This window comes from Petromyzon marinus, chromosome 62, assembly GCF_048934315.1.
Source record: "Petromyzon marinus isolate PM22_M1 ecotype Great Lakes invasive population chromosome 62, UKy_Petmar_22M1.pri1.0, whole genome shotgun sequence".
In the NCBI taxonomy this organism is placed as follows: Eukaryota; Metazoa; Chordata; class Hyperoartia; order Petromyzontiformes; family Petromyzontidae; genus Petromyzon; species Petromyzon marinus.
In genome coordinates this window covers 2,795,027-2,866,167 of record NC_133728.1, presented here as the reverse complement: position 1 = coordinate 2,866,167, position 71,141 = coordinate 2,795,027, and the positions used below count along the sequence as shown (strand labels likewise).

Below are 71,141 nucleotides of genomic sequence, written 5' to 3'. Positions count from 1 at the left end.
AAGTATCTCGTGATATTGCTGCTCGACCCATTCTGTAAGTGCCCTCTGATAGTTGCGGCATTGTCTTTGTGCTGTTCCCCTTTTGGCATTGTTCTCTGGTTTGACACTGGTGGCTGAGACGAGGCCATGAAAAGCCTGTTTGGTGTAGGCCAATCAGTTTCAAAGACAATGCGTATATCATCAGAGCGTGTTTGTTTGCATGTCTTACCACAAGTTTGTGCGGATAATGCAGACTTTATTCATTTAAAAAGGTATCTGTTTGCAATTTTAACATCTTAACACCTGTTTTATTGCCACAAAGGGTACAAAACCTATTCTTATTTTTCATACTTTGATACTGGCTAAATAGGTCCCATAGATAACAGTGTAGCGATTTTATTTTTCAATGATAGCCCAACGACGTGGCTTATCACGTGGAAGTTTATAGCAGCAGCCAAAGACTCTAAACGTGGTGATGTTGATTCAAAATGTGGAGGGAAAAACCGGAGGACCCGGAGAAAAATCCACGCGACCACGGGGGGAGAGAGACACGCAAACTCCAAATATACAGCAGCAGGCATCAGGTTCGGGATCGAAGCACGACCTCCTGTAGACCAGGCGAGGTAGTTAACATCTCCGAGCCACCGCGGCGCCCATTACATCGATACGCATAGCAAAATCAGAGATACACAGGTGGGAATTAGAGATACACAGGTGGGAATCAATAGCAACAGGTGGGAATCAGAGATATTCAGGTGCCAGTCGGGAAAAAAAACTGGAATTGGAGATACACACACAGCATGTGGCATTAGAGATAACCGTCTGTACATTAAGAGCTGCACAGAGACACGCGTTGAAACGTGGACGAGGCATTGGTTAAAGAGTAACACGCACAGACACACACAGAGAGTTAAATAGAGGGCGAGACGGTGAGTGCCGGGGAAGAGAGGAGACACACACACACACCGGGCGAGTCAAGTTCCGCGTTGATTCTTGTGTAACCAGGTGAGGAAGACTCGGGAGACAGGCGCCGTGATGGCGCCTGGTATATAGGAAGTCGTGAGTCCGATCCCCGTCCTGACGATACCTATTGTATATTTGGAATTTACATGTCTCTCTCTCTCTCTCCCCGTGATCGCGTGGATTTTTCTCGGTGTCCTCCAGTTGTTCCCTCCACATTTGGAATCAATATGCGTTTAGAGTATTCGGCTCGTATACATATCCACGTTGATAAGCCACTTTCATATTCTTTGAGTCTTTCGGTAAAGTCACGTAGATAGGTTCAAAGATAATAACAAAATTAACAAAACACTACTATGATCTTCTTTGAACCTACCTACGTGACTTTACCGAAAGACCCAAAGAATATGAATTTCTGCAGTCACGAAAGCTTTAAGTGAACATATTAGCCACTTTGTTGAGCTATGATTTGTGATGGCCAGGTTCTTTCTGAAAAAAGAGTTACTTAGCTCAGTGGGGCCTTACCTGGTAAAATAAAAAGTTTTCGATTTTAGTAGTATTTGGATGCTTTAAATTTCCACGTGATAAGTCACTTCATTGAGCTATAGCTGTCAGAGCTCTTTTTCAGAAGCGACGTGCCACAAAAGGTTAATCATCCCTGTGGTTGCATGGATTTTTCTCCGGGGTCCTCAGGTTTTTTCCCTCCACATTTAGAATCAACATCACATCTTGGGAGTATTTGGCTGCAATACATTTCCACGTGACAAGCCACTGCATTGATATATAATTTGTGATAGCCAGATTGATTCTGAAAAATAACTAGTGTCAAAAAAAAGTCTGTGAACTGCTTAGAATCAAACCTAAAATGTTATTATATCTTAATCTAAGGCGTAATAATAGATAAAGGTAACCTGATTAAACAAATTACGCAAAAACATGATTAACTCATCCTCAAATCATGCTACATTCAATAACCACGTGTGAAAAAGTATGTGAACCTTTAGATTCAGTAACTGGTGACACCCCCCCCTTGAGCAACAATGATTGCAGCTAAGCATTCCTGTAACCATTGGTCAGTCTCTCGCATCGGGTTTAAATAAATGTGGCCCATTCCTCCTTACAGAACTCCTTCAACTCGGTGACATTTGAGTGTTGCCTTGAATGGACAGCGTGCTTCAGGTCCTGCCAAATCATTTCGATGAGGTTTAGGTCCGGAGGCTTTGGCTCTTTCGGTAAAGTCACGTAGGTAAAAATAACATAAAGTTAATAAAATCACGATGTTTCGGAGGCAACACAAGCTTCCGTCATCAGGTGTTGCCTCCGAAACGTAGTTAATTGATTTACTTTATTTAATTTTTATTTTTACCTATGTGACTTTACCGAAAGAACCAAAGAGTATGGATCATTGCAGTCACGAAAACTTCAAATCTAGATTTTAGGTCCGGACTTTGACTGGGCCATTATAAAATGTGGAATTTCTTATTTTGCAGCCATTCTTTTGTAGATCTGCTCGTATGTTTTAGGATCATTGCCTTTCTGCAAGATCCACTTTCAGTTCAGCTTTAGCTCACGGACAGATGGCCTGGCATTCCCCTCGAGAATCTTCTGATACAATGGAGAATTCATGGTTGTGTCAATGATGGAAAGCCGTCCAGGTCCTGAGGCAGCATTACGTTCCCACCACCATGCTTGACAGTAAGGATGAGGTTCTTCTGTTCGAAAGCAGTGTTTGCTTTTCGGCAGACATAACATTTCTAATTGAGGCCAAAAATGTCTACTTTTGACTCGTCTGTCCAGAGAACAACATTGTCTCGTGGATCATTTATGTGCTTTTTGGCAAACTTCAGGTGGGCAGCAATGCTCTTTTTGGAGAGTAGTGGGTTACTCCTTGCTGTCCTTCCATGAACACCATTGTTGTTAAGTCATTTTCTGATAGTTGAGTCATGAACACTCACGTTAGCCAAGGCAAGAGTGGCTTGCAGATCCTTAGATGCTTCTCTGGGGTTTATTTGCGACTTCCTTTATGATTTTCCGGTTTGTTCTTGGAAAGATTTTTGGTAGGTCGACCACTCCTGGGTAGAGGGACTATGGTATTGAACTTCTACATTTGTAGACTATCTGTGTAGCAGTGGATTGGTGGAGCCCCAAATCATTAGAAATGGTTTTGTAACCCTTTCCGGGCTGATGAGCATCAACAACACCTTTTCTGAGGTCCTCAGAGCTTTCTTTTGATCGTGGCGTGACTTGTTTCCGCACACCTGTATGGTGAAAACCAAACTCACAAAGTTTCTGATCTTTATATAGGGTGGGGCCTCCCAAACTCACCCCTTCAGATCGACATAATTATTTAAACACCTGATTCTAATGATTCCCATAAATTAACGAATTAAACCAGGGTTTCACTTATTTTTTCACATATCCTGAACCTTAATTTCTCACCGTTTGTTTAATTGTTGCATTTTTAGTTTCAAAAGACATGGAATTGGTTGATATTAACCCCACTGAATATTTAAGAAGCGACTAGGTTTTGATTCAAGAGGGCTCGTTCGTTAATTTCTCAGTCCGCTTGTCCCGGTGAGGGTCACGGCGGCAGCGTGTTGAGTGGGGCGGTACAGACCACTCTTTGCCTGGTGACAGACTCCAGCACTACTACACTATACACTACTATACACTATATACTACACTATACACAGATTCGAGCCCTTCCTGGGGAATTCCCAGGCATTCCCAGGCATTTCCAGGCCAGCCGAGCGACAGTCCTGCCAGCGTGTCTTGGGCCAGTCCCGGGGTCTTCGCCGAGTGGGATGTCCGCTGTAGAGTTCCAGGGGGAGTCTAACGGGGGGCATTCTTACCAGGTGCCTGAACCACCTCAACTGGCTACTCTCGATCCGGAGGAGCAGCGGATCGACTCTGAGGCTCTCCCGGATTACCGAGCTCCTTAACCGATCACCAAAAGTGAGCCCGGCAACCGTGCGGAGAAACCTAATTTTGGTGCCTCGTACCCGCAATCTCATTCTTTTGTTCATTGCTCAAAGCTCATGACCATAGGTGAGGGTGGGAATGTAGATTGATCTGTAAACCGCGAGCTTTGTTCGAGAACTCAGCTCCCGCTTCACGACCACGGAGTGGTACAGCGCCCGCAACACCGCGGACGCCGCACCGATCAGCCGGCCGCTCTCCCGCTCCCACTTACTATCACTCGCGAAAGAGAGCCCGAGGGACTTAAACTTCTCCACTAAGTGCATCTGTTCCCCCTCACCCGGAGAGAACAATCCACCGTGCACTATAACCTCAGATTTGTAGGTGCTGATCCTCATCCCAGCTGCTTCACACTCGGCATCAAACCATTCAAGTGCACGCTGGAGATCGCAGACTGACGAGGTCAAGAGGACGTCATCTACAAAAAGCAGCGATGCCACCTCCATGCCCCCGTACTGGATACTCTCCATACCTCGGCTGCACCTTTGATATCCTGTCCATGAAAATCATAAACATGAGTGGAGACAAGATGCACCTTTGGCAGAGTCCAACACCAACAGTGAACGACTTTGATTTAACACCAAGAATACGGACACAGCTCTCACTCCGGGAATAGAGGGACCAGATAGCGTAAAAAAGCGGCACCGGTACATCGTACTCCCGCAACACCTCCCACAAGACATTGCGGGGAACTCGGTCATGTGCTTTCTCCAAGTCCACAAAGCAGAGGTAGATTGGAGAAGCATACTCCCATGAACCCTCAAATATCTGTGATAGGGAAAAGATCTGGTCCACTGTTCCACGACCATGACAGCATCCACATTTTCTTTGGTTCTTTCGGTAAAGTCACGTAGAATGAGAATAAAATAATAAAATAAAATAAGACAATAACATTTTCACGATGTTTCGGCCACAACACAAGTAACCTTCATCAGGTGAAAGAACAGAACTGTTGGGACGACAGTGCTGCAGTTGCTTTGTGATACAATATTGTATACCCAGTTGCTTTGTGATTAATAGCCCAGCTTATTGAAGAATATATTAAGTACATTTATTATAATATGTAATATAGACTTAGTTCTTTTCACATCGGTTTACTGTATGAAAGTTGGGTAGTTGGAGGCCTTTAGCGTCCATATACTAAATGCCTCTGTTGATAGGTAAACTCTGACTTTAACATAGTTATTTCTGTTACAAGCCAATCCCTCAGCTATTTCAATGCTAAATTCTCATGCTTTGATACTTAAACTCCTTTGTCAAGAGGTTTCACGCCTCTCACCGAGCTTAAAAGACACTCATTATATAGTGTATTGTATACCCAGTTGCTTTGTGATTAATAGCCCAGCTTATTGAAGAATATATTAAGTACATTTATTATATTATGTAATATAGACTTAGTTCTTTTCACATCGGTTTACTGTATGAAAGTTGGGTAGTTGGAGGCCTTTAGCGTCCATATACTAAATTCCTCTGTTGATAGGTAAACTCTGACTTTAACATAGCTATTTCTGTCACAAGCTAATCCCTCAGCTATTTCAATGCTACATTTTCCTGCTTTGATACTTAAACTCCTTTGTCAAGAGGTTTCACGCCTCTCACCGAGCTTAAAAAGACGCTACGAATCTTAACAACGCTCATTGGAGCAGTGTCGTCCTGACAATTCTGTTCTTTCACCTGATGAAGGCTACTTGTGTTGCGGCCGAAACGTCGTGAGAATGTTATTGTCATATTTGATTTGATTATTTTATTCTCATTCTACGGGACTTTACCGAAAGAACCAAAGAAGATGAATCCTTGCAGTCACGAAAGCTTTTAATCGAAGCATCCACATTGTTCCTCCTGAACCTGAGGCTTGACCACTGGGCGGAGCCTCCTCTACAGCACTCTTGCATCGGCTTTACCTGGGACGCTGAGGAGTGTAATTCCTCTGTAGTTGGAGCACACCCTCTTGTCCCTTTTAAAAAAAATGTGAACCACGACACCAGTTTGCCAATCCAGAGGTACTGTACTTGCCTTCCATGCAACATTAAATAGGTGTGTTAACCATGATACTCCTACACTGTCAAGCGCTTTCAACAACTCTAGGCGACTCTCTTCCACCACAGCGGCTTTGCCGCTACAAAGGCCCTTGACCGCCGCAGCGACTTTAGTAGCCGTGATGGATTTGCCTCCTTTAATTTGACAGCTTCCCTCACCACTGGTGTCCACCAGCGGGTCCTATGGGGCCGCCATGACAGGCACCAACTGCCTTCAGGGCCACAGCTTTTCGCAGCTGCATCCACAATCGAGGTCCTGAACATCTTTCACTCGGACTCAATGTCCACGGCCTCCCCGGGAGTGCAAGATAAGTTTTCCCGGAGGTGGAAGTTGAAATCTTTCTGCACCGGGTCTTCCGCCAGACGTTCCCAGAAAACCCTTACTATTCGTTTGGGCCTTCCACGTCTATCCGTCTTTTCTTGGATTTTCTGTTTGCACATAGTCACATTAAGATGTTTTCTTGTTCATGTTTTTGGTTTTTGTTTGTTGCGGTTGCACCCTATTCAAGAGCCGAATGGCTCACAGGGCTAGACCAAATTAATTAAACTGAAACATCTGGGCCGTGCCCCAAACATCGGATCAAACTTACCACCAAGTGGTGATCAGCTGACAGCTCTGCCCCTCTCTTCACCCCAGTGTCCAGAACATACGGCCTTAGGTCCGATGATACAACTATAAAGTCAATCATTGACCTTCGGCCCAAGGTGCTCTGATACCAAGTACACTAATGAGCATCCTTGTGTTCGAACATGGTGTTCTTGATTTGAAGCTTTCGTGACTGCAGGAATCCATACTTTTTGGTTATTTCGGTAACGTCACGTAGGTAGAAATAAAACAAAATAAATTTATATAAGAAACTTACCGTATTTTCCCGCATATAACCCGCAGACGCATATACCCTGCAAAAATAGCGTTTTGTGTAAAACAAATTTCAGATAAATTTCGATTTAAAGCTTTCGTGACTGCAAGGATTCATCTTCTTTGGTTCTTTCGGTAAAGTCACGTAGAATGAGAATAAAATAATAATTGATCAAATAAAATAACACAATAATATTATATTATTGTATATTCTATTATATTCTATTATTGTGTTATTTTATTTTATCAATTTATTATTTTATTCTCATTCTACGTGACTTTACCGAAAGAACCAAAGAAGAAATTTCAGATAGCCCGCACCTCCATATACCCCGCATGCATTCATATCTTTAACGTCGTTACCGCAGATTAATTCCATCATATTAATACAAAGTTTACATTTGTAATACATTCCACTATCAATTGTTAGCATTAAAATCATAACGTGCACAAAGAAAACAAACTTACCAGAAACGAGTGAACTTAAAACAGTAAATAAGTAACAAAAGTAAATATCCAATAAATAAGTAACACGTAACTGGTAGATAAGTAAGTACAGTTTTAGCACTGGTAGATTGCGCACTGCGCAGACAATAGCGGCACTACGGTTACGCCGTTGCCTCGCCCCCAACTCCCCCCGCAGATTTTCCGTCGCTGGTAAACAGTGCGCGCATTTCAAACATTGTCATTTAATTGTACAAACAATTCATTTAAAACGTGATAACATGTGCAATTTTAGTGTGAGTGGTTTATGCAGCAGTGCTTTAGTCAAAGGTAAGTGTTGCATAGTGGATAGTCCTACCATGAAAGAATTTAACGAGTTATGACAAGTCACACGTGTAAAATATTTTTGGGATAGCCCGCACCTCCATATACCCCGCACTGTCTTGTTTTGTTTGTAAAAAAGTGGTATAGCCCGTGGGTTATATGCGGGAAAATACGGTAAATAAACACTCGCTGGTAACAGCTTCTCTTCACAAGGCAGCAGACATCGTGCTGCCCGCAGCAGACCTCTGCTTACGAGCATCGCGGCCATCGCGTTTTGAAGACGGGCGCTTGTGTTGCGTTCGAAACGTCGTGATTTATTTGGTTTTATTTCTACCTACGTGACTTTACCGAAAGAACCAGAGAGTACGGTGTTTGTCAATGACATTCCGTGACCCGCGCAGAATTCCAATAACATCTCATCGTTTTAGTTCAGATCAGGGGGGCCATTCCTCCCAATCACGCCTCTCCATCGCTTCCCACGCAAGAGTTGAAGTTGCCCAGTAAGACGGTGGAGTCGGTCGGCGGCTATCATGGTAAAACTGTGGATTATCCGTGATTATCATTGGGGTTCACAAACACACAGCTCAGTGGGGCCTTACCTGGTAAAATTCTAAAAAATTGTAGTAATACATTTTGATTTAACGTTTTCGTGACTGCAGGCATTCATATTATTGGTTCTTTCGGTAAAGTCACGTAGAAGGGAAACAATAAAATAATAAATATATAAAAAATACAATTCTCACGACGTTTTGACTGCAACACAAGCAATCATCATCAGGTGTGAAAACCACAGCAAGAATTTTTTTAAAAAATATTTCTATTATTTTATTGTTTCCCTTCTACGTGACTATACCGAAAGAACCAAGAATAAAATAGTAGTAATAGTTTAATACATAGTAGGGCTTTCACGACCAATATTATCCATGCGAGGTTTTTTTGGGTTAGATCGCATAAAAGTTATTGTGTCGTTAAACCCGCCATCCGATAATGGATATCCATTGTAATTTATGTGACTACATTAACCCCCGCCTTCGCACCTTATCGGCTCGCAAGTGACGACATCACTTCTAGATCTGAAGCTTTCGTGACTGCAAGGATCCATACTCTTTGGTTCTATTCGGTAAAGTCACGTAGGTAAAAAAAAAATCACGACGTTTCGGCCACAACACAAGCGGCCTTCATCAGGTGAAGGGACCAGACTGTCTCGAAGACAGCGCTGGAGTGGACACAGCTAAGCTCAGACCGCGACCTTTAAGCTGTGTGACACAGCTTAAGCTGTGTGTAAAATTCTCACAGCTTAAGCTGTGTGACACAGCTTAAAGGTCGCGCTCTGAGCTTAGCTGTGTTCACTCCAGCGCTGTCCTCGAGACAGTCTGGTCCCTTCACCTGATGAAGGCCGCTTGTGTTGTGGCCGAAACGTCGTGATTTTTTTTTACTTTACGTGACTTTACCGAATAGAACCAAAGAGTATGACGACATCACATTTATCCCTCTATTTAAGACAGAAACAGGAGGAGGATTTCTCCATAACTATCTGGCTTTTGCCTGATGATGCTGGTTGTTGTAATTACTGGCAAAACGTCACGGCTACTCCAATTGTAAATGTTGTAGTGGGTTCGCTCTCCAACACACAACCGGTTAGTGCCGAACTAGTAACGAATTGGCCACGTTTTGTTTACGTGACAAACCCCTCGCTGATTGGGCTGTCGGGCGGTGGCCGGATTCACGACACATTTATATTTATGCGATCTAACCCAGAAAAAAACATCTCTGTTGTGGATCGGAGTAATCAGTTCGTAGTTTAGTGATTGGAGTCTCATTTGTAACGAGTGACCTGGGGAAGGAGTCGATCAGTAAAGAGGGGGCGGGCGATGTGGTTTGTAATGTTGTTTGTAATGTTGTTTGTGATCCCTGAGTAGTAATTTGGGGGGGGGGATAACTTTTTTCTTTATTTCTATTAGTTTGACAAATTTTCACCGCGACACCGGCACACGATGGCTAAACTTGAGTCGAGCTGAGCCCGCGTGGCTATTGAGGGACATCTTCCGAGAAGGAAAAGAGCTTCATAGCTCAAAGGATTTCCCGCTCCTCCTAGTCTTTACTAAAGATGCTGAACTACTCTTAGGAATGAGAGGCGAGCGACAGAGAGCATTAAAGGGATTCCACACAGGGAGAGGAATCGGCTAAGGAGAGAGAGAGAGAGGACACACAAACAGCTACAACGGGACACGCACAGCAGATACCGGGGGGGTGGTGGGACCGAAAAAAAATTAACTTAATGTTTTTATTTGCCCAGGTAAGCCCCCACTGAGCTTCTATGACGTAGCTCCTTTTTTCAGAAGCGAGTTGGACCATCGCAAAGGATGGCTCAACGAAGTGTGGGCTTATCATCACGTTGGAAGTGAAAAGCAGGCAGCCAAATACAAACTCTAAACGTGTCGTGATGTTGATTCTAAATGTGGAGGAGAAAAATCCACGCGACCACGTGGAGAGAGAGAGAGACACCGCAAACTCCAAATATACAGCAGCAGCAGCAGGCGTCAGGGTCGGGGTCGAGCCCACGACCTCCTGCGTACCAGGCGAGGTAGTTAACATCTCCTAGCCACCGTGATGATGATGATGAGAGAGAGACACCATCATCATCATCACGGTGGCTAGGCGAGGTAGTTAACATCTCCTAGCCACCATGATGATGATGATGAGAGAGAGACACCGCAAACTCCAAATACACAGCAGCAGCAGCAGGCGTCGGGGTCTGGATCGAGCCCACGACCTCCTGCGTACCAGGCGAGGTAGTTAACATCTCCTAGCCACCGTGGGATCGAGCCCACGACCTCCTGTATACCAGGCGAGGTAGTTAACATCTCCTAGCCACCGGCGCAGAGAGAGCGGTGCCCAGAGGGGAGAGGGGAGCGTGAGAGAGGGGAGTGAGAGGTGAGAGTGAGAGCGGTGAGAGGAGTGGGGAGTGAGAGGGGGGAGTGAGAGGGGGGAGTGAGAGAGAGGAGTGGGGAGAGAGAGGGGAGAGTGAGAGGGGAGTGAGAGGGGGGAGTGAGAGGGGGGAGTGAGAGGGGGGAGTGAGAGGGGGGAGTGAGAGGGGGGAGTGAGAGAAGAGAGAGTGGGGAGTGAGAGGAGAGGGGAGAGAGAAGAGAGAGAGAGGGGAGTGAGAGGTGAGAGGAGAGGGGAGTGAGAGAGGAGTGGGGAGTGAGGGGAGTGAGAGAAGAGAGAGAGAGGAGTGAGAGAGGAGTGAGAGAGAGAGGGGAGTGAGAGAGGAGAGTGAGAGGGGAGTGAGAGGTGAGAGGGGAGTGAGAGAGGAGTGGGGAGTGAGAGAGGAGAGTGAGAGGGAAGTGAGAGGGGAGTGAGAGGTGAGAGAGGAGTGAGAGAAGAGAGAGAGAAGAGAGAGGAGTGGGGAGTGAGAGAAGAGAAAGGAGTGAGAGGTGAGGGGAGAGGGGAGTGAGAGAGGAGTGGGGAGTGAGGGGAGTGAGAGGCTTTGGTTTGTATTGAGACGCGCACGGGGAGAGGGATGGAGGGAGACGTTCGAGAGAGTTAATTAGAAGAGATGGGAAAGCGAGAACACGAGGAGAGTGCAGCAGGGGGAGAGTGCAGCAGGGGGGGGGGGGGAGAGTGCAGCAGGGGGGGTGCAGCAGGGGGGGGGAGAGTGCAGCAGGGGGGGTGCAGCAGGGGAGAGTGCAGCAGGGGGGGGAGAGTGCAGCAGGAGAGAGTGCAGCAGGGGGGGAGATTGCAGCAGGGGGAGAGTGCAGTAGGAGAGAGTGCAGCAGGGGGAGAGTGCAGCAGGGGGGGAGAGTGCAGCAGGGGGGGGTGCAGCAGGGGGGAGAGAGTGCAGTAGGAGAGAGTGCAGCAGGGGAAAGAGCACGAGGAGAGTGCAGCAGGAGAGAGAGAGAGAGAGTGCAGCTGAGTGAGTTAACGGGGGGGGAGAGAGCGGATCGCGTGAGTTGTTGTGTTGTGTGTGGAGAGAGAGAGAGAGGTGGGGAGAGAGATAACGAGAGAGAGGGAGGGAGTGCGAGAGAGACGTGAAGACTCCGTACAGAGACACAGACACAGACAGACAGAGACAGACAGACACAGACAGAGACAGACAGAGACACAGAGAGTGTGGCTCCCACACAGAGACACGGAGACACAGAGACACAGACAGAGTGGCTCCCACACACACAGACGGAGTGAGTTCACAGACACGCAGAGCGAGAGACATCGCACACACGGACAGACAGAGACACACACGGACAGACAGAGACGCACACACACGGACAGACAGAGAGACAGAGAGAGACACAGAGAGACAGAGAGAGGCATTGTCGCACACACGAACAGACAGAACAGAGTTAGATGAGAGAGACGAGAGAGAGTGGCTCTCCCACACACACACAGAGAGAGAGTTGGAGAGAGACAGAGAGAGAGCGTTAGATGATAGAGAGACACACACAGAGTTGGAGAGAGAGAGACACACACAGAGAGACTTAGATGATAAGAGAGACACACACAGACGGAGAGAGTTGGAGAGAGACACACAAACAGACAGAGATACAGACAGAGACACAGAGAGAGTGTGGCTCCCACACACACAGAGACACAGAGACGGAGACACACACACAGAGACACGCGGAGCGAGAGACATCGCACACACGGACAGACAGAGACACAGAGAGACACAGACACAGAGACACAGACACAGAGACACACAGACAGAGTACTCTGGCTCCCACACACACAGACGGAGTGAGTTCACAGACACGCAGAGCGAGAGACATCGCACACACGGACAGACAGAGTCACAGAGAGACACAGACACACAGACAGAGACACAGACACAGAGAGACAGAGTGGCTCCCACACACACAGACGGAGTGAGTTCACAGACACGCAGAGCGAGAGACATCGCACACACGGACAGACAGAGACACAGAGCACGGGCACACAGACAACACACACACACGTAGTAGTACACACATGTAGTTGTGCACACATGTAGTAGTACACACATGTAGTTGTACACACATGTACTAGTACACACATGTAGTTGTACACACATGTAGTTGTACACACATGTAGTTGTACACACATGTAGTGTGCTACGTACATGTAGTTGTACATACAAAGAAAGCTTTACTCCTGCCTAGGCCTGAGCACTGGCTTGTGCCTTGTGAGTATACATACACACACACACTTATACGTTACACACGTGCACATACACGTGTACACACACAGATACATGTACACACACAGATACATGTACACACACATACATGATGTACACATACACACACGTACTTTATACAGTACACAAATGCACATACACGTGTACACACACACGTGTACATACACGCACACACATACACGTGTACATACATGCACACACATACACGTGTAAATACATGCATGCACACACATACACGTGTAAACACATGCACACACATTCACAGGTGCACACATACACACACATACACACACACGTGTATACACACATACACGTGTACACACACATACACGTGTACACACACACACACGTGTACACACACATACACACACATGTACACACACGTGTACACACATTAAACGTAACTTTGTTACGCGCTTTAACCAACGTGCATTCGTTCCAAAAGACGTTTCAGTTAACATGACTGTATACTGTGTAGTGTGCTGTGTGTGTACTGTGTGTGTGTACTGAGTGTAGTGTACTGTCTGTAGTGTACTGTGTGTACTGTGTGTAATGTACTGTGTGTGTGTACTGTCTGTAGTGTACTGTGTAGTGTACTGTGTGTGTGTACTGTGTGTGTACTGAGTGTAGTGTACTGTCTGTAGTGTACTGTGTGTGTACTGTGTGTAATGTACTGTGTGTGTGTACTGTCTGTAGTGTACTGTGTAGTGTAGTGTACTGTGTGTGTGTACTGTGTGTACTGTGTGTTTGTACTGAGTGTAGTGTACTGTCTGTAGTGTACTGTGTGTAGTGTACTGTGTAGTGTAGTGTACTGTGTGTGTGTACTGTGTGTGTAGTGTACTGTGTGTAGTGTACTGTGTGTGTGTACTGAGTGTAGTGTACTGTGTGTAGTGTACTGCTTGAGTGTAGTGTAGTGTCTCTAGTGTACTGTGTGAGTAGAGTACTGTGTGTACTGTGTCTGTACTGTGTGTACTGTGTATGTGTACTGTGTGTAGTGTACTGTGTGTGTGGTGTGTACTGTGTGTATACTGTGTGTGTACTGTAGTGTAATGTGTGTACTGTGTGTGTGTAGTGTGTACTGTGTGTATACTGTGTGTGTACTGTGTGTACTGTAGTGTACTGTGTGTAATGTGTGTAGTGTGTACTGTGTGTGTACTATGTGTAGTGTACTGTGTGTACTGTGTGTGTACTGTGTGTACTGTAGTGTACTGTGTGTAGTGTGTACTGTGTGTACTGTGTGTAGTGTAGTGAGATGACTTACATAGTTGATTGCATAATGGCTACGGGAGTTGTGATGAGTTGAGTGGCCGTGTAGTGTACTGTGTATAGTGTGTGTACTGTGTGTGTACTGTGAGTGTATACTGTGTGTACTGTGTGTGTGTACTGTGTGTAGTGTACTGTGTGTACTGTGTATACTGTATGTAGTGTGTGTGTAGTGTACTGTGTGTAGTGTGTATAGTGTACTGTGTGTACACTGTGTGTGTACTGTGTGTAGTGTACTGCGTAGTGTGTGTACTGTGTGTAGTGTACTGTGTGTACACTGTGTGTGTACTGTGTAGTGTACTGCGTACTGTGTGTAGTGTACTGTGTGTAGTGTACTGTGTATACTGTATGTAGTGTAGTGTACTGTGTGTAGTGTAGTGTGTGTACTGTGTGTAGTGTACTGTGTGTACTGTGTGTAGTGTACTGTGTGTACACTGTGTGTGTACTGTGAGTGGCCGTGTGTGCGATGCTGGTGGCGTGTTGACGGATCGTCACCGTCAGCCGGCTCTTCCCCTAGATCGACTCGGCCTTAAATCAGTACAGAGTCATCGTCGTCATTGCTTGTGAGAGAGAGAGGGGAGGAAGATAAAGACGGACGTGCGTGCTTCCTAACAATGTCGATGATGTTAATACAGCAACAGCAGCAGCAAGAGTGGTAGGGGGTTATTTATTATCTTTGTACGTCTGTGTTTGTAGTACTGTAGTGTGTGTGTGTAGTACTGTAGTGTGTGTAGTACTGTAGTGTGTAGTACTGTATGTGTAGTACTGTAGTGTGTGTGTAGTACTGTGTGTGTAGTACTGTGTGTGTAGTACTGTAGTGTGTGTGTAGTACTGTATGTGTAGTTCTGTATGTGTGTAGTACTGTAGTGTGTAGTACTGTAGTGTGTGTGTAGTACTGTAGTGTGTGTAGGACTGTATGTGTGTAGTACTGTAGTGTGTGTAGTACTGTAGTGTATGTGTAGTACTGTATGTGTAGTACTGTATGTGTAGTACTGTAGTGTGTGTAGTGTGTGTGTAGTACTGTAGTGTGTGTAGTACTGTAGTGTGTGTAGTACTGTAGTGTGTGTAGTACTGTAGTGTGTGTAGTACTGTATGTGTGTAATACTGTAGTGTGTGTAGTACTGTATGTGTGTGTGTAGTACTGTGTGTATAATACTGTAGTGTGTGTAGTACTGTAGTGTGTGTAGTACTGTATGTGTGTAGTACTGTATGTGTGTAGTACTGTAGTGTGTGTAGTACTGTAGTGTGTGTAGTATTGTAGTGTGTGTAATACTGTAGTGTGTGTGTAGTACTGTAGTGTGTGTAGTACTGTAGTGTGTGTAGTACTGTAGTGTGTGTGTAGTACTGTAGTTTGTGTGTAGTACTGTAGTGTGTAGTACTGTAGTGTGTGTGTAGTACTGTAGTGTGTGTGTAGTACTGTAGTGTGTAGTACTGTAGTGTGTGTGTAGTACTGTAGTGTGTGTAGTACTGTAGTGTGTGTGTAGTACTGTAGTGTGTGTAGTACTGTAGTGTGTGTAGTACTGTAGTGTGTGTGTGTGTACTGTAGTGTGTGTAGTACTGTAGTGTGTGTAATACTGTAGTGTGTGTGCACTGTAGTGTGTGTAGTGTGTGTATAGTACTGTAGTGTGTGTAGTACTGTAGTGTGTGTACTGTAGTGTGTGTAGTACTGTAGTGTGTGTGGTGTGTGTGTAGTACTGTAGTGTGTGTGTACTGTAGTGTGTGTAATACTGTAGTGTGTGTAGTACTGTAGTGTGTGTGTACTGTATGTGTGAATTACTGTATGTTTGTGTGTGTGTGTACTGTATTGGTAATGCGTGTAAATGTTACAGAGTGTGGCGTAGTGTATGAGATGGCTTACACACAACTCCTAATGTGTGTGTTGTGTCTCTGTGAGATGTATTGTTGATGTGTGTGTGCGTATGGAGTACTGTAGTGTGTACTGTATGTGTGTAGCACTGTGGTGTGTGTGTGCGTACTGTATTGGAAATGTGTGTGTGGAGTACTGTACAGAGTGTGTGTGTACTGTATGTATGGAGTACTGTAGTGTGTGTGTACTGTGTGTGTGAGAGAGAGATGGCTTACACAAAACTCTAGTTGTGTATCTGTCTCTCTATGAGATGTATTGTTGCTGTATGTGGTGTGTGTACTGTATGTATGGAGTACTGTAGTGTGTGTGTACTGTATGTATGGAGTACTGTAAGGTGTGTGTACTGTATGTATGGAGTACTGTAGTGTGTACTGTGTGTATGGAGTACTGTAAGGTGTGTGTACTGTATGTATGGAGTACTGTAGTGTGTACTGTATGTATGGAGTACTGTAGTGTGTGTGTACTGTATGTATGGAGTACTGTAGTCTGTGTGTACTGTGTGTATGGAGTATTGTAAGGTGTTTGTACTGTATGTATGGAGTACTGTAGTGTGTGTGTACTGTATGTATGGAGTACTGTAGTGTGTGTGTACTGTATGTATGGAGTACTGTAGGGTGTGTACTGTATGTATGGAGTACTGTAAGGTGTGTGTACTGTATGTATGGAGTACTGTAAGGTGTGTACTGTATGTATGGAGTACTGTAGTGTGCGTGTACTGTATGTATGGAGTACTGTAAGGTGTGTACTGTATGTATGGAGTACTGTAAGGTGTGTGTACTGTATGTATGGAGTATTGTAAGGTGTGTGTACTGTATGTATGGAGTACTGTAGTGTGCGTGTACTGTATGTATGGAGTACTGTAAGGTGTGTGTACTGTATGTATGGAGTACTGTAAGGTGTGTGTACTGTATGTATGGAGTACTGTAATGTGTGTGTACTGTATGTATGGAGTACTGTAGTGTGTACTGTGTGTGGTGTGTGTACTGTATGTAGTACTGTAAGGTGTGTGTACTGTATTGTAACTGTGTGTGTACAATGTGTAATGTGTGAGATATTTGAGTGTACTCTGTGTGCAGTTTAGATGACTGTGTACACTGTGTATGTACACACAGTGTGTGTGTGTACACTGTGTGTACACTTAGTGTGTGTGTGTACACTGTGTGTATAAGATGTATTATAGTGTGTGTGTGGGTGTTATGAAATGGATTGTAAAGTTTGTGTGTGTTTACAATACTGTATGAGTGAGTGTATAATAATGCACTGTAGTTGTGTGTGTGTGTGTGTACACTGTGTGTGTACATTAGTGTGTGTGTACAATATGTGTGTGTGTACATTAGTGTGTGTATGTACACTGTGTATAAGATGTATTATAGTGTGTGTAGAATACTGTATGTATGAGTGTATAATAGTGCACTGTAGTTGTGTGTGTGTGTACATTAGTTTGTGTACATTAGTGTGTGTGTACAATGTGTGTGTGTACATTAGTATGTGTATGTACACTGTGTGTCTAAGATGTATTATAGTGTGTATAGAATACTGTATGTATGAGTGTATAATAGTGCACTGTAGTTGTGTGTGTACATTAGTTTGTGTACATTAGTTTGTGTGTACACTGTGTGTCTAAGATGTATTATAGTGTGTGTACAATACTGTATGAGTTGAGTGTATAATATTGCACTGTAGTTGTGTGTGTACATTAGTGTGTGTGTACTTGGTGTATGTGTACACTGTGTATATAAGATGTATTATAGTGTGCGTGTGTTTAAGATTTATTATAGTGTGTGCACAATACTGTATGAGTGAGTGTATGATATTGCACTGTAGTTGTGTGTGTATGTACACTGTGTGTGTACATTAGTGTGTGTGTACATTAGTGTTTGTAAGATGTATTATAGTGTGTGTACAATACAGTATGTGTATGAGTGAATGTATGATATTAAACTGTCGTTGTGTGTGTATGTGTATGTACAGTGTGTGTACACTGTGTGTGTGTGTACACTGTGTGTGTGTACACTGTGTGTGCACTTAGTGTGTGTGTACACTGTGTGTGCACTTAGTGTGTGTACACTGTGTGTGTGTGTAAGACTGATTATAGTGTGTTCAGTACTGCACGTGTAGTTGTGTGTATGAGATGATTTTCAATCGAGTGCATGTGTAAGTGTATATCGTATGGTCACAGTCTCTGCACAGTATGTAGGTGTGTAGAGTACTCTAAATTAGTGTGTGTGTGTATTGCTACGTATGTGTACGCTACTGTTTTGTAGGGGTAGCTTGCGATTTAAAATACTGGCGTACTATCCCGTATGTGTATGTAATGTGTGCACATGGGGATTACGTCTGCCACGCAATTTCTCTTGCCCCGTGAAAATACAGCGGACATTGGTGTCTCCCCACAGACGCGTGGGATACGTCGCGGATAACGGGGGCCGCGGATAACGGGGGCCGCGGGTAACGGGAGCCGCGGGTAACGGGAGCCGCGGGTAACGGGAGTCGCGGACAATATGGATTCATGGGAGTCGCGGATAATGGGAGTCGCGGATAATGGGAGTCGCGGATGATGGGAGTTGCGGATGATGGGAGTCGCGGATGATGGGAGTCGCGGATGATGGGAGTCGCGGATAATGGGAGTGGCGGATAATGGGAGTCGCGGATAATGGGAGTCGCGGATGATGGGAGTCGCGGATGATGGGAGTCGCGGATAATGGGAGTGGCGGATAATGGGAGTCGCGGATAATGGGAGTCGCGGATAATGGGAGTCGCGGATAATGGGAGTCGCGAATAATGAGAGTGGCGGATAATGGGAGTCGCGGCTAACGGGAGTCGAGGATAATAACAGTTGTGGATAATGGGAGTTGCAGATAATGGGAGTCGCGGATAATGGGAGTGGTGGATAATGGGAGTCGCGGATAATGGGAGTCGCGGATAATGGGAGTCGCGGATAATGGTAGTCGCGGATAATGGAAGTCGCGGATAATGGGAGTCGCGGATAACGGGAGTCGAGGATAATGGGAGTCGCGGATAACGGGAGTCGAGGATAATGAGAGTGGCGGATAATGGGAGTCGTGGCTAACGGGAGTCACGGATAATGAGTCACACAACAGTATTTCTGCACTGTATATGTGCACATAATTGCGTGTAGCGTATACACCACAGTGCTGTAACTGTGCGTGTGTGGTGAGGCATGTACAGTACATATCTACAGTATGCCAATATTTCATCCAGCAATGGATTTGGCCGTGGCCGATGAATTGAATCTGTACGTCTTTGTTTACTGCATTAATGTCTAAATGTGTAGTGTGTGTGTGCGTGTGTGCGTCTGTGTCCACAGATAAAGGCGCAGGCCTGCAACTGCTCGATCACGTGACTGCCGGCTGAAGGACCTCCACTGGAGGGATCTCCACAGAGCCCCTCTGGAGAGTGTTTGGCCTACTCCTCCACGCTGACCGGACGCCCTTGGAAGAGGTGGGAGCTGCCCACGCCTTAACCCGGCACACGCGATCCTCCCGTGCGCTAACTGACGGTGTGCTGCTTGTAGTTGAGCGTGTGTGTGTGTGTAGGTCGGGCAGCAGACTGCCAAACAACAGGGTGTGGGTCTTCTTTTAAACGAAAGAATGAAGGGGGCGTGGGAGCGTGGCGGTGAGGTGTGGGAAGCTGTAAGCCCCAGGCTACTTTGGGCTCGCCTTCCCATCAACCGGAGGCGAGGAATGGTGGTCGTGTTTACTTATGCCCCCACCGAAGATGAACATCCGTGGAGGGATGCAGGCAAAGCCAATGAGTCAGACGCCTTCTATGACCTCCTGTCACAGGTGCTGGCTAAAGTGGCCCCTCGGGATAGAGTTATCATGTTGGGTGACTTCAATGCCCGAGTTGGTCATGATACTGGCACCTGGTCTGGAGTGATTGGAGGGCACGGGCCAGATCAGCTCAATAACAACGGTAGGAGGCTGCTAGATTTTTGTGCAGCCCATGGGCTTGTAATTACCACCACGCTGTTCCGGCATCGGCGCATCCACACAACATCATGGATGCATGCCGGGTCCAAGCAAGAACATCTGCTGGACTACATAGTGACGGACCAGCGAATGCGAGCCCATGTCCTTGACACCAGGACCTACCGTGGAGCTGATCTGCCCTCTGACCATCGACTAGTCATCTGTAAGATGCGCCTGCCATTCTTCCACTCCGGTGGTGGGTGTACACCCAGGACCCCATTCCAACATAAAGTGGCCTGGTCTCAGTTATCTGATGAAAGTTGCAAGCGAGAATTTCATCATCGCTTGCGGCTGGGATTGGCATCGTCCCCGACTCCTCCTGATGTCGAGGGTAAATGGGCGAGGTTTAGGACTGTGACTCATGCAGCTGCAATGGCTGCTTTGGGTACGCGGTCCAGACCTCCGCAGAGACCCTGGCTGACAGAGGAGGTGTTCAGGATGGTTGAGAAAAAGCGACAGGCCCACTGTCATCGGCTACAGAATCCCACGTCAGAGAATGAGGAGGCTTACCGCAGCCTTCGCTCGGAGGTTCGGAGAGCCGTGAGGCGCTGCAAGGATGGGTGGTGGTCGCGGGTTGCTGAGGAGATGGAGTCTGCCTCAGTAGCCCGTGATCACAAATCTCTATTTAACTCCATCAAAAAAGTAACCTGCAGCGCCACACCTATTACCATCATTAGGGGAAAAAACGGTGATCCAATCTCCGACCCCCAGGAACAGGTTCGCAGATTTGCTGAGCATTTCTGTGAGGTCCTGGGGGAGGGAAAATCCCACAGCCAGGAAAACATCGTGGCACAAAGTGAGAATGACCCTGCTGAGGCTGCAGTGCCTCAAATATTGGAAGAAGTCACCCCCTGTGAGTGGCTGGCTGAGGTGCCATCTGCTGAGGAAGTATTGAAGGCGATCCGGAGTCTGAGACCAGGAAAGGCAGCGGGCAGAGATGATCTCCCAAGCGAAATGCTGAGGGAGGGTGGCGTTTGTGCACAGACTGCCCTATATGACATCATAACAACAGTCTGGACCACTGGACGGGTTCCGCAGGATTGGAAGGATGCCCTGGTGGTCCCCCTTTTTAAGAAGGGGGACCGCACAGACTGTAACAACTACAGGGGCATCTCACTCCTCAGTGTGCCGGGAAAGGTCCTGGCAAGGATTATTCAGCATCGCCTTGCCAGGCACGCTGAGGAGAGGCTTGCGGAGCCCCAATGCGGTTTCAGGAAAGGGCGGTCCTGCACAGATGCCATATTTTCTGTCCGTCTGCTACAGCAGAGGTGTAGGGAATTCCAACAAGACCTACATCTCTGCTTTATTGACCTCGTCAAGGCCTATGATACCATCAGTAGGCCTGGGCTCTGGGTCGTTCTTCGTGCTTTTGGAGTACCTGACCCTCTGCTCACGATCATTAAGGACCTTCATGATGGTGAGCGGGCCCGGGTAAAACTATGTGGCCGGGAGTCAGAGCCATTCCCTGTACACCTTGGGGTGCGACAGGGATGTCTTCTGGCTCCCACATTATTTAACATCTATTTTGACCACGTAGTTCGTGAAGCCTTCAATAGCTGTACCGGGGGAATCTCCATATGGTACAGATATAATGGGAGGCTGATCGACGCCCGGGTGCGGTCAAGGGATGGCTCCCTATTGCTCAACCACGTTATGTATGCTGATGATTTGGTAATAGCTGCTCAGTCAGAGGAGGAGTTGGAGACGCTGCTGCTGAGACTGGAGCGTGCCACTAAGAGGTGGGGCCTTACCATCAGCCCCACCAAAACTAAGCACCTGCCTGGGTATTTTGTACCATCGGACACTCCACCCCCACAACTCCCAATCGGTGATGGGGCAGTTGTGGAGAGAGTGGAGAGTTTCCCATACCTGGGCAGTGTGCTTATGACTGGCTCCAGTTTAACAGCAGAGGTCTCACTCCGAATCAGTCGAGCGGCAATATCTTTTCATCGGTTGCGTAACGCTGTGTGGAAGCTACCTGGTCTGTCGCTCCGCACTAAGCTTCAGGTCTTCTCGGCCACGGTCATTCCCTCCCTTCTCTACGCTTGCGAAACGTGGACCCCCCTAATGGAACATCTTCGCCGGTTAGAAACATTTAGGCTGGCCTGCCTACGATCCATCCTGGGTTTAACCAGACTGGATTGTGTGAGGAGCTCACAAATCCTTGAAAGATCTGGGCAGGGTCCCATCGGTGAGCTCCTCCGGCAGGCAAGGCTGCGATGGCTGGGTCATGTAGCCCGCATGCCCAGCCACCGCATGCCGAAACAGCTTTTGTTTGGCCGGATCGAGGGGGCTAAGCGGGCGCGGCACGGGCTAGAGAAGAGATGGAGTGATGTGGTACAGGAGGACGTGGAGCTGAGTGGAGTTGCCGATGACTGGTACCAGCGGTGTCAAGATTGGCCTCTGTGGATGAGGCTCGTGAAGGACGCTACTGGGCATTTGGAGGCAGTCGCCCTCCAACAACAACGGAGGGCGGAGGAGCGACGCTCAGAACAACGAGCGGAGCGCCGGGTGGCTAAAGTACAGCAGGTTGGCACAGTAGGGGGCACAGGTGGTGCATCAGCCAGTCATCTAAGTCAGTCGACCCGTGGCACCTGGGTCTGCCCCGTGACCTCCTGCCAGCGGGTGTTCGACACTTCACGTGGCCTCAGGGTGCACATAGCCTGGCACAAGCGTCGTGGTGACGTCACCGCCACTTAGTGGCGAATGGCGGTTGTTGTTGTTGTAGGTCGACTCGGCCTCAAATGAGTACCTGGTGCCGTGTGTAGCCATCGCCACCGGGGAGACAAAGGCGGCCCGGTGGAAACGTTGCCGAGTGACGCAGAGAGAGAGGAGAGGGAGAGGCAGGGAGAAAGTAGAAGACAGGGTGGAGAGATGAACAGGAAAGTGGAGGGGCGGTGGCACAGCGGTTAGCACGCTGATGCACTCCGAACCAGGCCACCTGAGTCTCGATTCCCACACACGGACACCAATACCAGTGACGATTACCTTACTCAGCCTCAAATGAGTACCTGGTGCGATGTGTAGTAAACATCGCCACTGAGGAGACAAAGGCGGCCGGGCGTGGTGCTGGTCACCCGCCCCTTCGTGTGCCGTGCCGGCCTTCAACACACCGGTGGGCTAAAGTAGTGAACTATTTGTCTTTTGTCAACGTGACACTTTTTTGCTGATTGGCCGTGTCGGGTGGTGGAGGGTTACGACACATTTATAAATAACGCGATCTAACACAAAAACCTATATTATGAAGGTTAGGATTGGTGGTTGTGGTTGCCTGTGACCTCGCCGAAGATGAACAAGCGGATGAAAAATAAGAGTAGGCTTTATGAGACCTCCTTTGCCAGTAACAAGATATAGGAATAGGTTTTACCCGTTTAACTGGCACAAAAAACTGACACCTTTATTCAAGGCATCATGTTTGCAATAACCACAACACAAGCAGTCAAAATGCAAACAAAAAGACAACTCTGATAATAATATGCACTGTCCTTGAATTTGATTGGTCCACACCCGAGACGGCTTTTCTTAGAGCCTAGTCTCCATTGGTGTTGGACCAGAAGACGCCAAAAGGCGTACAACTCAAAAACAGCGCACTATCAGAGTATTGAGGGCTCGGGGTGAGCATTTACATTATGAGACCTCCTTTGCCAGTAACAAGATATAGGAATAGGTTTTACCCTAGGCTCTAAGAAAAGCCGTCTCGGGTGTGGACCAATCAAATTCAAGGACAGTGCATATTATTATCAGAGTTGTCTTTTTTGTTTGCATTTTGACTGCTTGTGCTGTGGTTATTGCAGACATGATGCCTTGAATAAAGGTGTCAGTTTTTGTGCCAGTTAAAAGGGTAAAACCTGTTCCTATAAGAGTAGGCTTCTTTAACCCTTTCTGGTGATTAAAACAGGTGTTGCGTCAAGGATGTTCAAGCACCCAGTAGATACCTTTTGCAAGGAAGCAAGTCCCGCATTAACCACACCGCGCTTGTGGCAAAACACGCAAACAAACATGGCTCTGGTAATAATGCAAGCCTCTTCTTCACGTTCTAGTCTCACCACCAGCGTCAGACGAGAGACCGACGCCACAAGGCGAAACGGTACAAAGACAGTGCCGCGTATCAGAACGCTTGAAGCTCGGCGTTAGCAGCTGTATCTATGGGATACCTTTTTTTTAATCAGTTATCAAAGTATGAAAAATGCGAATAGGCTTTAACTTTTTTCTGGCGAATAAAATCAGGAGTTGTTTTACGATGTTAAAAAAAAAACACCCAAATGGATACCTTTTGCAGGGAATCACGTCTGCGTTAACCACACAGTACCTGTGCCAAAGCATGCAAACGAACACGCTCTGATGATATATGGCATTGTCTTTGAAACTCATTGGCCTACAGCAGCGCCTGCGGCCTTCTTTAGCGCCTAGCCTCACCACCATTGTTAGGCCCTCTCACTCCCGAAATTAGGAGTTGCACTGGCAAAGCTATGCCGCTTTTAAATCATCATCCAGATTGACAAACTCGTTTCTTTAGAACCGCTTGTTGTTGTATAGTTTGTTCTCCTCCTCCCCCCCGCACACCTCCGATTAGCGCGGTTGGCTACGTACGATGCGAAAGAAGTTAAACAAACACACGTACATATACACGGTGTTGTGTATGTCTAAGCACTTGCACACACACACACACCTATACACAATCACTCGCTAAAGCATTTGCATGCACATGCACACAAACATAGGCGTGTGTTATCATCATGGCTATTGCGTACGAAGACAAAGGTCCCCCGTATAGCCTTAAAAGACTGTTGGGGCAAGTGCTGTTCGCGAGCACCCATGAAGGCCGGCAGGGCGCACGAGGGGGTGCGTGGCCAACACCACACACGCACACGCGTGTGTGGTGGTGGGTACACAACAAGCATTCCGCACTAGCCTGTGTACACATAACTACACGTGCTTTTGCATAAATGCGTGTACAGTACTTACATAAACAAGTTAATGGTTCATGTATTAAGGATGGTACTCCCTGCATAATGTATTGTGCATACGGCAGGGATATAATAAGCGAACAGTGTGTGTGTATTCTCTATGTTTGTGTGTGGTGTGTGTGCTCGTGTGTGTGTGTGGAGCGGTAGTGTAGCGGTTAGCACGCTGCGCTATGAACCTGACGACCCGGGTTCGATTCCCGCTCACGGCCAACACCAGTGACGATTATCTGAACCGGTCCCGGGCCTCCCCTAGGTCGACTCAGCCTCAAATGAGTACCTGGTGCGGTGTGTAAACATCGCCACTGGGGAGACAAAGGCGGTCGGGCGTGGTGCTGGCCACCCACCCCCTCGTGTACCGTTCCGGCCTTCATAGGTCCTTGCTAACAGCACTTGCCCCTACAGTCTGTTAAGGCTATACGGGGGATCTTTGTGTATGCGCACATTGACAGGGAGCGGTGGTGTAGCGGTTAGCGCTACGCTGCGTCTCGAACCCGGCGACCCGAGTTCGATTCCCGATCGCGGCCAACGCCGGTGACGATTATCCGAAACAGTCCTGGGCCTCCCCTAGATCGCCTCAGCCTAAAATTGAGTACCTGGTGTGGTGCGCAAACATCGTCACTGAGTGAGACAAAGGCGGCCGGGCGTGGTGCTGGCCACCCACCCCCTCGTGTGCCCTTCTGGCCTTCATAGGTGCTGCTCGCTAACAGCACTTGCCCCAACAGTCTGTTAAGGCTTTACGCGGGGGACCTTTGCCTGTGTGTCATCGTGTACGTGTCAGACTGTGTAGTTGATGGTGGCATCGGTGATGCAGATGATGATGAAGGTGAGGGTGATGCTTTTAGTTGGCTATCACGGTGGTGATGGTTGTGTTGCCGCTGCTGCTGCTGGTAATGATGGTAATGATGATGATGGTAATGCTTTATTGTGATAGCTCTTGGAATAAATAATGCTCGTAGAGTTTGACGATGGCATTGAGAAATATGATAGTTATGACTGATAATTCATACGATGATGTATCAATACGATCATCGATATGATGATGTATGGATGTTCAACTTCTTTCGCACCACCGTACGTAGCCAACCGTGCTAATAGGAGGTGCGGGGAAGAACAACAACCTAAACACAACACGATGGTGGTGATGACCGTCACGATGATGGTGACAGCGTTGATGATGGTGATGATGATGATTGTGATCATGATTCTGTAATTCTGTAATTACAGAATCATGGTTGGAGGAGGCCTCAAGCCTCCAAATCCTCCCCCGGAGTCGGTTGTGGAAAAGTCCACGGGAAAATCGACAACCCCAAGGTGGGACTGAGAATATATTTGCTCTGTAGATCTCTTGTTCAACATTCATTGGTGACAGTGTTAGTCTATGGGACTCTCTGTGTGAGTCTATGGGTCTCTCTGTGTGAGTCTGTGGGTCTCTGTGTGAGTCTATGGGTCTCTGTGTGAGTCTATGGGTCTCTGTGTGAGTCTATGGGTCTCTGTGCGAGTCTATGGGTCTCTCTGTGTGAGTCTGTGGGTCTCTGTGTGAGTCTATGAGTCTCTCTGTGTGAGTCTATGAGTCTCTCTGTGTGAGTCTATGGGTCTCTGTGTGAGTCTATGGGTCTCTGTGTGAGTCTATGGGTCTCTGTGTGAGTCTATGGGTCTCTCTGTGAGTGTATGGGCCTCTGTATGAGTCTATGGGTCTCTGTGTGAGTCTATGGGTCTTTTGTGTTAGTCTATGGGACTCTGGGTGAGTCTATGGGTCTCTGTGTGAGTCTGTGGGTCTCTGTGTGAGTCTATGGGGCTCTGTGTGAGTCTATGGGTCTCTCTGTGTCAGTCTATGAGTCTCTGTGTGAGTCTATGGGTCTTTTGTGTGAGTCTATGGGTCTCTGTGTGAGTCTATGGGTCTTTTGTGTGAGTCTATGGGTCTCTGTGTGAGTCTATGGGTCTTTTGTGCGAGTCTATGGGTCTCTCTGTGTGAGTCTGTGGGTCTCTGTGTGAGTCTATGAGTCTCTCTGTGTGAGTCTATGAGTCTCTCTGTGTGAGTCTATGGGTCTCTGTGTGAGTCTATGGGTCTCTGTGTGAGTCTATGGGTCTCTGTGTGAGTCTATGGGTCTCTCTGTGAGTGTATGGGCCTCTGTATGAGTCTATGGGTCTCTGTGTGAGTCTATGGGTCTTTTGTGTTAGTCTATGGGACTCTGTGTGAGTCTATGGGTCTCTGTGTGAGTCTGTGGGTCTCTGTGTGAGTCTATGGGTCTCTGTGTGAGTCTATGGGTCTCTCTGTGTCAGTCTATGAGTCTCTGTGTGAGTCTATGGGTCTTTTGTGTGAGTCTATGGGTCTCTGTGTGAGTCTATGGGTCTTTTGTGTGAGTCTATGGGTCTCTGTGTGAGTCTATGGGTCTTTTGTGTGAGTCTATGGGTCTCTGTGTGAGTCTATGGGTCTCTCTGTGTGAGTCTGTGGGTCTCTGTGTAAGTCTATGGGTCTCTGTGTGAGTCTATGGGTCGCTGTGTGAGTCTATGGGCTCTGTGTGAGTCTATGGGTCTCTGTGTGAGTCTATGGGTCTTTTGTGTGAGTCTATGGGTCTCTCTGTGTCAGTCTATGAGTCTCTGTGTGAATCTATGGGTCTTTTGTGTGAGTCTATGGGTCTCTGTGTGAGTCTATGGGTCTCTGTGTGAGTCTATGGGTCTCTGTGTGAGTCTATGGGTCTCTGTGTGAGTCTATGGGTCTCTCTGTGAGTGTATGGGCCTCTGTATGAGTCTATGGGTCTCTGTGTGAGTCTATGGGTCTTTTGTGTTAGTCTATGGGACTCTGTGTGAGTCTATGGGTCTCTGTGTGAGTCTGTGGGTCTCTGTGTGAGTCTATGGGGCTCTGTGTGAGTCTATGGTCTCTCTGTGTCAGTCTATGGGTCTTTTGTGCGAGTCTATGGGTCTCTCTGTGTGAGTCTGTGGGTCTCTGTGTGAGTCTATGAGTCTCTCTGTGTGAGTCTGAGTCTCTCTGTGTGAGTCTATGGGTCTCTGTGTGAGTCTATGGGTCTCTGTGTGAGTCTATGGGTCTCTGTGTGAGTCTATGGGTCTCTCTGTGAGTGTATGGGCCTCTGTATGAGTCTATGGGTCTCTGTGTGAGTCTATGGGTCTTTTGTGTTAGTCTATGGGACTCTGTGTGAGTCTATGGGTCTCTGTGTGAGTCTGTGGGTCTCTGTGTGAGTCTATGGGTCTCTGTGTGAGTCTATGGGTCTCTCTGTGTCAGTCTATGAGTCTCTGTGTGAGTCTATGGGTCTTTTGTGTGAGTCTATGGGTCTCTGTGTGAGTCTATGGGTCTTTTGTGTGAGTCTATGGGTCTCTGTGTGAGTCTATGGGTCTTTTGTGTGAGTCTATGGGTCTCTGTGTGAGTCTATGGGTCTCTCTGTGTGAGTCTGTGGGTCTCTGTGTAAGTCTATGGGTCTCTGTGTGAGTCTATGGGTCGCTGTGTGAGCCTATGGGCTCTGTGTGAGTCTATGGGTCTCTGTGTGAGTCTATGGGTCTTTTGTGTGAGTCTATGGGTCTCTCTGTGTCAGTCTATGAGTCTCTGTGTGAATCTATGGGTCTTTTGTGTGAGTCTATGGGTCTCTGTGTGAGTCTATGGGTCTTTTGTGTGAGTCTATGGGTCTCTGTGTGAGACTATGGGTCTTTTGTGTGAGTCTATGGGTCTCTGTGTGAGTGTATGGGTCTCTGTGTGAGTCTGTGGGTCTCTGTGTGAGTCTATGGGTCTCTGTGTGAATCTATGGGTCTCTGTGTGAGTCTATGGGTCTCTGTGTGAGTCTATGGGTCTCTTTGTGAGTCTATGGGTCTCTGTGTGAGTCTATGGGTCTCTGTGTGAGTCTATGGGTCTCTGTGTGAGTCTACGGGTCTCTGTGTGAGTCTATGGGTATCGATGTGCGAGTCTATGGGTCTCTGTGTGAGTCTATGGGTCTCTGTGTGAGTCTATGGGTCTCTGTGTGAGTCTATGGGTCTCTGTGCGAGTCTATGGGTCTCTCTGTGTGAGTCTGTGGGTCTCTGTGTGAGTCTATGGGTCTCTGTGTGAGTCTGTGGGTCTCTGTGTGAGTCTATGAGTCTCTCTGTGTGAGTCTATGAGTCTCTCTGTGTGAGTCTATGGGTCTCTGTGTGAGTCTATGGGTCTCTGTGTGAGTCTATGGGTCTCTGTGTGAGTCTATGGGTCTCTCTGTGAGTGTATGGGCCTCTGTATGAGTCTATGGGTCTCTGTATGAGTCTATGGGTATTTTGTGTCAGTCTATGAGTCTCTGTGTGAGTCTATGGGTCTTTTGTGTGAGTCTATGGGTCTCTGTGTGAGTCTATGGGTCTTTTGTGTGAGTCTATGGGTCTCTCTGTGTGAATCTATGGGTCTCTCTGTGTGAGTCTGTGGGTCTCTGTGTGAGTCTATGGGTCTCTCTTTGTGAGTCTGTGGGTCTCTGTGTGAGTCTATGGGTCTCTGTGTGAGTCTGTGGGTCTCTGTGTGAGTCTCTGGGTCTCTGTGTGAGTCTATGGGTCTCTCTGTGTAAATCTATGGGCTCTCTGTGTGAGTCTGTGGGTCTCTGTGTGAGTCCGTGGGTCTCTCTGTGTGAGCAGGTCTCTAAGTGAGTGTATGGGTTTCTGTGTGAGTGTATGGGTCTCTGAGTGAGTCTATGGGTCTCTATGTGAGCCTATTGGTCTCTATGTGAGTGTATGGGTCTCTGTATGAGTGTATGGGTTCTCTGTGTGAGTCTATGGGTCTTTAGTGTGAGTCTATGGGTCTCTGTGTGAGTATGGGTCTCTGTATGAGTCTATGGGTCTCTGTTTGAGTGTACGAGTCTATGTGTGAGTCTATGGCTCTCTGTGTGAGTGTATGGGTCTCTGTGTGAGTCTATGGGTCTCTGTGTGAGTCTATGGGTCTCTGTGTGAGTCTATGGGTCTCTGTGTGAGTGTATGGGTATCTGTGTGAGTCTGTGGGTCTCTGTGTGAATGTATGGGTCTCTGTGTGAGTCTATGGGTCTCTGTGTGAGTCTATGGGTCTCTGTGTGAATGTATGGGTCTCTGTGTGAGTCTATGGATCTCTGTGAGAGTCTATGGGTCTCTGTGTGAGTCTATGGGTCTCTGTGTGAGTCTATGGGTCTCTCTTTGTGAGTCTGTGGGTCTCTGTGTGAGTCTTTGGGTCTCTGTGTGAGTCTGTGGGTCTCTGTGTGAGTCTCTGGGTCTCTGTGTGAGTCTCTGGGTCTCTGTGTGAGTCTATGGGTCTCTCTCTGTGAGTCTATGGGTCTCTCTGTGTGAGTCTGTGGGTCTCTGTGTGAGTCTATGGGTCTCTCTGTGTGAGTCTATGGATCTTTTGTGTGAGTCTATGGGTCTCTGTGTGAGTCTATGGGTATCTATGTGAGTCTATGGGTCTCTGTGCGAGTCTCTGGGTCTCTCTGTGAGTCTGTGGGACTCTGTGTGAGTCTGTGGGTCTCTCTGTGTGAGCAGGTCTCTAAGTGAGTGTATGGGTTTCTGTGTGAGTGTATGGGTCTCTGTGTGAGTCTGTGGGTCTCTGTGTGAGTCTATGGGTCTTTTGCGTGAGTCTGTGGGTCTCCGTGTGAGTCTGTGAGTCTCTGTGTGAGTCTATGGGCCTCTGTGCGAGTCTCTGGGTCTCTCTGTGAGTCTGTGGGTCTCTGTGTGAGTCTGTGGGACTCTCTGTGTGAGCAGGTCTCTAAGTGAGTGTATGGGTCTCTGTGTGAGTCTGTGGGTCTCTGTGTGAGTCTATGGGTCTTTTGCGTGAGTCTGTGGGTCTTTGTGTGAGTCTGTGAGTCTCTGTGTGAGTCTATGGGTCTCTGTGTGAGTCTATGGGTCTCTCTGTGTGAGCAGGTCTCTAAGTGAGTGTATGGGTTTCTGTGTGAGTGTATGGGTCTCTGAGTGAGTGTATGGGTCTCTATGTGAGTCTATGGGTCTCTGTATGAGTGTATGGGTTCTCTGTGTGAGTCTATGGGTCTTTTGTGTGAGTCTATGGGTCTCTGTGTGAGTCTATGGGTCTTTTGTGTGAGTCTATGGGTCTCTGTGTGAGTCTATGGGTCTCTCTGTGTGAGTCTGTGGGTCTCTGTGTAAGTCTATGGGTCTCTGTGTGAGTCTATGGGACGCTGTGTGAGTCTATGGGCTCTGTGTGAGTCTATGGGTCTCTGTGTGAGTCTATGGGTCTTTTGTGTGAGTCTATGGGTCTCTCTGTGTCAGTCTATGAGTCTCTGTGTGAATCTATGGGTCTTTTGTGTGAGTCTATGGGGTCTCTGTGTGAGTCTATGGGTCTTTTGTGTGAGTCTATGGGTCTCTGTGTGAGACTATGGGTCTTTTGTGTGAGTCTATGGGTCTCTGTGTGAGTGTATGGGTCTCTGTGTGAGTCTATGGGTCTCTGTGTGAGTCTATGGGTCTCTGTGTGAATCTATGGGTCTCTGTGTGAGTCTATGGGTCTCTGTGTGAGTCTATGGGTCTCTTTGTGAGTCTATGGGTCTCTGTGTGAGTCTATGGGTCTCTGTGTGAGTCTATGGGTCTCTGTGTGAGTCTACGGGTCTCTGTGTGAGTGTATGGGTATCTGTGTGAGTCTATGGGTCTCTGTGTGAGTCTATGGGTCTCTGTGTGAGTCTATGGGTCTCTGTGTGAGTCTATGGGTCTCTGTGTGAGTGTATGGGTATCTGTGTGAGTCTGTGGGTCTCTGTGTGAATGTATGGGTCTCTGTGTGAGTCTATGGGTCTCTGTGTGAGTCTATGGGTCTCTGTGTGAATGTATGGGTCTCTGTGTGAGTCTATGGATCTCTGTGTGAGTCTATGGGTCTCTGTGTGAGTCTATGGGTCTCTGTGTGAGTCTATGGGTCTCTGTGTGAGTCTATGGATCTCTGTGTGAGTCTATGGGTCTCTGTGTGAGTCTATGGGTCTCTGTGTGAGTCTATGGGTCTCTGTGTGAGTCTATGGGTCTCTCTTTGTGAGTCTGTGGGTCTCTGTGTGAGTCTATGGGTCTCTGTGTGAGTCTGTGGGTCTCTGTGTGAGTCTCTGGGTCTCTGTGTGAGTCTATGGGTCTCTCTGTGTAAATCTATGGGCTCTCTGTGTGAGTCTGTGGGTCTCTGTGTGAGTCCGTGGGTCTCTCTGTGTGAGCAGGTCTCTAAGTGAGTGTATGGGTTTCTGTGTGAGTGTATGGGTCTCTGAGTGAGTCTATGGGTCTCTATGTGAGCCTATTGGTCTCTATGTGAGTGTATGGGTCTCTGTATGAGTGTATGGGTTCTCTGTGTGAGTCTATGGGTCTTTAGTGTGAGTCTATGGGTCTCTGTGTGAGTATGGGTCTCTGTATGAGTCTATGGGTCTCTGTTTGAGTGTACGAGTCTATGTGTGAGTCTATGGCTCTCTGTGTGAGTGTATGGGTCTCTGTGTGAGTCTATGGGTCTCTGTGTGAGTCTATGGGTCTCTGTGTGAGTCTATGGGTCCCTGTGTGAGTGTATGGGTATCTGTGTGAGTCTGTGGGTCTCTGTGTGAATGTATGGGTCTCTGTGTGAGTCTATGGGTCTCTGTGTGAGTCTATGGGTCTCTGTGTGAATGTATGGGTCTCTGTGTGAGTCTATGGATCTCTGTGAGAGTCTATGGGTCTCTGTGTGAGTCTATGGGTCTCTGTGTGAGTCTATGGGTCTCTCTTTGTGAGTCTGTGGGTCTCTGTGTGAGTCTTTGGGTCTCTGTGTGAGTCTGTGGGTCTCTGTGTGAGTCTCTGGGTCTCTGTGTGAGTCTCTGGGTCTCTGTGTGAGTCTATGGGTCTCTCTCTGTGAGTCTATGGGTCTCTCTGTGTGAGTCTGTGGGTCTCTGTGTGAGTCTATGGGTCTCTCTGTGTGAGTCTATGGATCTTTTGTGTGAGTCTATGGGTCTCTGTGTGAGTCTATGGGTATCTATGTGAGTCTATGGGTCTCTGTGCGAGTCTCTGGGTCTCTCTGTGAGTCTGTGGGACTCTGTGTGAGTCTGTGGGTCTCTCTGTGTGAGCAGGTCTCTAAGTGAGTGTATGGGTTTCTGTGTGAGTGTATGGGTCTCTGTGTGAGTCTGTGGGTCTCTGTGTGAGTCTATGGGTCTTTTGCGTGAGTCTGTGGGTCTCCGTGTGAGTCTGTGAGTCTCTGTGTGAGTCTATGGGCCTCTGTGCGAGTCTCTGGGTCTCTCTGTGAGTCTGTGGGTCTCTGTGTGAGTCTGTGGGACTCTCTGTGTGAGCAGGTCTCTAAGTGAGTGTATGGGTCTCTGTGTGAGTCTGTGGGTCTCTGTGTGAGTCTATGGGTCTTTTGCGTGAGTCTGTGGGTCTTTGTGTGAGTCTGTGAGTCTCTGTGTGAGTCTATGGGTCTCTGTGTGAGTCTATGGGTCTCTCTGTGTGAGCAGGTCTCTAAGTGAGTGTATGGGTTTCTGTGTGAGTGTATGGGTCTCTGAGTGAGTGTATGGGTCTCTATGTGAGTCTATGGGTCTCTGTATGAGTGTATGGGTTCTCTGTGTGAGTCTATGGGTCTTTAGTGTGAGTCTATGGGTCTCTGTGTGAGTGTATGGGTCTCTGTGAGTCTATGGGTCTTTAGTGTGAGTCTTTGGGTCTCTGCGTGAGTGTAGACGTCTCTGTGTGTGCAGGTCTCTAAGTGGGTGTATGGGTCTCTATGTGAGTCTATGGGGTCTTTAGTGTTAATGTATAGGTCTCTATGTGAGTGTATGGGTGACTCTGTGTGTCTATGGGTCTGAGTGTGAGTGTATACGTCTCTGTGTGAGTAGGTTTCTAAGCGTGTCTATGGTTTTCTGTGAGTCTAAGGGTTTTAGAGTCTATGGGTCTCTTTGTGAGTCTGTGGGTCTCTGTGTGAGTCTGTGGGTCTCTGTGTGAGTCTATGAGTCTCTGTGTGCGTCTATGGGTCTCTGTGTAAGTCTACGGGTCTGTGTGTGAGTCTGGATCTCTGTGTGAGTCTACGGGTCTCTGTGCGAGTCTATGGTGACTAAGACCATCAACTCGCTACACTTGGGAACCCGGCTTCATCCCTTCGAAAACCAGGGCTTGAATTCTCATTGGAATAGGTGGGGGTGGGGATAGTTTCTGGAGCTCAGCCCTGGACAGCTTCGGCCGACATTCAAGCGTTTCCACCTTTGAACCTTGAACCCCGAACAACCTCCATCTCCTTGCCCTTCTTCTCTTCCACCCCCCACTCCCCCCACCCCCCCACCCCCCCCCCCCACCCCCCCCACACCCCCCCACACCCCCCCACACCCCCACCCCCACAGCGCGACGGTGATGGTGGCGGGCGGACGTCGAGGCCAATTGCCCGGCACAGCTGGCGCTAGAAAATTGGCGGTGGGTCGTGGCGGCGGTGGTGCCGGTGGCGGCGACGGCGGTGGCGCTGGGAGACCCAGGCGGATGTTGCCGCACTGGCACCATCGGCCTCTCTCCGGCGACTGCGGCCGCGCGGCCGAACCCCACCCGGACGTCGACGCCCACAGCTTCGACAACGGCCAGCAGGCGAGTCGTGGTCGCCATCGTCGCGGTAACCAGCGTCACTGTCATCCCTCCCTCGCCTCCCTCCCTCCCTCCCTCCCACCCTCCCTCCCACCCTCCCTCGCCTCCCTCCCTCCCTCCCACCCACCCTCCCACCCACCCTCCCACCCTCCCTCCCTCCCACCTACCCTCCCTCCCTCCCTTGCCTCCCTCCCTCCCTCGCCTTCCACCCTCCCCTCCCTCCCTCCCTCCCTCCCTCCCTCCCTCCCTCCCTCCCTCCCCTCCCTCCCTCCCACCCTCCCTCCCTCCCACCCTCCCTCCCTCCCTCCCACCCTCCCTCGCCTCCCTCCCTCCCTCCCTCCCACCCTCCCTCCTTCCCTCCCTCCCTCCCTCCCACCCTCCCACCCTCCCACCCTCCCTCCCTCCCTCGACTCCCTCCCACCCTCGCTCCCTCGCCTCCCTCCACCTCCATCCTCACGGCTGTCTCCCCCCCACCCCGTGCCCCACCGCCCTCCCTCCCCCAGATGGGCAGCGCCAGCTCCGACTCCGAGGCGGAGGAGGAGGAGGAGGCGGGGGGCTCGGGGCGCCGCGCCCGCCGGCCCATGAACGCCTTCCTCATCTTCTGCAAGCGCCACCGCGCCATCGTGCGCGCCCGCCACCCACGCCTCGACAACCGGGGCGCCACCAAGATCCTGGCCGAGTGGTGGGGGGGGCTGCCCCCCCCCGAGAAGCAAGTCTACACCGATCTGGCCCGCGAGGTGACGACGTGACGCCGTGTGTGCTCGCCGGACCTCTCTCGTGATGAGTCTATGGGTAGTGTTGAGTCTATGGTGTAGTGTTGAGTCTATGGTGCAGTGATGAGTCTGTGTTGCAGTGTTGAGTCTGTGGGTAGTGTTGAGTCTATGGTGCAGTGTTGAGTCTATGGTGCAGTGATGAGTCTATGGTGCAGTGTTGAGTCTATGGTGCAGTGATGAGTCTATGGTGCATTGTTGAGTCTATGGTGCAGTGTTGAGTCTATGGGTAGTGTTGAGTCTATGAGTAGTGTTGAGTCTATGGTGCAGTGTTGAGTCTGTGGTGCAGTGATGAGTCTATGGTGTAGTGATGAGTCTATGGTGCAGTGATGAGTCTATGGGTAGTGTTGAGTCTATGGTGCAGTGTTGAGTCTGTGGTGCAGTGATGAGTCTATGGTGCAGTGTTGAGTCTGTGGTGTAGTGTTGAGTCTGTGGTGCAGTGATGAGTCTGTGGTGCAGTGATGAGTCTACAGTGCAGTGTTGAGTCTACGGTGCAGTGATGAGTCTATGGTGTAGTGATGAGTCTATGGTGCAGTGTTGAGTCTATGGTGCAGTGTTGAGTCTATGGGTAGTGTTGAGTCTATGGGTAGTGTTGAGTCTATGGTGCAGTGTTGAGTCTGTGGTGCAGTGATGAGTCTATGGTGTAGTGATGAGTCTATGGTGCAGTGATGAGTCTATGGGTAGTGTTGAGTCTATGGTGCAGTGTTGAGTCTGTGGTGCAGTGATGAGTCTATGGTGCAGTGTTAAGTCTATGGTGCAGTGTTGAGTCTATGGTGCAGTGTTGAGTCTATGGTGCAGTGATGAGTCTATGGTGCAGTGATGAGTCTATGGGCAGTGTTGAGTCTACGGTGCAGTGATGAGTCTACGGTGCAGTGATGAGTCTACGGTGCAGTGATGAGTCTATGGGTAGTGTTGAGTCTATGGGTAGTGTTGAGTCTATGGTGCAGTGTTGAGTCTGTGGTGCAGTGATGAGTCTATGGTGTAGTGATGAGTCTATGGTGCAGTGATGAGTCTATGGGTAGTGTTGAGTCTATGGTGCAGTGTTGAGTCTGTGGTGCAGTGATGAGTCTATGGTGCAGTGTTGAGTCTGTGGTGTAGTGTTGAGTCTGTGGTGCAGTGATGAGTCTGTGGTGCAGTGATGAGTCTACAGTGCAGTGTTGAGTCTACGGTGCAGTGATGAGTCTATGGTGTAGTGATGAGTCTATGGTGCAGTGTTGAGTCTATGGTGCAGTGTTGAGTCTATGGGTAGTGTTGAGTCTATGGGTAGTGTTGAGTCTATGGTGCAGTGTTGAGTCTGTGGTGCAGTGATGAGTCTATGGTGTAGTGATGAGTCTATGGTGCAGTGATGAGTCTATGGGTAGTGTTGAGTCTATGGTGCAGTGTTGAGTCTGTGGTGCAGTGATGAGTCTATGGTGCAGTGTTGAGTCTGTGGTGTAGTGTTGAGTCTGTGGTGCAGTGATGAGTCTGTGGTGCAGTGATGAGTCTACAGTGCAGTGTTGAGTCTACGGTGCAGTGATGAGTCTATGGTGTAGTGATGAGTCTATGGTGCAGTGTTGAGTCTATGGTGCAGTGTTGAGTCTATGGCTAGTGTTGAGTCTATGGGTAGTGTTGAGTCTATGGTGCAGTGTTGAGTCTGTGGTGCAGTGATGAGTCTATGGTGTAGTGATGAGTCTATGGTGCAGTGATGAGTCTATGGGTAGTGTTGAGTCTATGGTGCAGTGTTGAGTCTGTGGTGCAGTGATGAGTCTATGGTGCAGTGTTAAGTCTATGGTGCAGTGTTGAGTCTATGGTGCAGTGTTGAGTCTATGGTGCAGTGATGAGTCTACGGTGCAGTGATGAGTCTACGGTGCAGTTATGAGTCTATGGTGTAGTGATGAGTCTATGGTGCAGTGTTGAGTCTATGGTGCAGTGTTGAGTCTATGGGTAGTGATGAGTCTACGGTGCAGTTATGAGTCTATGGTGTAGTGATGAGTCTATGGTGCAGTGATGAGTCTACGGTGCAGTGATGAGTCTATGGTGCAGTGTTGAGTCTATGGTGCAGTGTTGAGTCTATGGTGCAGTGATGAGTCTGTGGTGCAATGATGAGTCTACAGTGCAGTGTTGAGTCTACGGTGCAGTGATGAGTCTATGGTGTAGTGATGAGTCTATGGTGCAGTGTTGAGTCTATGGTGCAGTGTTGAGTCTATGGGTAGTGTTGAGTCTATGGGTAGTGTTGAGTCTATGGTGCAGTGTTGAGTCTGTGGTGCAGTGATGAGTCTATGGTGTAGTGATGAGTCTATGGTGCAGTGATGAGTCTATGGGTAGTGTTGAGTCTATGGTGCAGTGTTGAGTCTGTGGTGCAGTGATGAGTCTATGGTGCAGTGTTGAGTCTGTGGTGTAGTGTTGAGTCTGTGGTGCAGTGATGAGTCTGTGGTGCAGTGATGAGTCTACAGTGCAGTGTTGAGTCTACGGTGCAGTGATGAGTCTATGGTGTAGTGATGAGTCTATGGTGCAGTGTTGAGTCTATGGTGCAGTGTTGAGTCTATGGCTAGTGTTGAGTCTATGGGTAGTGTTGAGTCTATGGTGCAGTGTTGAGTCTGTGGTGCAGTGATGAGTCTATGGTGTAGTGATGAGTCTATGGTGCAGTGATGAGTCTATGGGTAGTGTTGAGTCTATGGTGCAGTGTTGAGTCTGTGGTGCAGTGATGAGTCTATGGTGCAGTGTTAAGTCTATGGTGCAGTGTTGAGTCTATGGTGCAGTGTTGAGTCTATGGTGCAGTGATGAGTCTACGGTGCAGTGATGAGTCTACGGTGCAGTTATGAGTCTATGGTGTAGTGATGAGTCTATGGTGCAGTGTTGAGTCTATGGTGCAGTGTTGAGTCTATGGGTAGTGATGAGTCTACGGTGCAGTTATGAGTCTATGGTGTAGTGATGAGTCTATGGTGCAGTGATGAGTCTACGGTGCAGTGATGAGTCTATGGTGCAGTGTTGAGTCTATGGTGCAGTGTTGAGTCTATGGTGCAGTGATGCGTCTATGGTGCAGTGATGAGTCTATGGTGCAGTGTTGAGTCTATGGTGCAGTGTTGAGTCTATGGTGCAGTGTTGAGTCTATGGTGCAGTGTTGAGTCTATGGTGCAGTGTTGAGTCTATGATGCAGTGTTGAGTCTATGGTGCAGTGTTGAGTCTATGGTGCAGTGTTGAGTCTATGGTGCAGTGATGAGTCTATGGTGCAGTGTTGAGTCTATGGTGCAGTGTTGAGTCTATGGTGCAGTGTTGAGTCTAGGATGCAGTGATGAGTCTATGGTGCAGTGATGAGTCTATGGTGCAGTGTTGAGTCTATGGTGCAGTGTTGAGTCTATGGTGCAGTGTTGAGTCTATGGTGCAGTGATGAGTCTATGGTGCAGTGATGAGTCTATGGTGCAGTGATGAGTCTGTGGTGCAATGATGAGTCTATGGTGCAGTGATGAGTCTATGGGTAGTGTTGAGTCTATGGTGCAGTGCTGAGTCTATGGTGCAGTGTTGAGTCTATGGTGCAGTTTTGAGTCTATGGTGCAGTGTTGAGTCTATGGTGCAGTGTTGAGTCTATGGTGCAGTGTTGAGTCTATGGTGCAGTGTTGAGTCTATGGTGCAGTTCTAGACTATCTGTCTAAAGAGAGAGAGAGATAATTGACTTTCTCTCTCGCTCTCCGTCTCTCTCGCACGCAGTACAAGGATGCGTTCCTGCGAGCAAACCCCGGCTACCGATGGTGCCCGTCCAGCGCCGTCACCACCACCACCACCGCCACGGCCACCACCGCCGCCGGGGGCGGCTCCCACCTCCCTCACTTCTCACGGAGCCAACCTAGCGGCGGGCCGTGCCACGCGGGGCCACGGGCTACGGCTCCGGCTACGGCTCCGGCGGCGGCGGCGGCGTCGTCGCGGCACGCCGAAGGGGCTCGCAGGATGGCGAAGGTCAACTTGGCGACGACCGGTAACTGTCGGATAAACCCAACTCGTCAAACTCTGTAATTTTCACCAGGCGCAAGGCCCCCTCCCCTTCGCCCGCGGAGCCGCTCTGCGTGGTCGCTCTTTTGCAGAGGCGACCCTGGCCTAGCTCGACGAAGTGGCGGGCTCTTGTCGTCGTCGCCGTCATCACGTGGACATGTACAGCAGCCGAATAGCTGTGCGACGCGCGACCGTTCATTCTAATCGTGGAGGGGCGAAACGCCGGATGACCCGGAGAGAAATCCACTCGACCACGGTGGGGGGGGGGGGAGAGAGAGAGAGAGAGACACCGCAAGCTCCAAATATACAGCAGCAGCAGCAGGTGTCAGGGGTCGGGATCGAACCCACGACCTCCTGTAGACCAGGCGAGGTAGTTAACATCTCCTAGCCACCGTGAGATGGAGCCCACGACCTCCTGTAGACCAGGCGAGGTAGTTAACGTCTCCTAGCCACCGTGATGATGATGTGAGAGAGAGACACGCAAACTCCAAATATACAGCAGCAGCAGGCGTCAGGGGTTGGGATCGAACCCACGACCTCCTGTAGACCAGGCGAGGTAGTTAACATCTCCTAGCCACCGTGATGATGATGATGAGGGCGAGACACGCAAACTCCAAATATACAGCAGCAGGCGTCAGGGTCGGGATCGAACCCACGACCTCCTGTAGACCAGGCGAGGTAGTCAACATCTCCTAGCCACCGTGGCGCCGTGGATAGACGAGCGGTGGCCACGATGTTATCTCCCTCGCCTGTTACGCAGGAGGTCGTGGGTTTGATCCTGACGGCGCACTGCATATTTGGAGTTTGCTTTTGTTTTCTCTCTAGCACGTGGTCACGAGGATTGTTCTCTGGTTCCTCCGGTTTATCCCTCCGCGCCTAGAATCGACGTCACGCGTTTTAGATTAATAATTGTCTGCTATTATGCATGTCCACGTGATTACGTCGGCAAGCGTGTTGAACTTCTTTCGCGCCGTACGTGGTCGACCATGCTCATCGGAAGTGTGGACAAGCCACTCACTTTGGCTGTCATCTGTGGCCAGGTTGCTTCTGAAATAAGCAATATTTAAAAAAAAACTTTTTTTTTTAAACACGCTTTTATGAAATGTACCGTACGAGTAGTGGCAGAACTCCACGACTCCAGGAAGTGGCGCCGAAGCTTGCCACAACGTAAGGGGACCGTGGCCTATTAGACCCAAGCCGAAACGTAACATATAAAAAATAATGTTTCAAAATATTTTTATTTATTTTTTATGATAGAATATAGTATTGTCATCAGTGTGACACAAGTATACCAAGTTTGCAGTCGATACCACATTGGGAATTGGGTTAACATTGAGTTACAAGATTTGAGGATACAACAACAACAACAGACAGCGAGTTAAATGAAAGCGTGTAAGAAAGAGCTTCATCGCTCAGGGCGCTTACGCAGCATTGGTTCAAACACAAGTGAAACTTGGGACCGGGTTTCGACCGTCAGCGTCTCATCAGCAGCAGAGTGGGGCTCAGGTTGAATCAATGCTGGCAAACCGCTGATTTTAACAGGCAATGACTGTATATTCTTGGTTCTTTCGGTAAAGTCACGTAGAAGGGCAACACACCTGACGATGATTGCTCGTGTTGCAGTCGAAACGTCGTGAGAATTTTGTTGTTTTATATTTTTATTATTTTATTGTTTCCCTTCTACACACCTGACGATGATTGCTCGTGTTGCAGTCAAAACGTCGTGAGAATTTTGTTGTTTTATATTTTTATTATTTTATTGTTTCCCTTCTACGTGGTGGTGACTTTACCGAACGAACCAAGCATATGAATCCCTGCAGTCACGAAAGCTTTAAATCGAAATTTAAAGGCAATGACTGGTTTCGGCCGTCAGCGTCTCATCAGCGGCAGAGTCGGGGCTCTGCGTGAATCAACGCGAACGACCGTGGTTCAGCGCCCGTCGGTAGTGGCGGCAGTAGTGGTGGTGAATGGTGGTGGTAGTGGTGGTGAATGGTGGTGGTAGTGGTGGTGAATGGTGGTGAATGATGGTGGTAGTGGTGGTGGTAGTGGTGGTGAATGGTGGTGGTAGTGGTGGTGAATGGTGGTGAATGATGGTAGTAGTGGTGGTGAATGATGGTGGTAGTGGTGGTGAATTATGGTGGTAGTGGTGGTGAATGGTGGTGGTAGTTGTGGTGAATGGTGGTGGTAGTGGTAGTGAATGGTGGTGGTAGTGGTGGTGAATGGTGGTGGTAGTGGTGGTGAATGGTGGTGAATGATGGTGGTAGTGGTGGTGGTAGTGGTGGTGAATGGTGGTGGTAGTGGTGGTGAATGGTGGTGAATTATGGTGGTAGTGGTGGTGAATGGTGGTGGTAGTGGTGTTGAATGGTAGTGAATTATGTTGGTAGTGGTGGTGAATGATGGTGGTAGTGGTGGTGAATGATGGTGGTAGTGGTGGTGAATGATGGTGGTAGTTGTGGTGAATGATGGTGGTAGTTGTGGTGAATGATGGTGGTAGTTGTGGTGAATGGTGGTGGTAGTGGTGGTGAATGATGGTGGTAGTGGTGGTGAATGGTGGTGGTAGTAGTGGTGAATGATGGTGGTAGTGGTGGTGAATGGTGGTGGTAGTAGTGGTGAATGATGGTGGTAGTGGTGGTGAATGGTGGTGGTAGTTGTGGTGAATAGTGGTGGTAGTTGTGGTGAATGGTGGTGGTAGTGGTGGTGAATGGTGGTGGTAGTAGTGGTGAATGGTGGTGGTAGTTGTGGTGAATGGTGGTGGTAGTGGTGGTGAATGGTGGTGGTAGTGGTGGTGAATGGTGGTGGTAGTGGTGGTGAATGGTGGTGGTAGTGGTGGTGAATGGTGGTAGTGGTGGTGAATGGTGGTGGTAGTGGTGGTGAATGGTGGTGGTAGTGGTGGTGAATGGTGGTGGTAGTAGTGGTGAATGGTGGTGGTAGTGGTGGTGAATGGTGGTGGTAGTAGTGGTGAATGATGGTGGTAGTGGTGGTGAATGGTGGTGGTGGTGAATGGTGGTGGTAGTGGTGGTGAATGGTGGTGGTAGTGGTGGTGAATGATGGTGGTAGTGGTGGTGAATGATGGTGGTAGTGGTGGTGAATGTTGGTGGTGGTGAATGGTGGTGGTAGTGGTGGTGAATGGTGGTGGTAGTGGTGGTGAATGGTGGTGGTAGTGGTGGTGAATGACGGTGGTAGTGGTGGTGAATGATGGTGGTAGTGGTGGTGAATGGTGGTGGTAGTGGTGGTGAATGGTGGTGGTAGTGGTGGTGAATGATGGTGGTAGTGGTGGTGAATGATGGTGGTAGTGGTGGTGAATGGTGGTGGTAGTGGTGGTGAATGGTGGTGGTAGTTGTGGTGAATGGTGGTGGTAGTGGTGGTGAATGGTGGTGGTAGTGGTGGTGAATGGTGGTGGTAGTAGTGGTGAATGATGGTGGTAGTGGTGGTGAATGGTGGTGGTGGTGAATGGTGGTGGTAGTGGTGGTGAATGATGGTGGTAGTGGTGGTGAATGATGGTGGTAGTTGTGGTGAATGGTGGTGTGCGAACGACCGTGGTTCAGCGCCCGTCGGTAGTGGCGGCAGTCACAGGAGGTCGCCGGGTGGTGGGGGGAACCCGCAGACTTAACGAGGGCCACAACAACAACAAATGATTTCCACCAGACCCCACGCCCGCACTCGCCCGCGCGAGGTGAGTTCCAGGTGTTGGAGGTTCTAAACGACGCGGGGTCCGGCCACATCCTGTAGGCCTGGGGGCCTCGCCCACGGGGCGACGCAGAAATCTTTTCCCACCGCCACCACCCCACCGTCGCCACCGCTGTTGTTGTTGTTGTTGTGGTGAGTGCTGGTGAATGGTGGTGAGTGATGGTGAATGGTAGTGAGTGGTGGTGGTGGTGAATGGTGGTGGTGGTAGTGGTGGTGAATGTTGGTGGTAGTGGTGGTGAATGATGGTGACTGGTAGTGAATGGTGGTCAGTGGTGGTGGTGAATGGTGGTGGTGGTGGTGGTGATAGTGGTGGTGAATGATGGTGGTGGTAGTGGTGGTGAATGATGGTGGTAGTTGTGGTGAATGGTGGTGGTAGTTGTGGTGAATGGTGGTGAATGATGGTGGTAGTGGTGGTGAATGGTGGTGGTAGTTGTGGTGAATGGTGGTGGTAGTGGTGGTGAATGGTGGTGGTAGTGGTGGTGAATGGTGGTGAATGGTGGTGGTGGTGGTGGTGTTGAATGGTGGTGAACTATGGTGGTAGTGGTGTTGAATGGTGGTGGTAGTGGTGTTGAATGGTGGTGAATTATGGTGGTAGTGGTGGTGAATGATGGTGGTAGTGGTGTTGAATGGTGGTGAATGATGGTGGTAGTAGTGGTGAATTATGTTGGTAGTGGTGGTGAATGATGGTGGTAGTGGTGGTGAATGGTGGTGGTAGTGGTGGTGAATGATGGTGGTAGTGGTGGTGAATGGTGGTGGTAGTGGTGTTGAATGGTAGTAAATGATGGTGGTAGTGGTGTTGAATGATGGTGAATTATGGTGGTAGTGGTGGTTAATTATGGTGGTAGTGGTGGTGATTGATGGTGGTAGTGGTGTTGAATGGTAGTGAATTATGGTAGTAGTGGTAGTGAATTATGGTGGTAGTGGTGTTGAATGGTGGTGAATGATGGTGGTAGTGGTGTTGAATGGTGGTGGTAGTGGTGGTGAATGGTGGTGGTAGTGGTGTTGAATGGTGGTGAATGATGGTGGTGGTGGTGTTGAATGGTGGTGGTAGTGGTGGTGAATGGTGGTGGTAGTGGTGGTGAATGGTGGTGGTAGTTGTGGTGAATGGTGGTGGTAGTGGTGGTGAATGGTGGTGGCAGTTGTGGTGAATGTTGGTGGTGAATTATGTTGGTAGTGGTGGTGAATGATGGTGGTAGTGGTGGTGAATGGTGGTGGCAGTTGTGGTGAATGGTGGTGGTGAATTATGTTGGTAGTGGTGGTGAATTATGTTGGTAGTGGTGGTGAATTATGGTGGTGGTGATGGTGAATTATGGTGCTATTGTCATGGTAGTGACTGGTGCGGTGGCTCTCTCTCTGTGCCAGACGCGTTGGCGCACTCGGGAGGGCTGAGTCTGCTGCTGCTGGCCGGAGAGAAAGCGCTCAAAGGCTCTCCCTCCGAGGTGAGAAGCACTCCCGCTGGTGGTGGCGGCAGTCATCTCGGTCAGCCGACCCGTGGCACCTGCTGGGCCTGCCCCGTGACCTCCTGCCGGCGGGGGCGTTCGACGCCTCGCGTGGCCTCGACGTGCACCTGGCCCGGCACTGGCGCCGTGGTGACGTCGCCGCCGCCGCCGCCGCCGCCCGGTGGCGAACGGCGGTTGTTGGTGATGGCGGCGGCGGCGTTGGCGGTGGTGCTCTGCCCGTATCTGGGAGCTGTGTGCCTCTGCGCTCAGCGTTTTGTACCGAGCGCTCTCTGTGCCGGTCCGTTTGAATCACCGGCCGCCCGTGCCTGTGACCGCCTCTTCTCGGCGTCCCGTTTCACGATCTGGACCCTCCCCCCCCCTCCCGCCGTTGGCTCCCGCGCAGGTCCCATCGACGCAGACCCACCAATCGCGTCGCTCCGCTGCAGCGGAGGAGCGCGGGATCTCCGCCCTCTTTCAGCTCGCCGAGGTACAGACCCAACCCCCCCTCCCGCCCCCTCCCTCCCTCCTCCTCCCTCCCCCTCCTTCCTTCCTCCCTCCCACCCCCTCCTCCTCCCTCCTCCTCCTCCCTCCCCCCTCCCCCTCCTCCTCCCTCCCTCCCTCCCTCCCACCCCCTCCTCCTCCCTCCCTCCTTCCCCTCACCTCCCTCCCCTCCCTCCCTCCTCTCTGCGTTCGTGTGTGTCCGTACATTTGTGTACGTACGTGTGTGCGTGTGTACGTGTGTGTACGTGCTTAGCCGACGGCGCTAACCGTAGGTGCGGTGTACGGCAGGTCCTCGCTGAATGTGTTTGCACGACACCCCTTCGCCGTTGGGGAACGCTCGCCTAAACAGCAACGCCCTCTCCCATCGCTCTCTCCCATTGCTCTCTCCCCACGCTCTCTCCACACTCTCCCCACGCTCTCCCCTCGCTCTCCCATCGCTCTCCCCTCGCTCTCCCCTCGCTCTCCCCTCGCTCTCCCCACGCTCTCCCCTCGCTCTCCCCATGCTCTCCCCTCGCTCTCTTCTCGCTCTCCCCTCGCTCTCCCCACGCTCTCCCCTCGCTCTCCCCTCGCTCTCCCCACGCTCTCCCCTCGCTCTCCCCACGCTCTCCCCTCGCTCTCCCCTCGCTCTCCCCTCGCTCTCCCCACGCTCTCCCCTCGCTCTCCCCTCGCTCTCCCCTCGCTCTCCCCACGCTCTCCCCTCGCTCTCCCCTCGCTCTCCCCACGCTCTCCCCTCGCTCTCCCCACGCTCTCCCCTCGCTCTCCCCTCGCTCTCCCCTCGCTCTCCCCACGCTCTCCCCTCGCTCTCCCCACGCTCCCCTCGCTCTCCCCTCGCTCTCCTCACTCTCTCCCCTCGCTCTCCCCTCGCTCTCCCCTCACTCTCCCCTCGCTCTCCCCTCGCTCTCCCCTCGCTCTCCTCACTCTCTCCCCTCGCTCTCCCCTCGCTCTCCCCTCGCTCTCCCCTCCCTCTCCTCACTCTCTCCCCTCGCTCTCCCCTCGCTCTCCTCACTCTCTCCCCTCGCTCTCGCCTCGCTCTCCCCTCACTCTCCCCTCGCTCTCCCCTCGCTCTCCCCTCGCTCTCCTCACTCTCTCCCCTCGCTCTCCCCTCGCTCTCCCCTCGCTCTCCCCACGCTCTCCCCACCCTCTCCCCATGCTCTCCTCTTCCTCTCCCCTCGCTCTCCCCTCGCTCTCCCCACGCTCTCCCCTCCCTCTCCCCCACCCTGCCCAGATGTGCTCCGACCGCTTGTCCACCGACGCCCCCGACGGGAGGCCTCCTCCTCCTCCTCCTCCCCCCCCGCGTCCGTCGCCCGCGCCGCCGCCCCGGCCCGCCGCGGGCGCTCCCGCGGCCGCCGCGGCCGCCCCCGGCGGCGCCGGCGGGAGGCCCGGCGCGGCGCGGCGCCGGCGCCGGAAGAGACGCCAGCGGCTCGGCCAGGACGGGGTTCGTCCGGCGGGCGGCGGGCACGCCGGCGACCGTCGCGCCGCGGCCCGCGACTCCATCGTGGACCTCACCATCGACTCGGTCGCCAAGGGCGGCGGCGACGACGGCGACGACGACGGCGACGACGACGACGACGAGGAGGAGCAGCAGGAAGAGGAGGAGGAGGAGGAGGAGGTGGTGGGCAAGAGGCTGCCGCGGCAGCAGCTGCCGCCGCTCCTCCTGCCGCCGCCGCCCACTTCCCCGCCAAAGGCGGCCGCCACCGCCGCCGCCGCCGCCGCCGGTGGCAGGAAGTTGGCGGCGAGGGCGGAGCGGTTCGCTTTGGAGGCTGCAGCGGGAGGAGGAGGAGGCGGTGGAGGAGGAGGTGGAGGCGGTGGAGGTGGAGGAGGTGGAGGAGCGGAGGAGCAGCAGCAGGAGGAGGAGGAGGGGACGCACGGAGGGAAGAGACGGGGAGGGGAGAGCGGGAGGGTGCGGTTGATGGCAGTCGAGCGCCGCCACAAGGAGGAGCTCAGCACGGACGTTGAAGCCGACGTTCAGCACGGTGAGGGCCGGTGATGCGGTGCGAGGAGACGGGGTGGGGGATCACGTGGGGCGGTGAGGGTGGTGAAGGGTGCGTGGGGCGACGCTCACGACAACGAGCGGAGCGCCGGGCGGATGAAACGCAGCGAGTTGGCGCAGTGAGGGGGGGGGGGGGCACAGCTGACGCACCTGCGAGTCGTCCCGGCCAACCCGTGGCACCACCCGCAGCAGGCTCTGTCCCATGACCTCCTCGTGACCTCCTCGTGACCTCCCCGTGACCTCCCCGTGCCCTTCGACACTTCACGTGGCCCCGGAGTGGGGGTGGTGGCGATAGTGGTGGTGCTGGGGGTGGTGGTGCTGGGGGTGGTGGCGATAGTGGTGGTGGTGGCGATAGTGGTGGTGCTGGGAGTGGTGGCGATAGTGGTGGTGGTGGTGATAGTGGTGGTGATAGTGGTGGTGCTGGGGGTGGTGGTGATAGTGGTGGTGATAGTGGTGGTGATAGTGGTGGTGATAGTGGTGGTGATAGTGGTGGTGCTGGGGGTGGTTTAACTTGTGGTTTCGTGGTAATTAATTGAAGGTGGAGGGGTTACCAGCCCCTCGCACCCGTCCAGAGCCCCCGTTTAGCCCCTGTGGTGGACACATATGCCATGAGGGGAGGAGCCAATCAAAATTGGATCTCCCCCCACAGCACTGTCCACGACAGAGTTGCCCGTCCGGCACCGCGAGGAGGTAGGGGGTTGTTTTGCCCCAGGAACAGGTTTGCAGATTTGCTGAGCATTTCTGTGAGGTCCTGGGGGAGGGAAAATCCCTCAGCCAGGAAAACATCGTGGCACAAAGTGAGGATGACCCTGCTGAGGCTGCGGTGCCTCAAATATTGGAAGAAGTCACCCCCTGTGAGTGGCTGGCTGAGGTGCCATCTGTTGAGCAAGTACTGAAGGCGATCCGGAGTCTGAGACCAGGAAAGGCAGCGGGCAGAGATGATCTCCCAAGCGAAATGCTGAGGGAGGGTGGCGTTTGTGCACAGACTGCCCTATATGACATCATAACAACAGTCGGGACCACTGGACGGGTTCCGCAGGATTGGAAGGATGCCCTGGTGGTCCCCCTTTTTAAGAAGGGGGACCGCACAGACTGTAACAACTACAGGGGCATCTCACTCCTCAGTGTGCCGGGAAAGGTCCTGGCAAGGATTATTCAGCATCGCCTTGCCAGGCACGCTGAGGAGAGGCTTGCGGAGCCCCAATGCGGTTTCAGGAAAGGGCGGTCCTGCACAGATGCCATATTTTCTGTCCGTCTGCTACAGCAGAGGTGTAGGGAATTCCAACAAGACCTACATCTCTGCTTTATTGACATGGTCAAGGCCTATGATACCATCAGTAGGCCTGGGCTCTGGGTCGTTCTTCGTGCTTTTGGAGTACCTGACCCTCTGCTCACGATCATTAAGGACCTTCATGATGGTGAGCGGGCCCGGGTAAAACTACGTGGCCGGGAGTCAGAGCCATTCCCTGTACACCTTGGGGTGCGACAGGGATGCCCTCTGGCTCCCACATTATTTAACATCTATTTTGACCACGTAGTTCGTGAAGCCTTCAATAGCTGTACCGGGGAAATCTCCATATGGTACAGATATAATGGGAGGCTGATCGATGCCCGGGTGCGGTCAAGGGATGGCTCCCTATTGCTCAACCATGTTATGTATGCCGATGATTTGGTAATAGCTGCTCATTCAGAGGAGGAGTTGGAGACGCTGCTGCTGAGACTGGAGCATGCAACTAAGAGATGGGGCCTTACCATCAGCCCCACCAAAACTAAGCACCTGCCTGGGTATTTTGTACCATCGGACACTCCACCCCCACAACTCCCAATCGGTGATGGGGCAGTTGTGGAGAGAGTGGAGAGTTTCCCATACCTGGGCAGTGTGCTTATGACTGGCTCCAGTTTAACAGCAGAGGTCTCACTCCGAATCAGTCGAGCGGCAATATCTTTTCATCGGTTGCATAACGCTGTGTGGAAGCTACCTGGTCTGTCGCTCCGCACTAAGCTTCAGGTCTTCTCGGCCACGGTCATTCCCTCCCTTCTCTACGCTTGCGAAACGTGGACCCCCCTAATGGAACATCTTCGCCGGTTAGAAACATTTAGGCTGGCCTGCCTACGATCCATCCTGGGTTTAACCAGACTGGATTGTGTGAGCTCACAAATCCTTGAAAGATCTGGGCAAGGTCCCATCGGTGAGCTCATCCGGCGGGCAAGGCTGCGATGGCTGGGTCATGTAGCCCGCATGCCCAGCCACCGCATGCCGAAACAGCTTTTGTTCGGCCGGATTGAGGGGGCTAAGCGGGCGCGGCACGGGCTAGAGAAGAGATGGAGTGATGTGGTACAGGAGGACGTGGAGCTGAGTGGACTTGCCGATGACTGGTACCAGCGGTGTCAAGATCGGCCTCTGTGGAGGAGGCTCGTGAAGGATGCTACTGGGCAGTTGGAGGTAGTCGCCATCCAACAACAACGGAGGGCGGAGGAGCGACGCTCAGAACAACGAGCGGAGCGCCGGGTGGCTAAAGCACAGCAGGTTGGCACAGTAGGGGGCACAGGTGGTGCATCAGCCAGTCATCTCAGTCAGTCGACCCGTGGCACCTGGGTCTGCCCCGTGACCTCCTGCCAGCGGGCGTTCGACACTTCACGTGGCCTCAGGGTGCACATAGCCTGGCACAAGCGTCGTGGTGACGTCACCGCCACTTAGTGGCGAATGGCGGTTGTTGTTGTTGCTGGGGGTGGTGGCGATAGTGGTGGTGCTGGGGGTGGTGGCGATAGTGGTGGTGCTGGGGGTGGTGGTGATAGTGGTGGTGATAGTGGTGGTGCTGGGGGTGGTGGCGATAGTGGTGGTGCTGGGGGTGGTGGCGATAGTGGTGGTGCTGAGAGTGGTGGTGATAGTGGTGGTGCTGGGGGTGATGGTGATAGTGGTGGTGCTGGGGGTGGTGGCGATAGTGGTGGTGCTGGGGGTGGTGGTGATAGTGGTGGTGATAGTGGTGGTGCTGGGGGTGGTGGTGATAGTGGTGGTGCTAGGGGTGCTCGCGATAGTGGTAGTGCTGGGGGTGGTGGCGATAGTGGTGGTGCCGGGGGTGGCGGCGGCTGCTGCTGCTGCTGTTGTTGTTGTTGGGGGCGTCACGATGGAGTGTGTGTGTTTGTGCGCGTCAGGTTTTTTCAATATCAGGAAAGTGAAAATGGAGGCGAAGATGGACGATTCTAGGCAAGAGCGGGCCGCAGCGGAGCCGCCGGGCCCGGTCGCTGCGGGCAACGCCGCGGTGAAAATGGAAACCCTTGACGATGGTCACGTGACTGTAAGTATGACGGCACAATGGCGCGCGAACGTTGCGCCAACGTCGGGAGAGCGGTTGCTCAACGTCGGCCCAGCGTGTCCCGCGTTTCCCGGCTGAACGCGCGTTGGCGTGGGCGCCCCGTCGCTCACCGCCCCCCACCCCCCCCTCTCCACGCCTTTGCTCCGGCAGGCCAAAGCGAAACACATTACCTCAGCGGACGGCGTCGGCGGCTTTGCCCAGCGTGCCCTGCAAAGAGGCTGCCCCGCCGCCGGAGCCTCCCACGATGCACCGGGGCTGGGCGGCGGCGGCGACGGCGAGCAGAGCGGCTCCAGGAAGTCGAAGCGCACGTGCAAGGGCGCTCTCTACAAGACGCTGGTGCTGGAGGGGATGCTCACGACGTTGAGAGCCAACCTCGACCGAGGTGGGGGGTGGGGTGGGGGTGGGGGGGGTTGGCTCTGCGTGCCTGCGTGTGCGCGTGCGTACGTACGCGTGCGTGCGTGTGTGTGCGTGTGTGCGTGTGTGTGCGTCTGTGGGGAGCGATAGTGTAGCGGTTAGCGCTACGCTGCGCTATGAACCTGGCGACCCGGGTTCGATTCTCGCTCACGGCCAACACCAGTGACTATTATCTGAACCGGTCCCGGGCCTCCCCTAGGTCGACTCAGCCTCAAATGAGTACCTGGTGCGGTGTGTAAACATCGCCACTGGGGAGACAAAGGCGGCCGGGCGCGCTGTCGGCCACCCGCCCCAGTGTGCCACAGCGGCCGGCCTTCATGGGTACCGCTACTCGCTGCTAACAGCGCTTGCCCCAACAGTCTTGTTAACCCTCCGCGGGGGGGGGGGTGGGGGCGGCCTCACTCCGTGTCTCTGTGTTGCAGGCAAGAAGGGCTTGCGGAGCCTTGGGGAGGAGCCCCACAGGAGTCGGGAGGAGGAGCAAGTCTCGCCCGTCTCGCCCGTCTCGCCCGTCTCCCCGCGACGTCTCAAACGCACGCGCAGCAAAGACTCCGACAAGCCACGGTGACCGCGCGCGTCTTCGTCCGTGCGTGCGCGTGTGTGTGTGTGTGTGCGTGTGTGTGCGGCAAAACAACCCCATACCTCCTCGCGGTCCCGGACGGGCAACTCTGTCGTGGACAGCGCTGTGGGGGGAGATCCAAATTTGATTGGCTCCTCCCCTCATGGCATATGTGTCCACCACAGGGGCTAAACGGGGGCTCTGGACGGGTGCGAGGGGCTGGTAACCCCTCCACCTTCAATTAATTACCACGAAACTACGAATTAAACTGAAATATGTAACAACTAAGCTTGTGCCGGAGGCCCCGGGGGGACAGGCGTCTATGACGTCTCCTGGCCAAACCCCAATTGGCGGAGCCAGGAGATTGAATACCTACCCTCGGGGCTACTCCAGAAACAACGAAAATCCACTACGGGTGGCCACGTGGAATGTTCGAACGCTCACTGCAGAGGAGAGGCTGCCACTCCTCTGTCGGGAGCTGGACCGGTACCGCCTGGATCTATGCGGCATTCAGGAGGTCCGGTGGACCGGCTCTGGCTCCTGCCACCATGAGGGGTGGACAGTCCTCTACTCGGGGCAGCAGACTGCCAAACAACAGGGTGTGGGTCTTCTTTTGAACAAAAGAATGAAGGGGGCGTGGGAGCGTGGCGGTGAGGTGTGGGAAGCTGTAAGCCCCAGGCTACTTTGGGCTCGCCTTCCCATCAACCGGAGGCGAGGAATGGTGGTCGTGGTTACTTATGCCCCCACCGAAGATGAACATCCGTGGAGGGATGCAGGCAAAGCCGATGAGTCAGATGCCTTCTATGACCTCCTGTCACAGGTGCTGGCTAAAGTGGCCCCTCGGGATAGAGTCATCATGTTGGGTGACTTCAATGCCCGAGTTGGTCATGATACTGGCACCTGGTCTGGAGTGATTGGAGGGCATGGGCCAGATCAGCTCAATAACAACGGTAGGAGGCTGCTAGATTTTTGTGCAGCCCATGGGCTTGTAATTACCAACACGCTGTTCCGGCATCGGCGCATCCACACAACATCATGGATGCATGCCGGGTCCAAGCAAGAACATCTGCTGGACTACATAGTGACGGACCAGCGAATGCGAGCCCATGTCCTTGACACCAGGACCTACCGTGGAGCTGATCTGCCCTCTGACCATCGACTAGTCATCTGTAAGATGCGCCTGCCATTCTTCCACTCCGGTGGTGGGTGTACACCCAGGACCCCATTCCAACCTAAAGTGGCCTGGTCTCAGTTATCTGATGAAAGTTGCAAGCGAGAATTTCATCATCGCTTGCGGCTGGGATTGGCATCGTCCCCGACTCCTCCTGATGTCGAGGGTAAATGGGCGAGGTTTAGGACTGTGACTCATGCAGCTGCAATGGCTGCTCTGGGTACGCGGTCCAGACCTCCCCAGACACCCTGGATGACAGAGGAGTTGTTCAGGATGGTTGAGAAAAAGCGACAGGCCCACTGTCATCGGCTACAGAATCCCACGTCAGAGAATAAGGAGGCTTACCGCAGCCTTCGCTCGGAGGTTCGGAGAGCCGTGAGGCGCTGCAAGGATGGGTGGTGGTCGCGGGTTGCTGAGGAGATGGAGTCTGCCTCAGTGGCCCGTGATCACAAATCTCTATTTAACTCCATCAAAAAAGTAACCTGCAGCGCCACACCTATTACCATCATTAGGGGAAAAAACGGTGATCCAATTTCCGACCCCCAGGAACAGGTTCGCAGATTTGCTGAGCATTTCTGTGAGGTCCTGGGGGAGGGAAAATCCCTCAGCCAGGAAAACATCGTGGCACAAAGTGAGGATGACCCTGCTGAGGCTGCGGTGCCTCAAATATTGGATGAAGTCACCCCCTGTGAGTGGCTGGCTGAGGTGCCATCTGCTGAGGAAGTATTGAAGGCGATCCGGAGTCTGAGACCAGGAAAGGCAGCGGGCAGAGATGACCTCCCAAGCGAAATGCTGAGGGAGGGTGGCGTTTGTGCACAGACTGCCCTATATGACATCATAACAACAGTCTGGACCACTGGACGGGTTCCGCAGGATTGGAAGGATGCCCTGGTGGTCCCCCTTTTTAAGAAGGGGGACCGCACAGACTGTAACAACTACAGGGGCATCTCACTCCTCAGTGTGCCGGGAAAGGTCCTGGCAAGGATTATTCAGCATCGCCTTGCCAGGCACGCTTAGGAGAGGCTTGCGGAGCCCCAATGCGGTTTCAGGAAAGGGCGGTCCTGCACAGATGCCATATTTTCTGTCCGTCTGCTACAGCAGAGGTGTAGGGAATTCCAACAAGACCTACATCTCTGCTTTATTGACCTGGTCAAGGCCTATGATACCATCAGTAGGCCTGGGCTCTGGGTCGTTCTTCGTGCTTTTGGAGTACCTGACCCTCTGCTCACGATCATTAAGGACCTTCATGATGGTGAGCGGGCCCGGGTAAAACTACGTGGCCGGGAGTCAGAGCCATTCCCTGTACACCTTGGGGTGCGACAGGGATGTCCTCTGGCTCCCACATTATTTAACATCTATTTTGACCACGTAGTTCGTGAAGCCTTCAATAGCTGTACCGGGGGAATCTCCATATGGTACAGATATAATGGGAGGCTAATCGATGCCCGGGTGCGGTCAAGGGATGGCTCCCTATTGCTCAACCACGTTATGTATGCTGATGATTTGGTAATAGCTGCTCAGTCAGAGGAGGAGTTGGAGACGCTGCTGCTGAGACTGGAGCGTGCCACTAAGAGGTGGGGCCTTACCATCAGCCCCACCAAAACTAAGCACCTGCCTGGGTATTTTGTACCATCGGACACTCCACCCCCACAACTCCCAATCGGTGATGGGGCAGTTGTGGAGAGAGTGGAGAGTTTCCCATACCTGGGCAGTGTGCTTATGACTGGCTCCAGTTTAACAGCAGAGGTCTCACTCCGAATCAGTCGAGCGGCAATATCTTTTCATCGGTTGCGTAACGCTGTGTGGAAGCTACCTGGTCTGTCGCTCCGCACTAAGCTTCAGGTCTTCTCGGCCACGGTCATTCCCTCCCTTCTCTACGCTTGCGAAACGTGGACCCCCCTAATGGAACATCTTCGCCGGTTAGAAACATTTAGGCTGGCCTGCCTACGATCCATCCTGGGTTTAACCAGACTGGATTGTGTGAGGAGCTCACAAATCCTTGAAAGATCTGGGCAGGGTCCCATCGGTGAGCTCCTCCGGCAGGCAAGGCTGCGATGGCTGAGTCATGTAGCCCGCATGCCCAGCCACCGCATGCCGAAACAGCTTTTGTTTGGCCGGATTGAGGGGGCCAAGCGGGCGCGGCACGGGCTAGAGAAGAGATGGAGTGATGTGGTACAGGAGGACGTGGAGCTGAGTGGACTTGCCGATAACTGGTACCAGCGGTGTCAAGATCGGCCTCTGTGGAGGAGGCTCGTGAAGGATGCTACTGGGCAGTTGGAGACAGTCGCCCTCCAACAACAACGGAGGGCGGAGGAGCGACGCTCACAACAGCGAGCGGAGCGCCGGGTTGGCTGAAGCACAGCAGGTTGGCACAGTAGGGGGCACAGGTGGTGCATCAGCCAGTCATCTCAGTCAGTCGACCCGTGGCACCTGGGTCTGCCCCGTGACCTCCTGCCAGCGGGCGTTCTACACTTCACGTGGCCTCAGGGTGCACATAGCCTGGCACAAGCGTCGTGGTGACGTCACCGCCACTTAGTGGCGAATGGCGGTTGTTGTTGTTGTTGTGTGCGCCTGTTAAATGCGTGTGTGTGTGTGTGTGCGTGTGTGTGTGCGCCTGTTAAATGCGTGTGTGTGCGCGTGTGTGTGTGCGCGTGTTAAATGCGTGTGTGCGCGTGTTAAATGCGTGTGTGCGTGTGTGTGTGTGCGTGTTAAATGCGTATCTGCGCATGCTCGGCCACCGCGTGTGTGCCAAGCAGCTTCTGTTTGGCCGGATAGGGGGGCGGGGGGGCTAAACGGGCGCGGCACGGGCTAGAGAAGAGATGGAGTGATGTGGTACAGGAGGATGTGGGATAGGAGGACGTGGAGCTGAGTGGACTTGCCGATGACCGGTACCAGCGGTGTCAAGATCGGCCTCTGTGGGGGAGGCTCGTGAAGGACGCTACTGGGCAGTTGGAGGCAGTCGCCCTCCAACAACAACGGAGGGCGGAGGAGCGACGCTCACAACAACGAGCGGAGCGCCGGGTGGATAAAAACGCAGAAAGTTGGCACAGTGGGGGGGGGGCACAGGTGGTGTATCGGCCAATCAGCTCAGTCAGTAAACGCATGGCACCTGCAGGGTCTGTCCCGTGACCTCCTGCCAGCAGTGAGCCTTCGACACTTCGCGTGGCCTCAGAGTGCACCTAGCCTGGCACGAGCGCCGCGGTGACGCCACTGCCGCTCGGGGCCACCCAGTGAACGCCCAACGTCGGATCGACGTTGGGAGCGGTTGTATCTGTGTGTGTGCTCGCTAACAGCACTTGCCCGTACAGTCTGTTGAGGCTACACATGGGGGGGGGCGGGATCTTCGCCTTTGTGGTCTGCGTGCGCAGGCTGGGCTCGCTGCAGAAGGAGTTGGAGGAGAAGCTGAGTCGACTTCCCACGTCGCAGCCTCCCAGCAAGAAACCGCTCACTCGCTCGCCCGCAGACAGAGGTGACGGCTCGCAGGGTCGGATGAGCTACGGTTCAAGGATGACCGCTAGGGGGAATGGGGTCAGGAAGTTCCACCACCGCCGCCATCATCATCATCACCACCACCGCCACCACCACCACTATCACCACCACTATCACCACCACCGCCAGCACCACCACTATCACCACCACTATCACCACCACCGCCACCACCACCACTATCACCACCGCCGCCAGCACCACCCCTATCGCCACCACTCCCAGCACCACCACTATCACTACCAGCACCACCATTATCACCACCACCACTATCACCACCTCTATCGCCACCACCTCCAGCACCACCACTATCACCACCACCACTATCACCACCACTATCACCACCACCACTATCGCCACCACCCCCAGCACCACCACTATCGCTACCACCCCCAGCACCACCACTATCACTACCAGCACCACCACTATCGCCACCACTCCCAGCACCACCACTATCACTACCAGCACCACCACTATCGACACCACCCCCAGCACCACCACTATCACTACCAGCACCACCACTATCACTACCAGCACCACCATTATCACCACCACCACTATCACCACCTCTATCGCCACCACCCCCAGCACCACCACTATCGCTACCACCCCCAGCACCACCACTATCGCTACCACCCCCAGCACCACCACTATCACTACCAGCACCACCACTATCGCCACCACCCCCAGCACCACCACTCCCAGCACCACCACTATCACCACCACCCCCAGCACCACCACTATCGCCACCACTATCACCACCACTATCGCCACCAGTCCCGTCGCTGCCGCCGCCCATACTTCACCATTACGGCGCGTGATGAGCGTTCTTCTCATCAGACCCCCATGGTGCACACAATCTGTGCAGTCTCCAACTCGTACATCGTACACTCCGGCCTCTCTGTGGATGTGAGCAGGGAATGGAGCTCGGGTCGCCGGGTTGACGGCGCAGAGCGGCTAACCGCTGCGCCTACCACGGGTCACGCACAGAGATAAAGATCCCCTGTGTAGCCTGAACGGGCTGTCGGGCCAAGTGCTGTTTAGCGAGTAGCAGCACCTATGAAGGCCGGGGATGGGTGACCAGTACCACGCCCGGCCGGCCTTTGTCTCCCCAACGCTGATGTTCGCCACCAGGTGGCGGTGAGGTCACCGCGGCGTTTGTGCCAGGCTAGGTGCACTCTGAGGCCACTTGAAGTGTGGAAGGCCTCGCTGCTGGCAGGAGGTTACGGGGCAGACCCAGCTGGTGCCGTGGGTTGACTGACTGAGACGACTGGCCGATGCAACAGCTGGTACTCATTTGAGGCTGAGTCGACCTAGGGGAGGCCCAGGACCGGCCCAAGATAATCGTCACTGGTGTTGACCGTGAGCGGGAATCGAACCTGGGTCTTTAGATTCATAGCGCAGCGCGCTAACCGCTACACTACCGCCATACACCCTCTCCCACACTATCACATTCTCTCACACATTCACACACACTCACATACACTCTCTCTCACACACAAACACACACACTCACAACAACCGCCGTTCGCCACTAAGTGGCGGTGACTTCACCACGACGCTTGTGCCAGGCTAGGTGCACGTTGAGGCCACGTGAAGTGTCGAATGCCCGCTAGCAGGAGGTCACGGGGCAGACCCAGGTGTCACGGGTCGACTGACTGAGATGATTTGCTAATGCACCACCTGTGCCCCCTTCTGTGCCAAGCCACCCGGCGCTCCGCTCGTTGTTGTGAGCGTCGCTCCTCCGCCCTCCGTTGTTGTTGGAGGGCGACTGCTTCCAACTGCCCAGTAGCATCCTTCACGTGCCTCCTCCACAGAGGCCGATCTTAACACCGCTGGTACCAGTCATTGGCAAGTCCACATCCTCCTGTACCACATCACTCCATCTCTTCTCTAGCCCGTGCCGCGCCCGTTTAGCCCCCTCGATACGGCCTACATGACCCAGCCAACGCAGCCTTCCCTGCCTGAGGAGCTTACCGATGGGACTTTGTCCAGATCTTTCAAGGATTTGTGAGCTCCTCACACAATCTAGCCTGGTTAAACCCTGGATGGATCGTAGGCAGGCCAGCCTAAATGTTTTTAACCGGCAAAGATGTTCCACGTTTCGCAAGCGTAGAGGAGGGAGGGAATAACTGTGGCCGAGAAGACCTGATGCTTTGTGCGGAGCGACAGACCAGGTAGCTTCCACGCAGCGTTATGCAACCAATGAAAAGTTAATGCCGCTCGATTGATTCAGAGTGAGAGCTCTGCTGTCAAACTGGAGCCGGTCATGAGCACACTGCCCAGGTATGGGAAACTCTCCACTCTCTCCACAACTTCCCCATCACCAATTGGGAGTTGTGGGGGTGGAGTGTCCGATGGTACAAAATACCCAGGCAGGTGCTTAGTTTTGGTAAGGCCCCAACCTATTCGTGGCAAGCTCCAGGTTCAGCAGCAGTGCCTCCAACTCCTCTTCTGAGTCAGCAGCAATTACCAGATCATCGGCATACATAACTTGGTTGACCAATAGGGAGCCATCCCTTGACCACACCCGGGCATCGATCAGCCTCCCATTGTGTCTGTACCAGATGGGAATTCCTCCGGTACAGCCATCGAAGACTTCACGAACTACGTGGTCGAAATAGATGTTAAATCATGTGGGAGCCAGAGGACATCCCTGTCGCACCCCAAGGTGTACAGGGAAAGGCTCGGACTTCCGGCCACGTAGTTTTACCCGGGCCCGCTCACCATCATGAGGGTCCTTAATGATCGTGAGCACAGGGTCAGGGACTCCAAAAGCACGAAGAACAACCCAGAGCCCAGGCCTACTGATGGTATCATAAGCCTTGACCAGGTCAATGAAGCAGAGATATAGGTCTTGTTGGAATTCCCTACACCTCGGTTGTAGCAGCTGGACGGAAAATGTCATCTATGCAGGACCGCCCTTTCCTGAAACCGCATTGGGGCTCTGCAAGCATCTCCTCAGCGTGCCTGGCAAGGCGATGTTGAATAATCCTTGCCAGGACCTTTCCCGGCACACTGAGGAGTGAGATGCCCCTGTAGTTGTTACAGTCTGTGCGGTCCTCCTTCTTAAAGAGGGGGACCACCAGGGCATCCTTTCAATCCTGCGGAACCCGTCCAGTGGTCCAGACTGTTGTTATGATGTCATATAGGGCAGTCTGTGCACAAACGCCACCCTCCCTCAGCATTTCGCTTGGGAGATCATCTCTGCCCGTTGCCTTTCCTGGTCTCAGACTCTGGATCGCCTTCAGTACTTCCTCAATAGATGGCATCTCAGCCAGCCACTCACAGGGGGTGACTTCTTCTCTCACAACAACAACCGCCATTCGCCACTAAGTGGCGGTGACGTCACCACGACGCTTGTGCCAGGCCATGTGCACCTTGAGGCCACGTGAAGTGTCGAACGCCCGCTGGCAGGAGGTCACGGGGCAGACCCAAGTGCCACGGGTCGACTGACTAAGCTGACTGAGATGACTGGCTCATGCACCACCTGTGCCCCCTACTGTGCCAACCTGCTGTGCTTTAGCCACCTGGTGCTCCGCTCGTTGTTGTGAGCGTCGCTCCTCCGCCCTCTGTTGTTGTTGGAGGGCGACTACCTCCAACTGCCCAGTAGCGTCCTTCACGAGCCTCCTCCACAGAGGCCGATCTTGACACCGCTGGTACTAGTCATCGGCAAGTCCACTCAGCTCCACGTCCTCCTGTACCACATCACTCCATCTCTTCTCTAGCTCGTGCCGCACCCGTTTAGCCCCCTCGATCCGGCCGAACAAAAGCTGTTTCGGCATGCGGTGGCTGGGCATGCGGGCTACATGACCCAGCCAATGCAGCCTTGCCTGCCGGAGGAGCTCACCGATGGGACCTTGCCCAGATCTTTCAAAGATTTGTGAGCACCTCACACAATCCAGTCTGGTTAAATCCAGGATGGATCGTAGGCAAGCTAGCCTAAATGTTTCTAACCGGCGAAGATGTTCCAATAAGGGGGTCCACGTTTCGCAAGCGTAGAGAAGGGAGGGAATGACTGTGGCCGAGAAGACCTGAAGCTTAGTGCGGAGCGACAGACCAGGTAGCTTCCACACAGCGTTACGCAACCGATGAAAAGATATTTCCGCTCGACTGATTCGGAGTGAGGCCTCTGCTGTTAAACTGGAGCCGGTCACACACACACTCTCACACACACTCTCACACACACTCTCACGCACACTTTCACACACTCTCATACACACTCTCACGCACACTTTCACACACTCTCACACACACTCTCACACACACTCTCACACACACTCTCACGCACACTCACGCACACTCTCACGCACACTCTCACACACACTCTCACGCACACTTTCACACACACACTCACACACACTCTCACACACTTTCACGCACACTTTCACACACACACTCACACACACTCTCACACACACTCTCACACACACTCTCACACACACTCTCACGCACACTTTCACACACACACACACACACACTCTCACACACACACTCTCACACACACACACTCTCACGCACACTTTCACACACACACACACTCTCACACACACACTCACACACACTCTCACACACACTCTCACGCACACACTCACGCACACTCTCACACACACTCTCACACACACACTCTCACGCACACTTTCACACACACACACTCTCATACACACACTCACACACACTCTCACACACACTCTCACACACACTCTCACGCACACTTTCACACACACACCCACTGACACGCTGCGGGGCAGGGTGAGAACATACAAACTCCACACAGAGAGAGAGAGAGAGGCGCCCAGGTCGGGAATCGAACCCAGGGATTCTCGCTGTGAGGCCCACTCGCATCACCGCCGCCGCCACCCTGATCCGTACTCTCACCCTCTCTCCCGCTCGCCCTCTATCCCGCTCACCCCCTCACCCACTCGCCCTTCTCTCACCCCCAACACCATCCCTAGGCGGCCCATCTTCCAAGAAGCAGCCGTTCCACAAGATCGTGAGCAAGTACAAGCACAAGCGGGACTCCGGCCCCGCTTGCAGGCCCTCCGCGTCCGGGCCGCCGCCGCCGCCGCCCACCACCTCCTCCTCCTCCTCCTCCTGCTCCTTCGGCGACCCCTCGACCCCGGGCCCGTCGGGGAGGCCCTCCTGCCCGCGCGCCCCCCACGGAGAGGCGCGCGTCGGGGCGCCGGCCTCCCCGCGCTCCCCGGTCTCGCGCAAGGCCGGCGCCGCCCCGCCGGCCCGCCGCGGCCCGGGCAGGCTGCCCACGGCGGGCAGCCTCACGGGCAGCCAGAAGAGGAAGGCGCGAAAGTCTCGAATCACCCACCTGGTCCGCTCGGCCGACGGGCAGCTCTCGCCCACGTCAGGTGACGGCGCGCGTTTGGCGGGGGGAGGGGCGGCCGCGGCGGCGTCGATATTTGTTGAAGGAACGACCCTGGCTATCACAAACGATCGTGCGACGAGGTGGCGGCTCGTCGTCGTCGCCGTCGTCGTCGCCGTCGAGTGGAAATTCAAAGCAGTCGAGTAACTGTGATCCACAATAGAGGTTTTTCGGGTCAGCTCGCGTAAATATATGAAATGTGTCGTCGTTAAAACCCGCCACCACCCGACACGGCCGACTAGTAAGGGCTGTCACGTAAACAGAATTGTGGCCAGTTCCCCACGAGTACAGCAACATGGTTGATCGCGAAAGCCTCCCGGTTAAAGTAACTGTGATCGCTCGTCGCTTCTTAACCGGATCAACTAAACTGTGAACAGTGTTTCACTTGACCAGGTGTCGGGTACATCGCTCTTGTCCACTTTAAAATCGTCATTTAGATTTAAAAAATTACAGCAACATGTTGATCGCGAAAGCCTCCCGGTTAAAGTAACTGTGATCGCTCGTCGCTTCTTAACCGGATCAACTAAACTGTGAACAGTGTTTCACTTCACCAGGTGTCGGGTACATCGCTGCTGTCCACTTTAAAATCGTCATTTAGATTTAAAAAATTACAGCAACATGTTGATCGCGAAAGCCTCCCGGTTGAAGTAACTGTGATCGCTCGTCGCTTCTTAACCGGATCAACTAAACTGTGAACAGTGTTTCACTTGACCAGGTGTCGGGTACATCGCTGTTGTCCACTTTAAAATCGTCATTTAGATTTAAAAAATTACAGCAACATGTTGATCGCGAAAGCCTCCCGGTTAAAGTAACTGTGATCGCTCGTCGCTTCTTAACCGGATCAACTAAACTGTGAACAGTGTTTCACTTCACCAGGTGTCGGGTACATCGCTGCTGTCCACTTTAAAATCGTCATTTAGATTTAAAAAATTACAGCAACATGTTGATCGCGAAAGCCTCCCGGTTGAAGTAACTGTGATCGCTCGTCGCTTCTTAACCGGATCAACTAAACTGTGAACAGTGTTTCACTTGACCAGGTGTCGGGTACATCGCTGCTGTCCACTTTAAAATCGTCATTTAGATTTAAAAAGTACAGCAACATGTTGATCGCGAAAGCCTCCCGGTTAAAGTAACTGTGATCGCTCGTCGCTTCTTAACCGGATCAACTAAACTGTGAACAGTGTTTCACTTGACCAGGTGTCGGGTACATCGCTCTTGTCCACTTTAAAATCGTCATTTAGATTTAAAAAATTACAGCAACATGTTGATCGCGAAAGCCTCCCGGTTAAAGTAACTGTGATCGCTCGTCGCTTCTTAACCGGATCAACTAAACTGTGAACAGTGTTTCACTTGACCAGGTGTCGGGTACATCGCTGTTGTCCACTTTAAAATCGTCATTTAGATTTAAAAAGTACAGCAACATGTTTATCGCGAAAGCCTCCCGGTTAAAGTAACTGTGATCGCTCGTCGCTTCTTAACCGGATCAACTAAACTGTGAACAGTGTTTCACTTCACCAGGTGTCGGGTACATCGCTGCTGTCCACTTTAAAATCGTCATTTAGATTTAAAAATTACAGCAACATGTTGATCGCGAAAGCCTCCCGGTTGAAGTAACTGTGATCGCTCGTCGCTTCTTAACCGGATCAACTAAACTGTGAACAGTGTTTCACTTCACCAGGTGTCGGGTACATCGCTGCTGTCCACTTTAAAATCGTCATTTAGATTTAAAAAATTACAGCAACATGTTGATCGCGAAAGCCTCCCGGTTGAAGTAACTGTGATCGCTCGTCACTTCTTAACCGGATCAACTAAACTGTGAACAGTGTTTCACTTCACCAGGTGTCGGGTACATCGCTGCTGTCCACTTTAAAATCGTCATTTAGATTTAAAAATTATTTTCGTTAGAACTGCTTTGTGTGCGCCTCGATCCTTGTCCTTCCCACCGCACCTCCCCATTAGCACGGTTGAATATGTGCGGTGCGAAAGAAGTTCACCATACATCAACATGCATAGAGACACAGAGACGCCCATAGAGACCCACATAGACCCATAGAGACCCACAGAGACACCCATAGAGACCCACAGCATGGTTCGCTACATACGGTGCGAAAGAAGTTCAACATTCGTACATATGTATAGACTCCCAGACACCCAGACCTACAGAGACCCATAGAGATCCAAATAGACCCATAGAGACCCACCCAGACCCACAGAGACACCCATAGTGACCCATAGCATGGTTGGCTACATACGGTGTGAAAAAAGTTCAAGATACCTACATACATAGAGACCCACACACACTCATAGAAACCCATACACACCCATAGAGACCCACAGACACCCAGACCTACAGAAACCCACAGAGACACTGATGGAGACCCATAGCATGGTTGGCTACACACAGTGTGAAATAAGTTCAACACACGCACATTAGCACGGTTGGATACGTACGGATGTTGTTCCTGACTTACAGTACCCCGGTGTTTACATATTGAGTTGTACCTGCGGTGACTGCTATATCGGGGAGACGAAGCGACATGTCTCTGACCGAATTCGCGAGCACAAATCAGATTTGAAACACGGCAGAACGAATTCTTCTGCCGTGGCTGATCACTGTTACAACGCTGTGGGCGATCATGATATTGTTTTCTCCGATACGAAGGTACTCTCCAAACCTACCGGTTATTATCAGAGATTTGTCCACGAGGCCATCCAGATATACAAACACAGACACAACTTCAACCGAGAGGATGGTTTCAAATTGAGCAACCATTGTAAAGGTGTTATAAATCGTGTCAAACGTTAGCTGTCTTTTAATTGTACAGCAATTCTCAGTGGTGGTATGCCAAACTTCAGATGTTTCCTCCGCATGTGTTGGTAGTCCACCACAGCCTTCCACTCTTGACTCAGCCCTCACACCCACTCACGCCCCCTTTATGACTCCTCCCCCCCCTCCCCCTTAACCTACATATAAACCCTATCGTATCAGAGCTGTGTACTCTACACAGATCTTCTGCTTGTGACTGTTCCACCTGAAGACGGAAGCTTGTGTTGCCTCCGAAGCGTCGTGATTTAATTATTCTATTTCATTTCATCTCGTTTTTATTTTAAAACCAAGGAGTACGGTGCGAGAGAAGTTCAACGTACTGGGCCCAACGTAATGGACGCTCGCCCCACGTGCGCTTCACACCTAGCGCTCCGTCGGTCTGCGTTTTTATTTTCTCCCCGCCCCCCCGCCCCCCCGCCCCCCCCCGCAGACCGGCCGCGGCCGTCCGCCGCGTGCCCGTCGGACCGCGGTGCGGCCTCCGAGGGGAGCGCCTCGGTGCCGGGCACCCCCACGGACGCCTCGGCGGCGGGGTCCTCGTCCGTGCCGGGCACCCCATCGGACGCCTCCCTGGGGTCCTTGTCGAGCTTCTTCAGCCTGGCCGCCCTGGCCGAGGTGGCGGCCATGGAGACGACCTCGAGGTGCGCGAGGGCCGTTGGTTCGCTCCCGGGGCCTCCCCGAGAGCGACGCAATGCCCGCCCCTCCCCCCCCCTCCCCCCCCCCCCCGCCGCGCGCCCCTCTGCAACTTGCAGACAAGTCCCGGCACAGCAGCAGGCGTCAGGGTCGGGATAGAACCCACGACCTCCTGTAGACCAGGCGAGGTAGTTAACATCTCATAGCCACCGTGATGATGATGAGAGAGGGATAGAACCCACGACCTCCTGTAGACCAGGCGAGGTAGTTAACATCTCATAGCCACCGTGGGATCGAACCCACGACCTCCTGTAGACCAGGCGAGGTAGTTAACATCTCCGAGCCACTGTGATGATGATGTTAATCAGTTTCTATAGTTGCAACCCATACAGTTTTCCCGTATTCTTGTACAGGGGAAATTGGGGACAAAAAATGTCATGTCTATTTTTTGTTTTGCTCCCTTGTGATGGGACTTTGTAGGATGAAAGTTGCGATTTATAGGGGGCACGGGGTGACCAGTAAGGTCTGCACTGGTCTGTAAGGCACTGATAAGGGGGCTTACAGGTATGTAGTAGTGTAGTGTATAGTGTAGTGTATAGTAGCGTATAGGATGAACGTTGAGATTTATAAGGGGCACGGGGTGACCAGTAAGGTCTGAACTGGTCTGTAATAAGGTAGGGCACTGATAAGGGGCTTACAGGTATGTAGTAGTGTAGTGTATAGTGTAGTGTGTAGTAGTGTATAGGATGAACGTTGAGATTTATAAGGGGCACGGGGTGACCAGTAAGGTCTGAACTGGTCTGTAATAAGGTAGGGCACTGATAAGGGGCTTACAGGTATGTAGTAGTGTAGTGTATAGTGTAGTGTATAGTAGCGTATAGGATGAACGTTGAGATTTATAAGGGGCACGGGGTGACCAGTAAGGTCTGAACTGGTCTGTAATAAGGTAGGGCACTGATAAGGGGTTGACAGGTATGTAGTAGTGTAGTGTATAGTAGCGTATAGGATGAACGTTGAGATTTATAAGGGGCACGGGGTGACCAGTAAGGTCTGAACTGGTCTGTAATAAGGTAGGGCACTGATAAGGGGTGGACAGGTATGTAGTAGTGTAGTGTATAGTGTAGTGTATAGTAGCGTATAGGATGAACGTTGAGATTTATAAGGGGCACGGGGTGACCAGTAAGGTCTGAACTGGTCTGTAATAAGGTAGGGCACTGATAAGGGGTTGACAGGTATGTAGTAGTGTAGTGTATAGTGTAGTGTATAGTAGCGTATAGGATGAACGTTGAGATTTATAAGGGGCACGGGGTGACCAGTAAGGTCTGAACTGGTCTGTAATAAGGTAGGGCACTGATAAGGGGTGGACAGGTATGTAGTAGTGTAGTGTATAGTGTAGTGTATAGTAGCGTATAGGATGAACGTTGAGATTTATAAGGGGCACGGGGTGACCAGTAAGGTCTGAACTGGTCTGTAATAAGGTAGGGCACTGATAAGGGGTTGACAGGTATGTAGTAGTGTAGTGTATAGTGTAGTGTATAGTAGCGTATAGGATGAACGTTGAGATTTATAAGGGGCACGGGGTGACCAGTAAGGTCTGAACTGGTCTGTAATAAGGTAGGGCACTGATAAGGGGTGGACAGGTATGTAGTAGTGTAGTGTATAGTGTAGTGTATAGTAGCGTATAGGATGAACGTTGAGATTTATAAGGGGCACGGGGTGACCAGTAAGGTCTGAACTGGTCTGTAATAAGGTAGGGCACTGATAAGGGGTGGACAGGTATGTAGTAGTGTAGTGTATAGTGTAGTGTATAGTAGCGTATAGGATGAACGTTGAGATTTATAAGGGGCACGGGGTGACCAGTAAGGTCTGAACTGGTCTGTAATAAGGTAGGGCACTGATAAGGGGTTGACAGGTATGTAGTAGTGTAGTGTATAGTGTAGTGTATAGTAGCGTATAGGATGAACGTTGAGATTTATAAGGGGCACGGGGTGACCAGTAAGGTCTGAACTGGTCTGTAATAAGGTAGGGCACTGATAAGGGGTGGACAGGTATGTAGTAGTGTAGTGTATAGTGTAGTGTATAGTAGCGTATAGGATGAACGTTGAGATTTATAAGGGGCACGGGGTGACCAGTAAGGTCTGAACTGGTCTGTAATAAGGTAGGGCACTGATAAGGGGTGGACAGGTATGTAGTAGTGTAGTGTATAGTGTAGTGTATAGTAGCGTATAGGATGAACGTTGAGATTTATAAGGGGCACGGGGTGACCAGTAAGGTCTGAACTGGTCTGTAATAAGGTAGGGCACTGATAAGGGGTGGACAGGTATGTAGTAGTGTAGTGTATAGTGTAGTGTATAGTAGCGTATAGGATGAACGTTGAGATTTATAAGGGGCACGGGGTGACCAGTAAGGTCTGAACTGGTCTGTAATAAGGTAGGGCACTGATAAGGGGTGGACAGGTATGTAGTAGTGTAGTGTATAGTGTAGTGTATAGTAGCGTATAGGATGAACGTTGAGATTTATAAGGGGCACGGGGTGACCAGTAAGGTCTGAACTGGTCTGTAATAAGGTAGGGCACTGATAAGGGGTGGACAGGTATGTAGTAGTGTAGTGTATAGTGTAGTGTATAGTAGCGTATAGGATGAACGTTGAGATTTATAAGGGGCACGGGGTGACCAGTAAGGTCTGAACTGGTCTGTAATAAGGTAGGGCACTGATAAGGGGTGGACAGGTATGTAGTAGTGTAGTGTATAGTGTAGTGTATAGTAGCGTATAGGATGAACGTTGAGATTTATAAGGGGCACGGGGTGACCAGTAAGGTCTGAACTGGTCTGTAATAAGGTAGGGCACTGATAAGGGGTGGACAGGTATGTAGTAGTGTAGTGTATAGTGTAGTGTATAGTAGCGTATAGGATGAACGTTGAGATTTATAAGGGGCACGGGGTGACCAGTAAGGTCTGAACTGGTCTGTAATAGGGTAGGGCACTGATAAGGGGTTGACAGGTATGTAGTAGTGTAGTGTATAGTGTAGTGTATAGTAGCGTATAGGATGAACGTTGAGATTTATAAGGGGCACGGGGTGACCAGTAAGGTCTGAACTGGTCTGTAATAAGGTAGGGCACTGATAAGGGGTGGACAGGTATGTAGTAGTGTAGTGTATAGTGTAGTGTATAGTAGCGTATAGGATGAACGTTGAGATTTATAAGGGGCACGGGGTGACCAGTAAGGTCTGAACTGGTCTGTAATAAGGTAGGGCACTGATAAGGGGTTGACAGGTATGTAGTAGTGTAGTGTATAGTGTAGTGTATAGTAGCGTATAGGATGAACGTTGAGATTTATAAGGGGCACGGGGTGACCAGTAAGGTCTGAACTGGTCTGTAATAAGGTAGGGCACTGATAAGGGGTGGACAGGTATGTAGTAGTGTAGTGTATAGTGTAGTGTATAGTAGCGTATAGGATGAACGTTGAGATTTATAAGGGGCACGGGGTGACCAGTAAGGTCTGAACTGGTCTGTAATAAGGTAGGGCACTGATAAGGGGTGGACAGGTATGTAGTAGTGTAGTGTATAGTGTAGTGTATAGTAGCGTATAGGATGAACGTTGAGATTTATAAGGGGCACGGGGTGACCAGTAAGGTCTGAACTGGTCTGTAATAAGGTAGGGCACTGATAAGGGGTGGACAGGTATGTAGTAGTGTAGTGTATAGTGTAGTGTATAGTAGCGTATAGGATGAACGTTGAGATTTATAAGGGGCACGGGGTGACCAGTAAGGTCTGAACTGGTCTGTAATAAGGTAGGGCACTGATAAGGGGTGGACAGGTATGTAGTAGTGTAGTGTATAGTGTAGTGTATAGTAGCGTATAGGATGAACGTTGAGATTTATAAGGGGCACGGGGTGACCAGTAAGGTCTGAACTGGTCTGTAATAAGGTAGGGCACTGATAAGGGGTGGACAGGTATGTAGTAGTGTAGTGTATAGTGTAGTGTATAGTAGCGTATAGGATGAACGTTGAGATTTATAAGGGGCACGGGGTGACCAGTAAGGTCTGAACTGGTCTGTAATAAGGTAGGGCACTGATAAGGGGTGGACAGGTATGTAGTAGTGTAGTGTATAGTGTAGTGTATAGTAGCGTATAGGATGAACGTTGAGATTTATAAGGGGCACGGGGTGACCAGTAAGGTCTGAACTGGTCTGTAATAAGGTAGGGCACTGATAAGGGGTTGACAGGTATGTAGTAGTGTAGTGTATAGTGTAGTGTATAGTAGCGTATAGGATGAACGTTGAGATTTATAAGGGGCACGGGGTGACCAGTAAGGTCTGAACTGGTCTGTAATAAGGTAGGGCACTGATAAGGGGTTGACAGGTATGTAGTAGTGTAGTGTATAGTGTAGTGTATAGTAGCGTATAGGATGAACGTTGAGATTTATAAGGGGCACGGGGTGACCAGTAAGGTCTGAACTGGTCTGTAATAAGGTAGGGCACTGATAAGGGGTTGACAGGTATGTAGTAGTGTAGTGTATAGTGTAGTGTATAGTAGCGTATAGGATGAACGTTGAGATTTATAAGGGGCACGGGGTGACCAGTAAGGTCTGAACTGGTCTGTAATAAGGTAGGGCACTGATAAGGGGTTGACAGGTATGTAGTAGTGTAGTGTATAGTGTAGTGTATAGTAGCATATAGGATGAACGTTGAGATTTATAAGGGGCACGGGGTGACCAGTAAGGTCTGAACTGGTCTGTAATAAGGTAGGGCACTGATAAGGGGTGGACAGGTATGTAGTAGTGTAGTGTATAGTGTAGTGTATAGTAGCGTATAGGATGAACGTTGAGATTTATAAGGGGCACGGGGTGACCAGTAAGGTCTGAACTGGTCTGTAATAAGGTAGGGCACTGATAAGGGGTGGACAGGTATGTAGTAGTGTAGTGTATAGTGTAGTGTATAGTAGCGTATAGGATGAACGTTGAGATTTATAAGGGGCACGGGGTGACCAGTAAGGTCTGAACTGGTCTGTAATAAGGTAGGGCACTGATAAGGGGTGGACAGGTATGTAGTAGTGTAGTGTATAGTGTAGTGTATAGTAGCGTATAGGATGAACGTTGAGATTTATAAGGGGCACGGGGTGACCAGTAAGGTCTGAACTGGTCTGTAATAAGGTAGGGCACTGATAAGGGGTGGACAGGTATGTAGTAGTGTAGTGTATAGTGTAGTGTATAGTAGCGTATAGGATGAACGTTGAGATTTATAAGGGGCACGGGGTGACCAGTAAGGTCTGAACTGGTCTGTAATAAGGTAGGGCACTGATAAGGGGTGGACAGGTATGTAGTAGTGTAGTGTATAGTGTAGTGTATAGTAGCGTATAGGATGAACGTTGAGATTTATAAGGGGCACGGGGTGACCAGTAAGGTCTGAACTGGTCTGTAATAAGGTAGGGCACTGATAAGGGGTGGACAGGTATGTAGTAGTGTAGTGTATAGTGTAGTGTATAGTAGCGTATAGGATGAACGTTGAGATTTATAAGGGGCACGGGGTGACCAGTAAGGTCTGAACTGGTCTGTAATAAGGTAGGGCACTGATAAGGGGTGGACAGGTATGTAGTAGTGTAGTGTATAGTGTAGTGTATAGTAGCGTATAGGATGAACGTTGAGATTTATAAGGGGCACGGGGTGACCAGTAAGGTCTGAACTGGTCTGTAATAAGGTAGGGCACTGATAAGGGGTGGACAGGTATGTAGTAGTGTAGTGTATAGTGTAGTGTATAGTAGCGTATAGATGAACGTCGAGATTTAAGGGGCACGGGGTGACCAGTAAGGTCTGAACTGGTCTGTAATAAGGTAGGGCACTGATAAGGGGTGGACAGGTATGTAGTAGTGTAGTGTATAGTGTAGTGTATAGTAGCGTATAGGATGAAACGTTGAGATTTATAAGGGGCACGGGGTGACCAGTAAGGTCTGAACTGGTCTGTAATAAGGTAGGGCACTGATAAGGGGTGGACAGGTATGTAGTAGTGTAGTGTATAGTGTAGTGTATAGTAGCGTCGTTGAGATTTATAAGGGGCACGGGGTGACCAGTAAGGTCTGAACTGGTCTGTAATAAGGTAGGGCACTGATAAGGGGTGGACAGGTATGTAGTAGTGTAGTGTATAGTGTAGTGTATAGTAGCGTATAGGATGAACGTTGAGATTTATAAGGGGCACGGGGTGACCAGTAAGGTCTGAACTGGTCTGTAATAAGGTAGGGCACTGATAAGGGGTGGACAGGTATGTAGTAGTGTAGTGTATAGTGTAGTGTATAGTAGCGTATAGGATGAACGTTGAGATTTATAAGGGGCACGGGGTGACCAGTAAGGTCTGAACTGGTCTGTAATAAGGTAGGGCACTGATAAGGGGTGGACAGGTATGTAGTAGTGTAGTGTATAGTGTAGTGTATAGTAGCGTATAGGATGAACGTTGAGATTTATAAGGGGCACGGGGTGACCAGTAAGGTCTGAACTGGTCTGTAATAAGGTAGGGCACTGATAAGGGGTGGACAGGTATGTAGTAGTGTAGTGTATAGTGTAGTGTATAGTAGCGTATAGGATGAACGTTGAGATTTATAAGGGGCACGGGGTGACCAGTAAGGTCTGAACTGGTCTGTAATAAGGTAGGGCACTGATAAGGGGTGGACAGGTATGTAGTAGTGTAGTGTATAGTGTAGTGTATAGTAGCGTATAGGATGAACGT

General features: G+C 51.2%; 1 protein-coding gene across 1 annotated transcript; it reads left to right on the top strand.

Annotated features, from left to right (window-relative positions):
• The first annotated feature begins 26,071 nt into the window (after window positions 1-26,071).
• LOC116955877 (uncharacterized) lies at window positions 26,072-64,912 on the top strand. The gene is made up of 14 exons (XM_076053753.1): window positions 26,072-26,154; window positions 34,074-34,308; window positions 34,809-35,042; window positions 38,760-39,024; window positions 44,088-44,164; window positions 44,568-44,651; window positions 45,891-46,638; window positions 49,809-49,951; window positions 50,120-50,351; window positions 50,806-50,944; window positions 55,479-55,579; window positions 60,552-60,956; window positions 64,228-64,491; window positions 64,908-64,912. Exons 1-14 carry the CDS (start codon window positions 26,072-26,074, stop codon window positions 64,910-64,912), a joined length of 3,015 nt encoding a protein of 1,004 aa, XP_075909868.1.
• The last annotated feature ends 6,229 nt before the right edge of the window (window positions 64,913-71,141 follow it).

Coding starts and splice junctions, on each gene's coding strand:
- LOC116955877 (XM_076053753.1), top strand. CDS start 26,072: ATGGTTGGAGGAGGCCTCAAGCCTCCAAATCCTCCCCCGGAGTCGGTT. Junction 26,155..34,073: donor GGAAAATCGACAACCCCAAG/GTGGGACTGAGA, acceptor CCACCCCCACAG/CGCGACGGTGATGGTGGCGG. Junction 50,945..55,478: donor AAAGACTCCGACAAGCCACG/GTGACCGCGCGC, acceptor CTGCGTGCGCAG/GCTGGGCTCGCTGCAGAAGG.